General features: G+C 32.9%; 7 protein-coding genes and 1 pseudogene across 8 annotated transcripts in view; 5 read left to right on the forward strand and 3 right to left on the reverse strand.

The window, feature by feature from the left end:
- The first annotated feature begins 2062 nt into the window (after positions 1–2062).
- LOC114751217 (pentatricopeptide repeat-containing protein At1g09220, mitochondrial-like) lies at positions 2063–4756 on the forward strand. The gene is made up of 3 exons (XM_028939879.1): positions 2063–2162; positions 2468–2678; positions 3193–4756. Exons 2-3 carry the CDS (start codon positions 2577–2579, stop codon positions 4687–4689), a joined length of 1599 nt encoding a protein of 532 aa, XP_028795712.1. The 5' UTR covers positions 2063–2162; positions 2468–2576; the 3' UTR covers positions 4690–4756.
- On the forward strand, positions 4696–8492 carry LOC114751214 (nuclear intron maturase 2, mitochondrial-like). Of its 2 annotated transcripts, none has more exons than XM_028939877.1 (2): positions 4696–4771; positions 5886–8492. In XM_028939877.1, exon 2 carries the CDS (start codon positions 5994–5996, stop codon positions 8211–8213), a length of 2220 nt encoding a protein of 739 aa, XP_028795710.1. In that variant the 5' UTR covers positions 4696–4771; positions 5886–5993; the 3' UTR covers positions 8214–8492. The 2 variants fall into 2 exon arrangements, with proteins under 2 accessions (XP_028795710.1, XP_028795709.1); XM_028939876.1 differs by lacking the exon at positions 4696–4771 and adding an exon at positions 5450–5532.
- A 5196-nt stretch (positions 8493–13688) lies between these two features.
- Positions 13689–16047, forward strand: LOC114751216 (benzyl alcohol O-benzoyltransferase-like). Its single transcript, XM_028939878.1, has 2 exons — positions 13689–14138; positions 14975–16047. The coding sequence occupies exons 1-2, from the start codon at positions 13689–13691 to the stop codon at positions 15878–15880; spliced, it is 1356 nt and encodes a 451-aa protein (XP_028795711.1). The 3' UTR covers positions 15881–16047.
- Positions 16048–16568: 521 nt separating this feature from the next.
- Positions 16569–19934, reverse strand: LOC114751199 (receptor-like protein EIX1). The gene is made up of 4 exons (XM_028939867.1): positions 19175–19934; positions 19025–19102; positions 17121–18303; positions 16569–16768 (listed from the first exon to the last, which is right to left on the reverse strand). The coding sequence occupies exons 1-3, from the start codon at positions 19912–19914 to the stop codon at positions 17124–17126; spliced, it is 1998 nt and encodes a 665-aa protein (XP_028795700.1). The 5' UTR covers positions 19915–19934; the 3' UTR covers positions 16569–16768; positions 17121–17123.
- A 5915-nt stretch (positions 19935–25849) lies between these two features.
- LOC114751200 (receptor-like protein EIX1) lies at positions 25850–39226 on the reverse strand. The gene is made up of 2 exons (XM_028939868.1): positions 38434–39226; positions 25850–25881 (listed from the first exon to the last, which is right to left on the reverse strand). The coding sequence occupies exons 1-2, from the start codon at positions 39062–39064 to the stop codon at positions 25850–25852; spliced, it is 663 nt and encodes a 220-aa protein (XP_028795701.1). The 5' UTR covers positions 39065–39226.
- A 433-nt stretch (positions 39227–39659) lies between these two features.
- On the reverse strand, positions 39660–40869 carry LOC114751201 (receptor-like protein EIX2). The gene is made up of 2 exons (XM_028939869.1): positions 39912–40869; positions 39660–39676 (listed from the first exon to the last, which is right to left on the reverse strand). The coding sequence occupies exons 1-2, from the start codon at positions 40867–40869 to the stop codon at positions 39660–39662; spliced, it is 975 nt and encodes a 324-aa protein (XP_028795702.1).
- An 11818-nt stretch (positions 40870–52687) lies between these two features.
- LOC114751202 (pentatricopeptide repeat-containing protein At1g09220, mitochondrial-like) lies at positions 52688–54780 on the forward strand (annotated as a pseudogene).
- Positions 54781–55523: 743 nt separating this feature from the next.
- The window catches only part of LOC114751203 (nuclear intron maturase 2, mitochondrial-like), a 1807-nt gene continuing 405 nt past the window's right edge, over positions 55524–56925 (forward strand). The window contains exons 1-4 of the mRNA XM_028939870.1: positions 55524–55631; positions 56201–56448; positions 56500–56738; positions 56915–56925. The exon at positions 56915–56925 is cut by the window's right edge and continues 405 nt beyond it. Coding sequence (XP_028795703.1) covers positions 55524–55631; positions 56201–56448; positions 56500–56738; positions 56915–56925 — 606 coding nt within the window. The remainder of the gene's footprint in view (positions 55632–56200; positions 56449–56499; positions 56739–56914) is intronic.

Genomic DNA, 56925 nt, shown 5'->3' on the forward strand with positions numbered 1-56925 from the left:
TTTATCCTTTCTTTATATATGTGCACATTCTCAAAAGGTTGCTTTCAAATTTTACTAATTCATTCAGTTGAAGAAAGCTGCTTCTCACTTGTAGCATTCACATTATAACGTAGTATGAAAACAACCCAGTAAATTTAGTGTTCAAGCTCAATTGATAGAAAATAAGACTTACCATTTATGCCAACTTGTAAGAGGACATGCCTCGTTGTGATTTTATATGTAGTCTATTTTTAGTCCTGAGTTGAAAATTTTGAGGTTCTTCAACAATTTAGGGATTAAGTTATCAAAACTGGGTATGATTTGTTATCCTTTTTTCACCCCTTAATTTGTTCATCAGATTTTGATGCCATTTGCTTGCTTAAATTTTTCAAAGATGAAATTGATGATGGTAAGAAGTGTGATGATAGACTGATCAATAGGGGTGAAAATATAGTTGCCCCTTTCAGAGCAATCTATGACTTGACCTGCTTGAAATTGAATTCAATTTGGTGTATCAAATATGGAATTTCGCCGTTCTAGATTGATTTTTTTTTTCCAATTTCAACTTTTAAAAATTATTTTAATATGTACATAATCTAAAATAAATTAATAATTTCTCAAATATCATATTTTATAAAAAATTATTATTTAAAAAATTTAAATTTAAATTATATTTAAACGAGTCAGATTTTATTGCAGCAATAGGCACCACCGTCATGATGCATTGATGTTTATTACTATGATAACGATCAAAATAGATTTATGTGAAGCTTGCCCATTTACTGCCTGCCTACGTCTAGCATGTTTGATAATGTAATATATTTGTCTAAGACTTTAATTTTTTCCACCTAAATCCCTATTATAGAACTTTTTAACTGATGAACCAGACTGTTATTCTATCAAGGATAATTTTGATATTTCACATTGAATAATTAAGTTTAATTAGTATTTTTATTAATTTATGTAAAGTCATTATTATGTGTTTATAATAACTAGAGGAGGAAGTACTTTTTTTATTTTTATAAAGAAAGAGTAAGTAGTATTCTACTAAATAAGTGTGAGGCCTTTTTAATCAAAGCTGATCTAAGGTTTATGAGGCAAATCTAATTACCAATTATATAACATGTACTTTAATTAACAATTAATACATATATATTACAGCTACAATACCTATGAAATAACTAAAGTAAATGATATATTCCCCTGATCGCATTATAGTGTTATATAAGCTAATTAAGGAGTTAACATTAATATTATATATAAAATTTATTTCAAATTAAAATATTTTTTAATAATATCATATAGGAGGGAGGAAGAAAAAAATACCATATTAATTAGGGTTAAGGTGCGCCAGCACTGAACTATTTACCCAGGTGCGTCCAGTGGTAAAGTAATTTTGGATGCATCCAGGTCCTAAACTATTAAAATGGTGCGTCCATATCCCAAACTACAGAAATGTTATGTTTAACTGTTACTTTCCTGACTCAGTTTAAAGTTGACCCATATATTCTACATGATAGACACATGGACACTCGATGTGTATATTCTTACTCACAAAGTCAATTTATTTAAAAGAAAAGGAAGGAAATAAATTCAAATGTTTTGAGTAAGAATAATACATATCAAATGTCTATATGTCTACCATTTAGAATATCTAGAGTCAACTTTAAGTTGAGTCAGGAAAAGTAACAGTTAAACATAACATTCTGTTAGCTTGGGATATAGACGCACCATTTTAATTAGTTTAGAACACTGGATGCACCCAAAATTACTTTAAGTCACTGGACGCACCTGAATAAAATAGTTCAGGGTGCTGGGTTACACCTTAGCCCTATTAATTATTTTAACTAATATTCTTAAAATAAACATTGTTCACTGAAAAAACAACTAAACATTAAACATCACATACTATCTTCCGTTTGAAATATCAAGACCCTCAAGGCCGCACTCAGGCACTCAGCCGCCGTTCTCCCTGTTACTGGCACTCGGTCATCAGCCCCACTCTCGCCGGTGCCTACTGCCTACCGTTTTCGTCCTTCACGCATCTTGCCGTTTCCGTACCGCTCGTGATAAGTCGTGATAAAGTGGCCTCAACCTTTATCCGTCGCCCGTCGTGCTCGTCTAAGTCTTCTTCCCCGTCGCCCACCGTCGCCCATTTCTGCATCGTCATCTAGGGAAGCGAGGCAAGGTTCCATTCTTCCATATTCAGTGATTTCTTATTCCTCAAATGCTTTAAATGTCTCCCTTTCCATGCGTGCTGATTGCAGAGCAATTTGAAAATTTTGAACCTATGGGATCAATTTGAAAAGTGCCTTAAGTCAGTTGTAGGGGCCAAAATATTAATTTTTCCTAACGCGGATTTAAGAGTGTGCAAAAAGTTAGGTTTTTTTTTTTTTTTCCCCGTTGGTATAAACCCTGCAGGTTTATTGTTCGAAGTCACTGTAGTGTTAAAGAAACAAATTGCCTCTAAGACTAGCGCGATACGCAGAACAGAGACCACTGGTAGCTGGCCGTATTCGAGCTTCACTCCTTCTTTCCTCCATCAATGGCAAAGCCCTGATGCCCAAAATGCGGAGGTTCCAGAGACCACCAAGAAGATGCGAGCTTCACTGGCTTCCCTCCTTTGGCAATGGAGACATCGAAAGCCCGATGCAAATAATAGGCTAAGCAATTATTTATCCAGCCGAATCCCTTTTACGGTAAGCATTCCATGAGATTGTTCTGGTTCAGTTGAAAATGCTGTGTTTTATTGAGTACTCTTGCAATTCTACGAAAGGATCTTTTTTTTGTTTTTTTTTTGTTTTTTGGGTATATGATGTGATGTGTATCCAACAACGATACGAGAGACTTTTCACGCTTGGTTCTCCCACATTGTGGACTAGCAACTGTTGGAAGTACAGATTGCAGGGGTTGTTATGCCAGTAAACGAATATATACTGGCTGTGGTTTTAGTGAATTTTGGTTAGGATGATTATGAATACTCTGGTTGTTGATAATGTATATTATTTCTCTTGTATAGCTAGGTCTTTTACTTCGGTCGCAGTCATTAGCATGCAGAAAAGACTCTATGGCTTTTGTTTAGGAGTTATATCTGAATTAGGTTGACAACAGTTGCCTTTTGCTTTAGTTGATCCTTGATTATCAATTATCAACAAAATTAATCTTAGTTACACTCAGTCTTTGTGACGATTCTGTCCTCTGTTAAATTTGAAGGGTAGGAACCCTGTGTCCACTTGTTTAGCGGCCATGTCTCACCAAATTCTTCAACGCCATCCTTATTCTGAATTCAGTGTGTCTTCCTGCCATCCCCGAAGTAGGCATCCACAGCAGTTGGTCTCTCTTCTACTCAAAGACCCATCAAACCGCCAAGCTGCCCAGCAGGTCCACTCTCATATCATCACCTCTGGGATGCTTCTATACCCCTTTTATTGCACCTCTTCCTGGTTGTTTCTCTTCAACACTCTGATTCGCTGTTACTCTCTTGGCCTCTTTCCTGAAGAAGCTGTTAGGTTTGGTATATCTTCCCTAAACTGCCATGCATTTCTGAGGTATTGTTCCTTTGACAGCTATACTTATGCCTTCCTCTGTCATGCCTGTGCCAACTCAAAATGCATTCACCTTGGAATCCAGATTCATTCGGTCATATTCAAAGTGGGTTTTCACTTTCACTTATATGTACAAACTGCTTTGCTTCATATGTACTCAACCTGGGGTCTCTTAATTGAAGCGGCACAAGTGTTTGACAACATGCCTAAAAAAAATACTGTTACCTGGAATGTTTACATTACTGGTTTGATCAGATGCGGTGAGTTTGACCTTGCCTTGTCATTATTTAATAAAATGCCAGCTCGGAGTGTTGTCTCCTGGACGATTATTATGGATGGATTTACACGCATGAATAAGCCTACTAAAGCATTGACTATGTTTAGGGAAATGGTTGTTTGTGATGGCATAAAACCAACTAAAGTGACTCTTCTGACCATTTTCCCAGCCATTTCCAATCTTGGGTTCATTGTGATTTGTCAATCCATCCATGGCTATGCAGAAAAGAGAGGTTTCAATGCCTCTGATATACGCATTATGAATTCACTGATAGACTCTTATGCAAAATGTGGGTGCATAGCAAGTGCAAGCAGATTCTTTACGGAGATATCTGTTTACAAGAAAAATTTGGTATCATGGACATCAGTGATCTCAGGTTTTGCAATGCATGGTCTGGGAAGACAGGCTGTAGAGTATTTTGAAACCATGGAAAAGGCTGGGTTGAAGCCAAATCATGTGACATTTTTGAGTGTTTTAAATGCGTGTAGTCATGGAGGATTGGTTGAGGAGGGGCTCAAGTTTTTTCATAAAATGGTTAATGATTGTCAACTTATGCCAGATATCAAGCACTATGGCTGTCTAATAGATCTGCTTGGAAGGGCAGGTAGGTTGGAAGAAGCTGAAAAGATTGCTTTGCAGGTACCTCATAAGGTTGCCAATGTTGTGATTTGGCGGACACTTCTAGGTGCTTGCAATTTTCATGGAAACGTTGAAATTAGTCAGAGGGTGATGAGGAAAATACTTGAGATGGAGAGAGAGTATTCTGGGGATTATGTTCTTATGTCCAATATTTTTGCTGGTGTTGGAAGGTTTGGAGATGCTGAGAGGTTAAGAAAAGTAATGGATATGAGAATTGCTTTTAAACTTCCTGGCTACAGTTTATTCTAAATGCTATAACATTTCTATTTAAAACAGACAGGCAATTTCGCTATAAAAGATATTCAGAATATGCTCAAGGCATCATATTGTGGTAATGCACATTACTATGTTTGCTTTGTTTCCTTCGGGTTTTCAACTGTCTAGATGCAGATAAAAGGTTTTTTAGAATTGTCATTTATAAATTTTCAAATGTGTTTGTGCTCCACCTTCCAAACCTCAGTGTGGCTTCTGTATGAAACACTTTTGTCTGATTGTAGGAATACAAAAATAGAAACTATTTACAAAGTTCCCGCATATGAATCTAAGCTCGATAATGTGTATCTGACACTGATACTTGTGTGGGCTTTGGCGTATGAGTGGTTCCTGGACCTACAAGCATTCCAATATTTATTTTACTTCTAGGTCTTCCATTCCTTCCTGGGATTTTGACAAGGTTTTGCTGACAAGGTTTTGCTGAAAGCTAAATTCTGAGCTTGTCATGAACCAATATTGAACAGCTTGGTCATGGCCTTCAAGTTCAACAACAGCACTTGTGTGGACAACACTGTATTACTGTAGCATGCTAATGTTCTTGTCAAAGGCTCTGACCAAATAAAAGAAAGAATTTTGATTGTGTTTTTGGAATGTGTAGTTTATCTTTATCATTATGCTTTCCCTAATATATGGGATATTGCATAAGTTTTGTAATTCGTTTGCTACCATTTGGCCACTCTGTTGGTTCTGCCTTGCTTGCATGGAATAGTGATGGGGAAAATTTGCCCCTCATTATGGGGAAGCTGTGGAAAAGGTTGGGACAGAGTGATGGGAGGGCCTTCTCACCTAGGCTTAACCCTATGGCCGCTTGTTGTGTGGGTAAAAATTTTATCACTCATGTAGAAGTAGGTTTGAGTTGTTTCTCCCTTAAAATCTCCTTTTCTTGTGCTTTTTCTTTAATTAATGCCTTCCACGTTTATAAAATATATGTCACTTTGGATAAATCATATACGTTAATGTACATGATTTTAATGTATATGATAGAGTAGAGTTCTGTCTTGACATTTTGAGCTTTTGAATTTTGCCGTTTGAATTTCTAATTCCTTCTGTCTGTTTTTACCTTTCTTTGAAAGCCAGCCACAAATTTAATTCATGAGTTCCAATTCTCTTTACTTGATTATGTTTAATGTCTAATCTTTTTCATTCCTATTTTCCTGTGATGTGTCCCTCAGTTGAAGAGCTATGGTTCAATTGCAAGTGAGAACTGCAGATCTTCTCTATGCTTTTCTTCATTGTAAACTAAAAATGACCTGAAGTAGCTGAGATCTTGTACAAGCCAGATGCATCGACAACTAGCCATCTTTAGTCACCAATTTATTTCAAATTCCAATATTTTACGGACACTTAGCAACTCCACTTGGATATTTTCTCAACCTAGTTGCAGAAATCATGTAGCCAATGGTTTTGCCAACTATCGATCACCCTCCTTTAATCCAGTGCGCCCACATGCACCAGATCCTAATGATCCCTCCACTTTGATGAAGGAGGATGGGGTTTCAGTTTGTTGTCAAATGTGGATTGAGAATTACCGTGAACCTGATAGAGTTGTCACCAACTTGACTTCATATCTTCGTCGGTTTGAATTGTGGGTATTGGCATACCAGAAGGTTTGTGCTGATGAGACAGGTGCTTATCTTCCTCGTAATGCTGTGCAAAGGTCGGCTCTGGAAGATTTGTTGGCTCTTAGAAATGCTGTTCTTGATAATAGGTTCAAATGGGGAGCTCGGCTGGACTTCTTTATAAAATCTCCCAAGGATAAGACTGATTATCAGTCCTTGTCAAAGAGAAAGATTAAAGCAATTTTAACTACTACACAGCCAGCACCATTTCAAGATAAAATTGTTCAGGAGGTTTTGCTTATGATTTTGGAGCCAATTTATGAAGCTCGGTTTTCACAGAAGTCATTTGCATACAGACCAGGAAGGAATGCGCACACAGTCCTGAGGGTAATTAGGAGGAATTTTGCAGGCTATTTGTGGTATATAAAGGGTGATTTGAGTACAATTTTGGATGGAATGAAGGTAGGCCTAGTGATAAATGCTTTAATGAGAGATGTGAGGGACAAAAAGATTATCGACCTAGTGAAAGCAGCATTGACAATGCCAGTCATCACCAGTACTGTTGATGATGGGGAGAAAAAGAAGAAGAAGAGGAAGTACCAGAAGAAAAGGGTGCTAGCAGAGGATGAGCCCAAGCCTGATCCCTATTGGTTGGAAACGTTTTTTGGATTTGCCCCTGAGGAGGCAGAGAAAATTCCAAATTGGGGGCACTGTGGAATTCTTAGTCCTCTGTTGGCCAACATTTGCTTTGATGAGTTGGACCGCTGGATGGAAGGGAAGATCAAGGAGTTTTATCGTCCATCAAAAAGTGATGTCATATGGAACAGTCCTGAAAGTGAAGCAGAGCAAGGAAACACATCCTGGCCAGAATTTGTGCCCACAAGTGGACCTGATAAAACCCGGAAGATGGATTATATACGTTATGGAGGGCATATCTTAATTGGTGTTCGTGGTCCAAGAGCAGATGCTGCAACACTGAGAAAGCAATTGATTGAGTTTTGCGATCAGAAGTATATGCTTAAGCTTGATAATGAGAGCCTCCCTATAGAACATATAACTAAAGGTATAATGTTTCTTGATCATGTATTATGCAGGAGGGTGGTCTATCCAACCCTTCGATACACTGCTACTGGTGGCAAAATCATCAGTGAAAAGGGCGTAGGAACCCTTTTATCAGTCACCGCAAGTTTAAAGCAATGCATTAAACAATTCAGGAAGTTGAACTTCCTGAAGGGAGATAGAGACCCAGATCCTCAGCCTTGTTTTAGAATGTTTCATGCCACTCAAGCTCATACCAATGCTCAAATGAACAAGTTTTTGTCAACCATGGTTGAATGGTACAGGTTTGCAGACAATAGGAAAAAAGTTGTTAACTTTTGCTCTTACATAGTACGGGGTTCCATTGCAAAGCTATATGCTGCTAAATACAAGCTCCGTTCACGAGCAAAAGTATATAAGATTGGTTCCCGAAATTTGAGCCGTCCGTTAAAGGAGAAAAAAGGCCAGTCGCCTGAGTACCATAATTTGCTGAGGATGGGTCTTGTTGAATCAATTGATGGCCTCCAATATACTAGGATGTCTCTTGTGCCTGAGACAGACTACACTCCATTTCCAGGTAATTGGATACCGGACCATGAAAAGGCATTGCTAGAATATATAAAACTTGAGGATCCAAAGACTTTGGAGGAACAAAGGAGTTCCATGAAGGAACAAGGCCTTGTTTCACCTCAGGATTACATCTCTATGCTTGTTTGGAATTACAAAAGAAGTTCTTCCTTGGTAGATCAGGTTTCCTTAATGCAGAGTGACGAAAGCATTACAAAAAGCAATCAGCAATTGCTGGAAGGCTCCGACCAGGGCAAACATATTGACGTAGGCAAAGAAGAGGAAGATACTGATGAAAGGATTGATGAAGCACGGATGTCACACATGGTTTTGTAATTCTGTAATTTTTATCTAGTAATCTATAACATGTCATTATTATTATTTTTTTTCCAAAAGAATGTTGCGAGAAATTTTGGAGTCTCAAGTGGCAGAAAATTTGACACTTTGAAGGTAGAAGTTTTCAAACTATGTTTAGCCTGGTCCATATATGATGATTATCAGTGCACTTGTAAAGTTCTTTTCTAGTGTCTTAACTACAGCAGCACGCTGCATGTTGAATAATGTAATTAATACTCTTGAATATGATATTGAGACCTAAGAGCGTAGAAGACTAAACCATTGGTCAAATTATTTGCCTAACCTTTGTGTTGGTATATATTGTCGCGACTTGAGATACAAGTTGTAATGATAATTGATAGTGTAAGCTCTCTAGAGAAGCCACGAGTTTAATGTAGCAACTACTAATCAATATGTTAGTATGCGTCGGCTTTTGGAAATTGCTGAGCACCTTGGGGTAGCCTCTCGCCACATATGGGATTACTATTAGTAGGTGCCTCTTAAAAGTGGCCAGCATGTTGCATTCCCAGTCCATGATGTTGATGGTTCCTGTCTTAAAGACAAGATTCAGTTTATAGTTATAGATTAGATGTTATATTTAAGACAGAGGTAGTATTTCTCATATCGAACCTAGATTCAAATATTCAATTATACATGCAAATATAAGAATTACTATGTGATTATAGTGTTGAAAACATTGGAATGCCCGATAACTGTTGAATATGCATTTTTCTTTCATCTGATAGTCCAAGAACTTTTGGTGAACTTTCAGTCTCCTTTCGCATCATATGCATCCAACATATCTTTTTTTAAATATTGTCTCCAGTTTTTAATATAATGGTTAGGTAATGATTTGATTTCAGGCCAAAAAAAAAAAATGACTTGATTTGGTTTTAAATATAAGTTTTTATTTCACTGACTCTTAAATTTATAATTCATTCTCTAAAATATTCTTGTTAGTTACATATATTAATAGTAGTTATGATTATAAGGACTCTTTTGGAAAATTAGTCCATACTTCTTAAAGATAGCTAATTTAACCAAGTTTTTAATATATCTAAATTAGTTAAGCAGTTCTTATATTTATGATCAAAAGCAGTAAGTTTTATGAGCATGACATAGAGAAATGACGACTTATTTTGATAATAATTTTTGCAGAAACAAAGTGGAACTGAATATGTAAATGACAAATGGGCTATTTACTACCTTATTTTAAGAATTAGTTTGATATCTAATTTGGTTCTAAATATAAGATATTAATTAACTTTATTTCTAATATTTATTTATTTTTTTTAAAGTAGTTTTTAAAATAGTTACATATGTTAACACACACATGCATACACATATTTACATATAATATTTGAAAAGTCTTTGGCGGCCAGTTTAAAAAAAAAAAACAGAAAAAGTCATGCTATCCAAAAAATTATGCTAGTTTTTCACAATTCTGTTTTTTTCCCCAAAAGTTTTCCACAATTCTTATAATTAACTCGGCTAGAACTAGGTTTATACTCTCTCCATTCTAAATAAAGGAGCTATTTGATGAACTTTGTTTTATTTTGATCTTAAGCATAAAATTTATCCCTTATGTCTTCCATATTTGTTAATTTTTTTTTTCACAGACTACCTCTACCCATTGCACACATTTAATTTAATTTGTGCTATCAATAACGATAGTTTTGAAGGAGCCAACTTGAAGGAGATGCACTTTACAAACACTAATATGCTTTTTTTTTTTAACATATAAATAACTTAACTAGTTTTCTTAATTGATATAAATCAATTGTTTATCCCTTACATTTAAAATCAGGGATAGAAATATATATATATATATATTAATAGAATGATATTTTATGCCAGTTCCTTTATATTAGTTACTTTTTGAAATGCCTAAATTTACAAGTGAGATTTTCAATGGTTTGACTCTCCAATCTCCATTATTGAAGTTAGAAAAGCCATCTCTCCCTCCCTCTCCCCTTCTCTCTACTTGTAATGTTCCACGCAGCCAAGTTGGTTTTTTCTTTATAGAAGACAAAATCATATTATAATAAAAGTATCATGACACAATACAGATATAGAAAGTGAACAAGAATGAGAATTAAAAAGCCTATAAAAAAATGTTGGTTGTGTTGTTCAAATTGTGACATCCGAAAAAGAAGCCGGCACTGAGAGGATATTCTATTATATAACATATGCTTCAAACCAGAATTAGAACGATTCAATTGAATGAATTAATGCAGATAACCTCGAGATTTAATCTTCGTGAAGAAAAAAATTCATTTTTTTAAAACCCAACATATATTAGCAGCACAAAAACATTGAATGAGAAAGACATTACAACCTGTATATATATTACCTGTCCCATATAAATTGCTGCAAAGCTAATCCAATAAAAAAATAGAATTAATATCATTGTTGATCCTTATAGCTTTATTCAATTTTGGTTTTGGTTTTTATAGTTTCAAATCGCTGGTTTTAATCTTTATAGTTTCACAAGGATATAATATGATTTTAAGTACAAGGGACAGAAACGTAAGGGTAGAAACAGGCCAGGCGACCTGTCAGGGACCTATGGCCTGGCCTGTATTTGGCTTGGCTTGGCTTGACCTGTTATACAAAAAAAAAGTAGGCTCGAACCTGTTTAAAGGCCTGTTTAACTTAATAGGTCAAATTTAGACTTTTTGAAAAGCCTGTTAGGCTGGTCTAGGTCTGTTATAAATTTATAATTATAATATATAAGAAAAATTAGTTAATGGTACTATTATTAATATGCTCCTTTAATTTATTTTTTAATTTTAATATATAGTTAATGGCTTAATGCTTCCTTGGATTTTGAAGTTTAGTTGACAAGTGAATATAAAGATATAATTTAAAATAATAATATCAATAACTAATGTGATCTTTAAATTTTAAAAATATAAATAAAATAGGAAAGAAAAATTTTGTTCCAAGAATGATAAATTAATTAACTATGTGTTATGTTAATTAAATTATGATACCCTCTTTATTCATTGTAAAGTTAATAGTTTTTTCTCTTTATTTATTGGAAAAATTGGTAAAAAAATCCTTGGTTGAAAATTTAATTGGCTAAAAGGACTTGAATTTGAGCAAGTGTAACTATGTTCCCTGAGTGCAATATATCTTCCGCTGTGTGCAATATATAATCAATGTGTAATAATTATCAATATGGAAGTCATTTGCACACAACGAAAGATAAGTTGCACACACTGAAAGATATGTTACACTCATAGATCATACTTGTATGTGGTCACATTCAAGTCCTTTTAGCCATTAAATTTTCAAATAGGAATTTTTTTTACTAATTTTCCCTTATTTGTCTTGATTTTAATTTTTATTTTGTACTTAAATGTAGTCTTGTTCCAAATTTTAATATACAATTATAATTAGTTTTGAATTATATATATCCTTGTAAATTGTAATTAAGATTTAAAATAGGACTTATGACACTAAAATATAAATAAAAAACAAGACTAAAAAATTAATTATAATGTACGCTTTTTTTAAGCTTAGCTATTTTTTTTTAAATATCACTATGTAATTTGAATTTTTTAAAAATACAGGTTTGTTAATAGGCTTCAGGCCAGGCCTTTATACAAGCTAGGCTCAGGCCTTGGGTCAGAGCGTAAGCTAGTGATGCTTTCAGCTACTAGGCTCTAGCCATCTAGGGTGCAGCACTCCACCGCTTCGCCTAGTAGCATGACGCTTGTATTGCTCTCCCACAACCCTGTTTTCACGGTTTAGGTTGCTCCCGCCTATCCGAAAGGAAAGAGAATTTAGTACTTCTTGGTCGTGAATATCGGAATAGAACAAACCGTCCCGTGGATATCTTTGCCTGTTAAAAGTAAGGTCTGGCCTGACCTAGCCTGTTTCTACCCTTATAGAAACCATAACTCATTAAAAATATAGAGACCATTTGTTAAACTCAGACCAAAAAGTTATGAAATATAGAAACCAAAACTAATAATTAAAATTATGGGATCAAAATCGAAATTGGATCAAACTATAAAGACTAATAACGGCATTAACTCATAAAAATAATAGCATCAAATGAGAAGATCCGTTTGGAAAATGTGATACTCCAGCCATCAATTGATAAATGATTTATTGAGAATGTGGGCTTAATTGGTTGATCTTTCTTAAAGCATGATATATCTTTCACATGATACAAAGCTTTTGCTCCGTCCAGTTTCTTTTGCTCAGCTAGATTTTTATGTTATGTAATCTGTGTTTATTTTCTTTTACTTCTGTATTTCAATCTAACCTTCTTCAATATAAATCTTTTGGTTTTCTTTCCAAAAAAAAAAATTGTTGATCTTTCTTAATGACTCGCAATTCTTAGTTAGAATATGCTAAGTGTATGAGAGAGAGCAAAAGCCAAGTTGCTTATTATGTATCCCACGTGTTGCTTCTGTTTAATAGAACTTGCTTTTACTCAAAAAGAAAAGAAGGAGAAAACTCATTTCAGGGGGGAAAAGTTAGAAAACCAGCCCCTTGTTTTCGCACGTTGTTTTGTTTTTAACAAAAACAACTGCTTTACCAAAGTATATCTGTTTCGAATCATTAATTTTCGAAATATTATCAACTAAATAGTGCATCGCAATTGGTGTAATTAATTTTTTTAAATTTTTTTGGGTCAAGGGATAATTTGGTTATAACTTGTAACCAGTCTTGTCACGGATGCGCCTCTGTCCAGGAACAAGGAATCACTCAATTTCCGGATTCGCATAGATCAAGTAAATTTGTCGTTTCATATCATAAGTCCTCATGGCTTCTTTCCTTTTTCGTTTTTTTTTTCTTTTTATCCTTTCGCTTTTTTAATTAGATGCCCAAGCTTTATGGGGACATGGAGCCGTCCCAGTTGACAAGTTTAATTTGGTGAAGGCAAAATGAAAATTGGATTTGTTTGGGTTAAAGAGTTGGTTGTTTAACAATAGTTAAATCTGGGTTAATCTAATTATAATTAAGATAAGTTATTTAAAATGTACAAATATATATAATATAGAAAAGAATAATATTTAAATAAAGAGGCGTTAATAATCCACAAACAAATGGAGCATCCATGCATAGATCTTATACAATTCGACAACATAGAGTTCATAGAGCACAAATGCGACATGTTTTTTCAAACTCAAAATGATGTCATTTTAACGTTAACAAAGAGAGAGAAAAAAAATGAAATTTAATCCTTCCAACTAAGAAATTGGTTTATTAGCTTGACTGCCTAATCTGGATTGAGTTTTCATTACATGAGTATCATATAATTTTGAAAAAAAAAACAATTGACATAGACCTTTCTAACAAAATGCTTTTTCCTTTAACAGGACACGTAAAACCAGCTAGTATATAAATCCGTAAACACCGTCCAAATGAAGTATCAATCTCCTAATACTAAACACACTTATTGTCCATATCTCGATCTTCTCTCAAATTCCCCACTTTGATTTTGAGAACTTATTAATGGCGGCGCTACGAGCTCCTAATCTTGTCTTCACCGTGAGGAGGTGCCAGCCGGAGTTTATAGCTCCGGCGAAGCCTACTCCTCAGGAAGTGAAGCTTCTTTCAGACATAGATGACCAAGCTGGTTTACGAGCCCAGACTCCATTCATACACTTTTATCGTTCTGAACCTTCCATGGCAGGGAAGGATCCAGTAAAAGTCATCAGAGAAGCATTGGCTCAGACACTTGTGTTTTACTATCCATTTGCAGGAAGACTTAGAGAAGGTGAAGGTGGCAAACTCATGGTGGATTGTAATGGGGAAGGAGTTATGTTCATTGAGGCTGATGCTGATGTCATCCTTCAACAGTTTGGTGATGATCTTCATCCTCCATTTCCATGCTTCCAAGATCTTCTTTACTCACCCCCAGGTTCAGATGGAAACCTTCACTGTCCCATCTTGCTCATTCAGGTCTCACATTCACTTCTCTCTCTCTCGCGCTCTCTTTTTTGCTTGCTAAAGTATATACTCTCTCCTCTCCTTAGAGAATTAATTAATTTGTATAGATTAAAAAAATGTGTGTTGGTTTTTCATACAATATTTCCTTTTATCTATTTTATCATTTGAATCAGAAACCACTTTCTTAGTATGAAAAGCCCTTTAATATGTGCAATCGATAAAGAGAGTTCAGGCAAAAATTATAAATTTAAAAAAGAAAGTGATTGAAATATTATATTTAGAATTAAAACAAATCCCCCTACTAGAGATTTGGATCCTCTCTTCTTATCATTTTTCTCTTCTTTTTCTCCTCATCCCATCCTTACCATTCTAAATATAAGATCAACTGAAGTCTTAACTAATTAGAAAAATGAGCAAAAATGCCTGTTGAATTTCAAAATGATAAATGGGTGATCTTAACAGATTCTGACTTATAAAAATTATTACAAAAATAGTCAACACCAACTATTTGTCATTTTGAAATCCAACAGGTATTTTTTTTTGTCATTTTCCCTTAATTAATTAATTGTAATTTATGATATAGATAATTTGTGACATTTCTTCAAATATGACTCTACTATTTAATTACTAAAATTTAATACGCAGAGATAAAATAATATAGTTCAATAAATAGGATATATTATAGAAAAGAAAATTTTAATATATGGTTGACAAGAACAAATGTGACCTTATATTTAATTAGAACCAGGCTAAAATCTTCAAGTAGACGTTATATTTATGATAAGAAGCAGTGTGTGTGAGAGAGAGAATTCTGCAATACTAATATGATCCATCTTCATGAATTACAGGTAACACGTCTCAAGTGTGGTGGCTTCATCTTTGGCCTTCGCATGAATCATAGTATGAGCGATGGACCTGGTATTGCACAATTCATGAAAGCCCTGGCCGAAATAGCCCAAGGTGCAACCCAACCTTCGATTCTACCAGTCTGGAACAGAGATCTTCTAAACGCAAGAGACCCACCAAACATTACACTCACCCATCATGAGTACGATGAAGTGGTCGGCGACGATATTCCCTCCACCAACATTGTTCATCGGTCTTTCTTCTTCGGACCCTCCGAAGTCTCATCCCTCCGTAGATTACTTCCCAACCACCTAACCCAATCAACCTCATTCGACCTCGTCACGGCTTGTCTCTGGTATTGTCGTACAAAAGCTTTAGAACTAGACCCACAAGACGATGTTCGTCTCATGTTCCTGGCTAATGCACGTATGGGACGTGATAGATTCAACCCTCCATTACCAAAAGGGTATTATGGGAATGCCGTGGTGTTTCCGACGGCGTTTTCGACTGCCGGAAAACTGTGTGAGAGTCCGTTAGAGTATGGTTTGGAGTTGGTTAGAAAAGCAAAGGATGTAGTGAATGGCGAGTATTTTCACTCGGTGGCTGATCTGTTGGTGAGCAGAGGACGACCCAGTTTCACCACAGTGAGGTCATTCATTGTTGCAGATTTTTCTCGTCTTGGATTTAAAGATGTTGATTTTGGGTGGGGCAAGGCTGTGTTTGCTGGTCCTGCTTTGAGTGGACTTGGCACATTTCAAGGATTCACTTTCTACGTTGGATATACGAATAGTAAAGGTGAGGAAGGAAGAATCATACCTGTTTGCCTGCCGCCAGAAACCATGGAGAAATTTGCCAAAGAGTTGGATCTCTTGCTTAACAATGCTAACCAATCTGCCATTGATGGTTAATACGTAGATGCATGCAAAAATGCCGTCAAGTATTTGCATAGTTATTGTGTTTTTGTGTGTGTGTCTGTGTGTGTATGTGTGTGTATGCACGTCGTATATATGTTCATGTTTGTTTATGATGATGTCCGTTGTAATGCATTGAGGCTGTTCCGCAGTAGTATACCATGGGTACGGTAGTGGAGCTGCCTTTATTAATATGAGAGTTTTGTTTAGAAAACCATTATTTTCCAGTGAAGTTGTTGCTAAGCTAGATTGAAGTTTACCAGAAACCCCAATCTGATTCTGGGACTGGTGGTTGATATGGGATGATGATCGAGCCAGACAAATACTTTTGATCAGGTTGAACCACTTTGGTTGCTGGTAATCGGAGACATTATTGCTTCTGTGTATGGTCAGTTTGGTCATCTAATATATGCTGGGGGATGAAACCCTCTGGTGTCACCAACTAAGGAAAAGAAGAAAATATGTGACCAAGTAAGGCTTTAATAAAATCTTGTCCCATAATGGCTGCTACCTTTATGGTTTGATCCATTATCTCTGAAAGTAGTGGATGTTAGTGGATAATTGTATTATGTAATGAACATAATGGTTAAAAGGAGCCATAGTTTTTCTTTGCCAAAAAATAGAACCACAGATGATGAAATTTCTAATTTAACACTAACACTGCATTGATTACAGAACACTCTCAACACAGATTAGGGAACTTTGCAGCGGCTGACAAGTGACCTGGCTTTCATCTTACATAAAGAGAAAGAAATACAGACAAAACAAGAAAGTAAAATAGAAGAGCAGATCCAGTCGTGCTCACTTGTAATACACCATCCCATTCCCAAATGTAGTTGAAACCTCGCCAGCAGGATGATTATTTCTGCAACTTTCTCCAACCATCTACGTAATCAAGCAAAGTTGTCACATATTCATAAATTACAACAAGTATATATAGGCTTAGATACAATTCACATGTGTCACATGCTAACAACAATTCACTAATTTATTGCAATGTGCATGCTCTTCAACCAGCCTCAGGGCCTACATTATATTTATATTCACATGAGATTGAGAGTAACAAACATAACATTAAGAAATTTTTTTGAATAAAAATACGTAAAAATTTTGAACTTATCATCATAGTAAACATTTTCTATAGATTGATGATATGTTGCAATTCACAACAGCAATCTAGCAAATGAATAATCTGATTATCAGGGTATCACAATTGTATTGTAAAAAAAATGTTTACCTGTTAGTGTTGGAATCTTCTCTTTATCTTTGTCTTCAAAATAGCAACTTGAACATAAATCCAGTCGTACGTGTTTTCAAAGAAGTGGAAAAAGAAATGCCGCCAAGACTTTTTGAGAATTAAAGTCCCACAAACTCCCCAAAACCCAGTAATGAAGCCAAGAGCCATGCTAGCATAAAACCCAAAGCTTATGAGATTATCATCTCCATCTGCATCAATGTCACGTGCATTATTGGGATTCAGATTTGAATTCCCATCTTCTGGACATCTCTCTGTAAGTGGCATGCCACAAAGCCCCTGGTTTCCTATATAACCGGAGGCATTGAAGGATTGAAGTTGGGTGCCCGTTGGAATTTTTCCTGATAAATTGTTGAAGGCCAAGTTCAACATACTGAGAAAACTCAAATTTGAGAAGCTGATTGGAATTTCACCAGAAAGAGAGTTGTATGACAAATCAAGTGATTCCAGCCTTTCCATTTGACCCATGTTGATAGGAATGCATCCTTTCAAATGATTTCTTGACAAGTTCAGGGAAGCCAATGCCACAAGTGCAGCTATGCTACTTGGGATTTCTCCTGTTAAGTCATTGCATGAGAGATCAATGGTTTTCATGAATCGAAGATTCTTTCTGTACTCAACATATGCTCCTTTCCATGACAACATTGCTGTGTCCATGAATGATGATTCAATACCGTTTCTAGAAACATTATAAGAAATTTCTGGGCTCATAGATGTCATATTTGACATAGCATTCAAATTACCAAAGCAATGAGGTATATTTCCTGTTAAATTATTTTTTGAGAGATCTAAGATTTGAAGATGTGGCAAATTACATAAATTTGTAGGAATGCTTCCGTGAAGCCTATTTGCTTGCAAACGTAAGCCAATCAAATTGTGGCAATACTGCCCTATCCATGATGGCATTTTTCCAGTCAAATTATTCTGTCCAAAATCAATGAACAGCAAGTACGAAGAATTCATCAAAGCTGGCAAATTCCCAGAGAGGTTATTGCTATTCAAATGGATACTTGCAAGAAAGTTCAAAGTACCAACTGAGTTTGGTATTGGTCCAGAGAAATGATTGTTTTCCAATCTCAGAACCCTCAAGGAAGGAAGTTGTCCCCAACAATCAGGAAGTTTTCCCGACAAAAAATTGCTTGAAATGTCAAGATGATATAAATTGCTTGAAGAGTTGCACAGATGAAAGATATGGTCCTGAAAACATATTGTTTGAGAGAAGCAACGCCAATGTTGCATTTGGTGGGAAATATGGTAGGGGACCGGAGAGATTGTTGAAACTCAAATCCAAAATAAAATGGTCAATTTTCAAGAGTGATTTTGGCAACTCCCCATAAAGTTTGTTATGGGAAAGATTCAAGTCTTTTAAAGAAGATTGCCAAAGCCATTGAGGAATTGAATCTGAAATTGACGCATGCGAAATGTCCAACGTGTTAAGCTCCCTTTGATACTTTAACCAGCAGGGAAAGTGGGGACCAAAATTACACGATACTGCATGAAATTCTTGCAATTGAAAAGGTGGCACCCAATGCGAACTGAAGTTGAAAAAAATCATATTTTGTGACATATCTAAAACTATCAAGTTAGAGAGAGTTGAAAGATGTGTTTCATTAATGACAGAATTCAACCTATTGTTGGACAGATCTAAGAAAGTCAACGATATAAATCTGGCAAACACCGGCAATGGCCCTGTTAAATTGTTATAACTCAAATACAATTCGAAAAGGTGAGATAAGTGCCCAAATGATTGTGGAATTGACCCATGAAGACTAGTGTTCTCAAGTTCTAAACTCGCCAGATTTGAAAATCTTGAAAAATTGGGAAATGGTCCGCTACTAAAAGGATTGTCACTTAACTGCAAGTCCTCTATACTATTTTGAGCGCACCTTAACTGTGGTATCCAATCACTTAATTGACCTGAAAAATTGTTGTTCCTCAACGACAACGATTTCAATCGGCACAAATTGGGGATGGATTTTAGCATGCTGTTCTCAAGTTTATTGTCTTGAAGATCAAGAAATTCAATGGAAGTGGTGTTTGGGAAAGCATCCGAAGGAATATGTCGCAAAGAATTACCATCAAGAGATAAAGATTCAAGAGAATTCATATTTGAAAAAGTATTTGGAAAAATATGTTCCAAAGCGTTATCACCGAGATAAAGACCTGTTAAGACGTTGCTAACGTTAGACAACCAGGGTAGGATTGAAGAGTCTAAATTATTTCCTGCAAGAGAAAGGACTTTGAGGGACTTGGAAGAGTTTGTGTGGACAAAAGATGCGGGATTGAAATGATGAGATATAAGATCACAATCTACTAAGTAAATCTTAGATAGATGAGGAGCTTTGGATAATGATGATTGCCAATCAACAGCTTGACGCAGATTAACGCCTGAGAGGTAAAGAGATCTCAAAGAAGAAAGGTGAGAAATCCACTCAAGATCTTTCACAATCAAATCATTATAGCCAAGGTCGAGATATTCCAAACTGGATAGATTCTGCAGTCCACGAGGAATAGTGCCACCAATTGAAGCATCCGAAATACTCAACTCTCTTAGTTGACCAAGTGAGCCAATGCATTCTGGAATTTTGCTCCCTTCGAAATTGTTTCCATCGAGATTCAAGTGACTTAGATGCCGCAAATCACATAATGAGGAATCGATATTACCTCTCAATTCCTTGTAAAAAAGAGCCAGCTGGATAACATGACCGGTCAAATTACTGCATGATACTCCACTCCACTCACAGCAATCAGCTTCACTTTTCCAGGTGGATAACATGCCGGACGCATCAACGAAACCATGTTTTAATTTGAGAAGAGCTTCCTTATCTGTCTGCGCAACTGATGTTTATATTGGAACATCCTGCACACCAAAAGAGACATAAAACTCCAACAAGCCAAAAGAAATTGAACTTAGAGCTGAACATGCCTAGGATTCTTTTCATTTGGATATGGTAAGAACAGGGGAGGCGTCTTGTGGATGTGAAGTGAGTGATCCATGGGTCATTTATACACAAGCGGTTCACCAAAGTTTTCAAATAATTTTATTTTAGAATCTAGAAATATTGGCGTCAACTAACGTGATAAATATTAATAACTCAGTAGAGGAAGATTTTTGGTTCATGAAAAAGGACTATAATTTTTATTTAAAGTAAAAACAATTGATGTTTAAAACATTCTTATCATTTAATTAATTTGATTAGTCTAAATTTTCTATTCAGAAAGCAAATTATCTGAATCAGCTGATGAAATTTTATTTGAAATGATTGTTTAATTTATAACCTCAAATTAATTCATCAGTAGTTAACATTAATAACTCTCATATGAGGCATTCTGGTCATGAAAGGTCTCTAAAAATAACACGTAGAAAAGGTTGTCGTTGCATGAACGATTGATTTGTGTCATTATCTTTAACAACGTCAGTGGCACACTCATCAACATCACTATCATTTGAGGAAATTATCATTGACGATTATGTGGTTGGAAATTTTTGTTCATGCTGTGAGAAGGTTCGTCTCCTTTTTCGTTCTTCAATAGATGAACATATGGATCAGACTTGAACCAAGATCTACGTATAAAGCACAAATCACGCCAAATTTCTTTTAATTTTATTGAAGTTAATATTAATTATCTGAGTCTAATGCCTTCAGTAGAATTTTAAATTATTCATCCACATATATCATTATTTATTTATTCTGGTGAAATACGAGGAGCATATTTTACCAGCAGTAAAAGCTAATCTCTTTTGGGTAATATAATAAACAAATCTCTTCAGCTAAATTTTCTCCATTCACAATTATTAAGAACCAATCATCTAATTGACACGCATATTGTCTCATTTTGATTGGTTGAAGAATATATGTGTGTGAATATATGTATTACTTATAAAAATATTGTTATAATTCATCAAGTAGATGTCCGAAAAATATCACAGAACATCAATATTCTCTCAAAACCTTCCCTAATTTTCTAAAAAATTGTCCTATTTTTATTTTTTTTAGATATATGTATGAATTATAAAAATATTGTTAATAATACTTGTAATGAATCAGCAATTGCTTCTATTAATTTTTTTTTCAGAATTCAAATTGCTTAAATTTCATTTGAGGTTAAGTTAAAAAAATTCTTATCATTTAATTAATTTGATCAGTTAAGTTTTCTCTTAAAATGGAAAATCGTTTGATAAAAGTTCATTTGAAATAATTATTTAATTTCTAACTTAAAATTAATCAATAGTTAATATCAATCACTCATTTGAGGTATTAGGGTAACAAAGGGCGTCCAGAAAAACAGAAATAAGAAGTTGCTGTAACATTCATGACTAACTTGTATCATTAATTTTTAATAATATATCTGACCGTTTTCTACGAAATTTTTGTGATCGCAAATTTTCATTCATGTCATATGAAAAGGTTCATCTCTTTAACCGGTTCAAGCTTGAATATGCGAATCAAGCTTGAATCAAAATATAAATGACGCCGAATTTAATATTCTGAACTTAGTATTAATTACATTTATATGAGACTATAAATGACGCCGAATTCCTTTTAATATTATTGAAATTAATATTAATTTCATTTATATATATGAGACTGTAAATGACACCGAATTTTTTTTTAATATTATTGAAATTAGTATTAATTTTATTTATATCAGTCTCATGCCGTCAAAATATAAAACTTAAATTGATCATCCACATATACCGTTATTTGTTTATTCTCGTGAAATACGAGGACCATACTCCACTGACCGTAACCATTAAGGCTATTCTCTTGTAATTGAACAGTTAGATATCAAAATATGAAAAAAAAAAATGAGTATGTTGCGTTAATTTATTAGTGCTTCCTCCCAATAATATAAATAATATAAAAATTAGATAACTAATTTAAAAATATTAGTTAAATTAATTATTTGAAATAAATATATATTGATTTTTTTAAAATATCATTACCAAGCGCATGCATTATAATTATCTTTTAATAAAATCTTGATATGTGTAATTAATAAATTTTTTTAAAATAAATTACAAATTATGACACAAAGGGAATTAACTATGTCGATGGACAAACACGGGTTGGACTTATCAGAGTCAGAGTAAATTCCTACTTTATCTTTTTATAGCTAACGTGCGTCAGTTTGATTGGTAGAGGAAGATATATGAACGAGGTAAGGGCAATGCGGTACCTTAGATGATGACTCTTTTGTCTGTACCATATAAAATGGCAAAATCACTATTAAATTTTAAAATAATAAATATGTGATTTTAACATATTTTACTCAAAATCATTAGAAAAGTAGTCAAATACTCAAATTTTTTATAAGAGTAGTTAGCATGACATATTTATCATTTTAAAATTTAACAGATATTTTTCCTTTATTTTTCCTAATTAAGTTACATAAATTAAAAAAATTAGTTATTTATAAAAAATGTATTATTTTTTTAAACTATCATCTTTAGCTATTTGCATTAAAATTACCCATAAATGAAAATCCTTTTAATATGTACAATCTCTCTCGAGCATTAGAGATTTTTTTTTAAAAAACCACTTTAATCCTTTTTGTATTTCCAGGATACTTAAAAATCTCCTCCCTACTATAATTAATGGATTACTCTTCATTTGATAACCCCTTTATTTCTTGGTGAGCATTGAAAATCTATAAGTAATTTTAGAAAATTCGAAATAGCGTGGCTTAAGTCTCTATTTTAAGATCTCAACTTGCTTTCCATTCCTGAAAAGCATGCAACCGAGTTCATTAACGGCTTTTTATTCTTTTTAACCTCTCTTTGCTTGCACGATAATATTTATACATACTTTAGTCACCATCCTCTTAATTTGATCAGTCTTAATTCTTATTGAGAAGGCAAATTGTTTGAACCAACTGATTAAAGTTTATTTGAAATAATTCATTAATTTATAACTTAAAATTAATTAATGGTTAACATCAATCATTCTCATTTCTGGCATTTTGGTCATGAAAAATGTTTAGAAAAAGTATAAATAAGAAGTTGTCGGGGCATGCATAACTGACTTGTGCCATTTACCATCACTGTCATTGACAATGATGTGTTTGCAAATTTTTGTTCATACCGTGTGAGAAGGTTTTTCTCCTTTGTTCAATAGATGAATATACCGATCAAACGTGAATCAAAATCTATGTATAAAATATAAATCACGATTAATTTCTTTTAACTTTGTGTAGTTAATATTAATACAAGGCAACAGCGGAGGGACTGTGGCTTTTCCAATTTGATCAGTCTAGTAGTAGAGCGCGATAATGAAGATGTTGTAACTAGTTATTTGGATGCTCAAGAGCTATATGGTTGTTGATTTTTATAGCCTGATATTTATTATGTGAGTTGAGCTAAGATGTGCTTGGAATAGCTGTGCAATCTTGTAGAAGAATTTAATTAAACTAAGATTAATGGATATTTACAAATTGATTTATGGAATGATGTAACAAAGAAGTTGGATTATTGTGCAGTATTATTGAGCTGAATTAGAAAACGTTTTTTTGAAAGGTTGATATAATATCCATATATGAAACTCCACAGAAATTTAAATAAAATCCCTTCAACGTTGGCATTGAGTGAAATATTTATATACATAAGCTCATATTTTTAATTTATTGAGACTTACTGAAGAAGAATAATCAACTAAAATTTTCATTGAATAAATTGTTATGAAAAATTCTTTTGGTTCTGTGACACCAGGAGATTTAGGAGTAAGCACATTACAGAATTGTATAAACGAAAGTAAGTAGTATGATTGAGATAAGTAGCTATTTAGTGAATAGCGCTTCATGATAATTTTTATAAATGATATGTTTTTCAATGTTATATTTGTTTATATTATCAATGTTTTTGTTTTAAATATTATTTCATTGAAAACAAATTTGTTGGAACTATAACATTTGTTTATTGATATTTGAATGCCCAGACGAAATAATGATTTTAAATAATGATTTATATATTTTAAAAATGTCCCTGTATGAACTTATATTGTTTGAGAAGAATCCTTCTTCAGTGACTAACAGAATTTGAAAGAAAGTTTTGAAAATGTTATTTGAAAACTTTCATGCTGGGATCATTTGTTATAAAATATTCTTTCTTTATAAGATTTTATTATGGGATACAGATATCTTTCGTTTAATGGTGTATTGATCCCATGCATGCTTGAAAAATGTTTTTTTCCTGAGGACTGAATACAGAACGCTGGTTGTTAACAGCAGTACTGTTAGCTCTTGGTGCACCATGGTTAATATCGAGCTCGCTTGTTATTCGTGGCTTCAGCCGCGCTTGTTATTCGTGGGCATTGTTCTCACGCTTGTAATTCGTGACTCCGGCTGCGCTTGTATTTGTTGCTTCGGTCGCGCTTGTGATGGTGCGCCATGGTTAACATCGAGCTCGCTTGATATTCGTGGGCATCGTTCCCGCGCTTGAATTCGTGGCTCCAGCCACGCCTGTTGGTTACTTACCTCGTGGACTATGTGTCCACGCTTGTCACTCGTTCTGTTGAAGTCCTCAACTGAAAAGAGTTTTTGACACTATTTCGTGATTTGAATTTATAAATAAAGTTTTTTTTAATATCAAAACCTCTTTATATATTTTATTTTATGTTTTTATGGCTTATTATGAATTTAAAAGCAATGGTAAATTATTTATTTTACATGATTATATTGCATAATTTGTTCTTGTAGCCTTTCCTTTACCTTATTTTTATTAATGGGAACTATTGAGTCCTTGTACCTCCCATTGAATAGCAAAGACACTCATTATTAATCAAAGCTTGTAGATACGTTTCCAAATATCTTTTAATGATGTAAATCTAAGTGTACATTTAAAAACAAAAACAAAAAACTTACTATTTTGACAATAATAAATACATATATATATTTGAACTAGAAATAACGGATGAACCCTTAAGATTTTTGTAATTTTTATGGCAAGCATTTGTTTGTATGTCTTAAAGGCTTCAGGAATGTGAGTTCTCATATTCCATGCTGGTCACCCCTTAATTTTCGGGGCGTGACAGTTAACATCAATCAATTTCATGTGAGGCATTATGGTCATGAAAGGCGTCTTGAAAAGTAGAAATAAAATATTGTCGTGGCATGTATGACTGAGTTATGCGATAAATTTCTAATTACGTAAGTAATACTTCGCGAATTTGGCAACACTGACAATCAACATCATTTGTGGAAATTATCATTAACAATTACGTGGATGGAAATTTTTATTTATGCCGTGTGAGAAGGTTCATCTCCTTTGTTTTCTTCTTTTTCAATAGATGAATATATATACATTAAGCTTGCGCATATATAATATAGATTACGTTGAATTCCCTTTAATTTATTGAAACTAATATTAATTTATCAATGAGTCTCTCGCCTTCAATAAAACTTCAAATTATTCATTCATATACTCCCTCCAGTCTATAATATAAGTCACTTCTAAAAGGATGAGTTGGTTCAAAATATACGTCACTTGAAGAATAATTAATACTTAAATATAACTCATTGTATTTTTAACTCTGTTTCACAGCTTTGATTAACATGAACAAAATTGAAAAAGAAATTTATTTAAAACACAATTAATGAATTAATTAACATTTTTTAATATTGATGAATTAGTTAAAATGACTTATATTGTGGACCAAAGGGAATATATCATCATTTATTTATTGTGGTGAAACACGAGGAGCATTAAAAGCTAATCATTTTAAGGTAATAGACCAATCCCTTCCAACTAAATGTGCTCCATTCACAAGGATTACGCATCAAACGTCTAATTCATCTATGTAACCACTTAATTAAGTGGAAAAAAAACACTCCAAATTAAATTAAAAACATAAATATATACTCGATTTGCATTAATTAGATATCTATATCGATTTGCATAAATATATGAGTGAGTGTATATATATCCAATTAGATATCTTTTGATTTGCATTAATTAGTAGCTTGCTAATAGCATGAACTAGCTTTGATTGATCAGAATCAGAATAGTAGGTATATATTATATAATTCCTGCAGGGAGTTTTAAAACATAATACTTGATGGTTTTTCTTTGTAACCGTCAAGTATTTTAAAATAATATTTGACGTTTATAATGAAAAACTGTCAAGTATTATAAAACTTGACGGTTTAATCTTTAAACCGTCAAGTTTACCTTAACAATACTTGATGGTTATATTAAGTATTATTATAGAAAACTTGACTGTTTTTAAAAAACCGTCAAGTATTATCGAATGAAACTCGACGGTTCCTATTAAAACCGTCAAGTTTTCTCCCGACATACTATATTTGAAGGTTTTTTGTTATAACCGTCAAGTATTTAGCGTCAAGTATTCCTTATTCTGTAGTAGTGTTGGCTTTTCTTTTTATAGATACCATGGATTTGTTTGATTGGTTGCGGCGCACACACACACATATATCCCCCGAACTCCATTGACTTCAAGTTCAAAGAAAAAAAACAAGAAGAAAAAGAGAAAAAAAAAGTTTCTACACGCAAGGACATAGATATATTTTGAAGTATGATTAGAGTACGTGTCCGAAAAATATAACACAACTATATTAATCAATTTTATTTGTTTTCGAATATATTTTCCTCTGATCCATACTTCAAGTCTCTACATTAAACTGCTTTTGGTTGAAACTCACGGTTGAAACAACAATATGATGAAGGGGAACTAGGATGTGTGTGTGTGTGTGTGTGTGTGTGTGTGTGTGTGTGTGTGTGTGTGTGTGTGTGGGGCTTGCAACATAATTAAAATGCTGGGGAATGAGACTAACTTCAAAATAAACTCCAACAAGTGATGATGGGATAATCTTAATATCAATTAATTTATTAATTAACTAGAGTTTGGGTGATAACACCATATGGGTCATACTGATATGTGATTGGCCCGACCAGAATATCAATATATTAAAATATAAGTCGCTTCTGAATTTCTTTCAATTTCATTGAAATTAATATACCATGCATCTTTTTGATTGGTTGAGGAATATGTGTGTACCGAGCTCGTTTGAATTGAAGGTCAAAAACAAAACAAAAAACAAAAGAAAAGAAAAGAAAAAAAGCTCGTTTAACTCTTCTACATTTTATTCTACACGTCAAGATATAGATACTATAATTACTCTCAATTGAGCCATTCTGATCATGAAAGGTGACTAGAAAAGAAGAAATAAGAGGCTGTTGTGGCATGAATAACAGATTTATGTGATTAATTTCTAACAACGTAAGTGACACTCCATAAATTTATTATCCCCATCACCATCATTTGTGGAAATTATTATTATCGAGGATGATGTGGTTGGAAATTCTTGTTCATGAAGTGTGAGAAGGTTCGTTTCCTTTTTCCTTCGTGAATAGACCTATTGCTTATAAAATTAAATGTAAATCACGCTGAGTTTCTTCTAATTTTATCGTAACAAATTAATTTTATTGATCTCAGTCTCATGCCTTTAATAAAACTGAAATTAGTCATCCGCATATATCATTTTTTTTTTTAATTCTAGTGAAATACGAGGATCATACTTCATTAGCAGCAAGCTGATCTCTTTTGGGCAATAGGCAAATCTCTTCCCAGTAAATTTGCTTCATTCACAAGGTTTGTGGGAATCAAACATTTAATAGATATCAAAATAGAAGAAAAATATATATGAGATTGTGTTGCATTAATTTGTATATGAGTTTGATTGGTTGAGGAAGAGAGATCGTTTGACTAAAGGTAAAAAAAAAAACAAAAAGAAAAAAGCTCATTTGACTCTTCTATTTATGTTCTGCCCGTAAAGACATGGACACGGTAATGAGCAGGTATTATTACTGCCATAAAAATACTAGACTATATTAATAAATTTTATTTTTTCAAATATATGTATTACTTATAAAAATACTGTTAATAATACATGCAATAATTTCTGCTAGTATACTATTTTTTTTTTCAGAATTCAAATTGCTTAAAATTTATTTGATATCAAGTTATAAGATATGTTAAATAGATACAAGCATATAATTTATTGAAAGTAAAATATTAGAATTGCTAGCTTCATTGTTAAACCTTGAAAAAAACTTCCACTTAAAATTTAGAAAAATGATAAAAAAAAATTCAGGTAACACCTTACATCCGGTCCCTCCAATTAATAATTTTGCAAAGTTTCAAACTTCCTGAACACGGCTTTGACTAATCAGGATTAGAATAACATGCGTTGGAAAAATCCTCCCATGACTTTCCAAATTTCTAACAATATGGAAATGACGCTTAATAGTGTTTCTTCTTCATTCTTTTTTTCGGTCGGAAAATTAGGAGTAAGGATTTTTTAGAAATCAAAGTGGAACTCCCTTTTTCTCCTTGAATATATGTGCGTGTGTGCGTGTGTGTCTGTATTTTTTTGGGGGGGGGGGGGGGGGAAGCATTGTTATGGTCAGTTTATGTAGTATATGAGAAGGTTCTTCTTAATTCCTTTTATCCCCTGAATTAATCGTCCGCTTTAGATCATAGACGATTGTGAGTAGAGGACGACTGTTTCACAACAGTTTTAGATGATTTATTGTTGTAGGCTTTTCGAGGGTGATAAGCGCCTAGACTAATTAGATCTGAATTGTACAGATATAACATGGATGGTCTAGATTTAGGTATTTTAATTATTTATTTTTAAATAAAAAATTATTTTTTGAAAAAAATAGTTAAGGGATTATTTTTGTTTTAAACTTTATACTCGTTAAAATGATTGTTTTACAAAATAAAATAAAAAATTAAATTTGCACCTCTAAATCTGACAAGCTTGGAATGTTCATCATCACCCAAACTCATTCCTTTGTTATTGTGTTTACTTATTAGAGACTATTGCTTTTTGTGTATGGTCTGGTAGTTGATCTGTGCTGATAGCTTCTGATGTTTGAATGACGCTATTCGTTGTTGCTCTTTCTCTCCTAAAAAAAAATACACGAGTTCTATTAAAAAAAAAACAAGAAAATATAGATATGATATTTCCTCACAGTCCTAAACATAAAAGTAAAAAAAAAAAATTACAAATTCATTAGGAAATTTTGTTTAGTTATTTGTGAAAAAAGCATGTTGATTTTCTTAAAATTTCCTTTGTATTGGGGACTACTACCTTAACAGAAAACCTTCTTAATATGTATAATTAATAGAAAGAATTTTTAAAAAAATTATGACTTTTGGACATTAAATTAATTGATATTATATTTAGAATCAAAACAAATTCTACTAACTCTTATTTAAAGATGATATCAACTAGAAGCAAAGTTATTAGCCCTGTCTGTTTGAATTTATTATTGATATTTGTATCATATTTTGAAAAGTAATTTTATACTTAATTTAGTACGAAAAAATTGCGCATAATGACAAAAAATTACTCAAAAAGGAAGAAGCAAAGTTACACATTTATTGTATTAAATAAAAAAAATTATATGCCGGCAGAATCTAGTGAGGCAAGTAAATATGTGCTAGAAATAAAATAAATTTGATTCTGGCACAAAAATGTTTAATCTATTATCTTTGTAAGTTGAACCATCGTTATTTGTGTGAGCAATTGTTCCATAGTTAATTATATGACCCATAGCCATGATGAGTCCATTATCTTGAGTTTATTAAATAGAATAGCTTTTAATATAATTGATTTTTTATAAATACTGCAGTAGTAGTAATAGAATTAATAAATGGTTAACATCAATCAATTTCATGTGATGCTTTATGGTCATGAAAGGTGTCTTAAAAAATAGAAATAAAAGATTGTCGTGCCATGTATGACTGATTTGTATGATAAATTTCTAATAACGTAAGTAATACTTCTCGAATTTAGCAACACTGACAATCAACATCATTTGTGAAAATTATCATTAACAATTACGTGGTTGGATATTTTTATTTATGCAGTATGATCGAGATGGTTCATCTCCTTTGTTTTCTTCTTCAACAGATGAATATATATGCCAGTCAAGCTGGGGCATATAAAATATAGATTACATTGAATTCTCTTTAATTTATTGAAACTAATATTAATTTATCAATGAGTCTCTTGCCTTCAATAAAACTTCAAATTATTCATTCGTATATTCCTTTCCGTCCATAATATTCTGGGAGAGTTGTCTAGTCCAAAATATAAGTCACTTGAAGAGTAATTAACACTTATTGCTTCGTCCCTTATTACAAGATCCTTTTAACTAAATTATGCAGTTTAAGAAAACAGTTAAAATTAGTTAAGAGCAATTAATATGTGGTAAATATAATTTTTTTTCAAATATACCCCTATATATAAATGGGTAGATGTGAGAGAGTAATAGTGAGATAAATGAAGAAAGAGAAAGTATTAAATGTATTAAACTAGGGGTAAAATAGGTAATAGTGCATTAAATGTTCAAACAAACTCATGAGGGATCTTATAAAAAAGGACAAACCTATTCAAAAAATGGAATCTTATAATAAGGGACGGAGAGAGTATTTATTAGATTTGTCCCTACAATTAATGCTTAAATATAAGGGAGAATTACATTCAAGTCCCACATAAGAGAAATAATCACTAAAAAGTCCGAAGTAACAACCTGAGCAACCTGTAATAACAAGTCCTACAGTGAGAATGACAACCTCTGGGACTTGTTTTTTAATTACTTGGGACCTCATTGTAATTCTCCCTAAATATAACTCCTCATATTTTTAATCTCTCTTTCACAGCCTTATTTAATATGAACAAAACTAAAAAAAATTTTATTTGAAACACATTTAATGAATTAATTATCATTTTTTCATACTGACGAATTAGTTAAAATGACTTATACTGAGGGAGTATATCATTATTTATTTATTGTGGTGAAATACGAGGGGCATTAAAAGCTAATCATTTTTAGGTAATAGACAAATCTCTTCCAGCTAAATGTGCTCCATTCACAAGGATTACGCATCAAACGTCTAATTCATCTATGTAATCGCTTATTTAAGGCGTGGGGGTGCTACGACGCAAACTGATCTGATTTCGGATCTCCTAGGCCAGTTAATTAAGTGGGAAAAAAACTCCAAATTAAATTAAAAAATACAAATATATATAAACAGTTAGATATCTTGTTTACCAAAATATAAGTTAAAAAAAATGATAATGTTGCATTAATTAATAGCTTGTTCATAGCATGAACTAGCCTTGACTGATCAGAATTACAATAGTAGGCATATATTATATAATTCCTGGCTTATCTTGTTATAGATATCGTGTATTTGTTTGATTGGTTGGGTGTCATGATTCTGCCAAATATTAGTGGGACCCAAAGAGGACACGTGGCTTATGGTCACCCGACAAGTATTGTGCCTTTGCATGATGCTGTTAGCAATAACCGAATGGAATCTCAACAATATGAAAGCAACGCTATATATGCGGAGGAGGGTTAGTGAGAAGGGGGTGGATGATTTTGGATGATCTTCTCTCTCTGGTCCCGCTCTTAGGAATCCTCTCTCTGTGGCTTTCGTCTCTTTCCCTCCCCTCTGTATCTTTCTTCTGTTTCTATCAGTTGTTTACAATACTATTTGAATATTAAAAAATTTTATTTGTTTTCGAACATATGTATTACTCATAAAAATATTGTTAATGATTGCCGCTACTAATTTATAGAAAGAAGTACGATATTAGAATTACTTCATTGTTAAACTTCGAAAAAAAAATTCCACTTAAAAGTTTAGAAAAATGATATGAAAATTCTTTATATCTTGAACACGGCTTTGACTCAAGATCAGGATTAGAATAACAAGCATTGGAAATATATATCTTTCCCTGACTTTCCAGATTTCGAACAATTTGGAAATTTAAATGATAAGTACGTATTTTGTTTTCTATGCCACATGAGAAGAGGAACATCCCTTTATTTCCTCCTTGAATAAACTCCAACAGTGATGATGGGATAATCTTAATATCAATTTATTAATAAACTAGAAGTGGGTTGATAACACCATATGGGTCATATTGATGTGTGACTGGCCCGACCCGAATATCAATATATTAAAATATAAGTCATCACTTCTGAATTTCTTTCAATTTCATTGAAATTAATACACCATGCATCATTTTGATTGGTTGAGGAATATGTGCGTACCGCGCTCGTTTGAGGCATTCTGATCATGAAACGTGTTTGGAAAAGTAGAAATAAGAAGCAGTCGTGGCATCCATGACTGATTTGTGCCATTAATTTCCCACAATGTAATTGACACTCCATGGATTTATCATCACCGTCACCATCATTTGTGAAAAAAGATCATTGATGGTTATGTACTTGGAAAATTTTTTTTCATAGCGCATAAGAATCGTTGATTTCCTTTTTCTTCTTCTTCCTCAGTAGATGAATATACCCATCAAGCTTGAACCAAGGTTCGTGAATAAAATATAAAGCACACTGAATTTCTTTTAATGTTATTGAAATTAGTATTAGCTTTATCTATCAAAGTCTTGTGCCTTCAATAAAACTTAAATTAATCATTCACCTATATCATTATTTATGAAGATATTGGAAATATCTTTCCATGACTTTCGAGATTTCTAGCAGTATGAAAATTTGAAAACGTAAGTGACACTCCTTAAATTTATCATCACATCACCATCATTTATGGACAGTATTATTGATGATTATATGGTTGAAATTCGAAATTTTTTGCTCATGCCATATGAGAAGGATATAAACTCCTTTAATTTTATGGACCCCCATAAAAGGCCTTGACTGATCAGAGTTAGAATAACGGGCATTAATACCAGTTTGATCGGTCGAGGAAGACATATATTCCGAGTGATGAGAGCCTTTGCCCTTCGCTTTGGTGTTCCCAATCAAAAATAAATCCAAGCAATGTAATATAGTGTAAAACTCAGACCGTTTCACTTTGAGAAGCTTTTATTCGGAATCCTAAGCAAACTAAGTATGAAAAATAAAGAATTGGCTTGAAAAAGAATTGATTTTCTTTTTAACTAACTAATTGGCAAAATTTAAAAGGATGCAAAATGAGTAAATGATTTTCAGATTTTTAGTTTATAAAATGGATATGAATGAAATAAGCAAGGTGAATTAACAAGTGACAGTAAATGGAAAAACAAGCCTCTAGCACAATGATTATGTCTATCATTACTTCAATTAATCTGGGAGTTAGCTAAATTCAGAAAACTCTAAGGGTCACCCCTTAGACTCTGTTTAATTAGAATAATTGACACTAAGCCACCTTGCATATTAATTATTCACAATTAAACTGTTTCAGCACAATTACACAAAAAGAAAATAAAAAAAAAGCAATTAACATTTTTAGTCCAATAACCAAGCTACTTTGAATTACCACTGAATGTTTACAATAATTTCAAAACATAGTCTGACCTAGTACAATGTAAAGAAATTAAAGCTAATCACAGTATAATGTTAAATGCTAATAAAAAATTCCAACAACTATAATCAATCTCAATACAAATATAAACCATTACAGTCCATTCAAACATTATAAAATTCATTCTAAGACCTAAAAATCACAATTATAATGAAAGAAGCAAAGATTAGAAGAGCTGAAACTCCCCTCTAAATTGAAGCCATAACCATTGCTATAGAGAATTGGAAGGATTTAGCTGCTCCTAACCATCATGTTTTCTGGTCTCTGGTGCTGTTACGCCGTCGCTGATCTGTCTCTGTTGGCCGCCACTCCTCTGGTTCTGTTGCGCAACGCAGAGAGGAAGAAGATGATGAATAGTGCCGCACACGTAGCCCCCAAGCGCCCCTCGCGTCCTGGTTGTTTGTTCTTCCTCTTTTCTTTTTCTTCCCGCCAGCTCTCCTTCTTTTCTCCAGCTCGTGTGTGCGCCTCTGTTCTGCCACCAGGAAGAATTCGTGGAGAAGAAAGAAGAGATGCTGTCGATGGAAGATGAAGACTCAGAGGAGAGGAAGTGTGATTTCCGTGAAGCTCTGGTCCATCGTTCTCTCTTCCTCGCCGCTGGTCCTCTCTCGCCGTCAGCTCGCTGGTTGGTGTCTCCGTCCCCAAATGATGATCATCTCAATAATAGGTTATTAGGGGGGTGCGTTTTGCCCCCTTCTTTTTAATTATCTTTTATTATATTTTTTTTCTTTTCTTTTCTTTTCTTTCTTTCTTTTATTTATTTATTTTTAAATCTTTCAAAAACCTGCAAACAAAATTCAAGAATAAGGTAGCATTATATGTCCTCAAAAATCAATTACTCACACTTAAATCAAAATATGACAATTTTACCCCTATAAAATAATAATTCAAAATAAAATATATTAAATCAATTAACAATCAATTAAGGCAAAAATGACTAATTAAGTTGACAAAACCCATATAAAAGATATCAAAATATATAAAAATAATTGAGTTTGTCACCGAACTCGTTTGACTTAAAAGCCAAAAACGCAAAAAGACTTAGAATTTAAGAAAATGATACTAAATCCTTAATATAAAATCTAATTGACTAATTTTGAGAGATTAAAAAAGTTGAATAAGTTACTTTGAAGTATTTATATTTATTTTTTTAAAACTAATGTCTGACTTATAGACTAATATTTAATCTAATAATACACATAAATATTTCAGCAAATTTATATAGTTGATAAACTCAATTATTTTTATATATTTTGGTATCTTTTATATGAGTTTTGTCCGTTTAATTGGTCCCTTTTTGTCTTAATTGATTTAATTTATTTTATTTTGAATTATTATTTTATAGGGGCAAAATTGTCATATTTTGATTTAATTGTGACTAATTGATTTTTTAGGACAATTAATGCTACCTTATCCTTGAATTTTACTTGCAGGTTTTTGGAAGAAATAAAAATAAAAATTAAAAAAAAATAAATAAAAAGAAGAAAAAACAAAAAGAGAGCAAAACGGTGCGCACCACCCCCAACCTAATATACTATAATTCATCTTCTTCACACGAAGCTGAACGCGCACGGACGGCGGCTGAGAGAAGGGGAAAAAACAGAGAGAACGCTGGAGCTGAGTGAGGTCCAGAGAGTCGATGGCGCAGGACGAAGGACCATTCATCATCTTCTCCGTTGAACCTTCCTGGTGGCAGGGGGCGAGCTGGAACACGAAAACACACACACACGCTAGTTGGGGGCGGCGCTGAGATACACGAGTGGGAGGCGACACACACCAGCAGAAACAGCGAACCAGAACATCAGCGAGCACGAGTAGACGGCGCCTTCACCTTCTTCTTCTCCTTCTTGACGCGAACAGAGTACCAGCAGCGTGAAGGATTAAGCGTGAACAGTATCCTCCATGGAACCTTGTAACAGAGCATTGATTGTGGCATTTTTCATGGCTATGCGTGGCTAGAGCTCTGAAATCCTCTAATTCAACAACAATGGCAGGAGCTTGGATCATTAAAGGGGAGTTTAGTTACTTTAATTTCCTATCTAATAATTGTTTAATAATTCCTAGGTCTTAAGATAGTTATTCTGATTATTAGAAAATTTTATATTGTTAAATTGATTATCTGTGGAGATTATTGTGGTTGGATTATTGTTTAGCATTTGACATTGGGTTGTTTATAGCTTTGATTTCAATTATGATGTTGTGGTTATGACATTTGTATTGATTTTGGAGTTAATATATTGTGATTTTCTGAGGTGGCTTGGAATCTTGGATCATATTGTCTCTTGCTAGCTTTAATTCTATTATTTTGGATTTAAGAATTTTAATTAAGCATTAGTTTTTAGTATCCTTAATTTTATTTTATTATTCTGGTTGCAGTTAATAAATTAGGATTTTGAAAAAATATTTTGTAGCAATTCGAGGTGGCTCGATTGTTAGATTAAAAGCTTGATTATAATTCTTAATTCATTGTTTTAACTCCCGTATCTTTTAGAGTGAGGATTGCCTGCGTTGTTGAATTGGAGGATTGATTATTATCATTGTTATTTGTGTGTTTCATTTTCATTTCTTTAATCTTCATTCATTTTAATCATTTTTATATAAAAACAAAAAAAAAGTATTTTAACTTCAATTTAATTCAAGGCATTTAGTTAGCAATTCCTCAAAATCAAAAATCCTTTTTTATAGTTTAAGCTAATTGCATTTATTTACTAGGATTCAATTTCATTTTCGGCTCCTCAAAGTGAATACGATCCGGATTGTGCACTATATTGCATTAATTTGGTTAATTTTTAGAGTAACCCCAATTAAGGGAAGTTATCTTCAGTAGTATATGTTATAATTAAGTATTTAATTAATTGTGTTTTATATTAAGTCGTGGATGTAATATAAAAATTCATGTGATACATTGCATTAGATTCCATCAATAATTTTGCAACGTTTCAAACTTCCTGAACACGGCTTTGACTAATCTGCAGGATTAGGATAACATGAGTTGGAAAAACTTTCCATGACTTTGCAGATTTCTAACACTGGAAATGGCAATCAACTGTTTTTCTTCTTCTTTTAATTTTTATCTTTCGAAAAATTATGAGTTTGGATTTTGTCTACGCCGCATGAGACGAGGAACGTCCCTTGTCGTCGTCAGTCTATGTACCATGTGAGAAGGTTCTTCTTTTATTCCCTGAATTAATAGTGTTCAATTTGTGGATGACCCCTTCAATTCTTGTTTCTCAATCTTGTTTCATCGTCAATATTATATTTACATGCGAAGTTGAAAGTTGTAATGCGCGCGCGCGCTAGTTTACATGTACATTACGGTAATGATTCTCTAACTCCTCACATAAAATTAATCAACTTCTAGCATCAATCACTTTGATTTCATTTGAAACATTCTAATCATAAAAAGTGTCTGGAAAAGTATAAATACGAGGCTGTGCGTGTTGTGGTCTATTTGTGTCATTAATTTCTATCAATACAACTGAGACTCCTTTTGGGTTTGATTTCTAAAGATTTTATCTTGTCTTTTTAATTCAGAAAAAAAGATAATTTTGGTGCACGGAGAAGGGAGATTCATATAATTCATCTTGAGGAGCAGAAGAAGAAGCTGCGTGTGTTGTACAATTTATCATTTTTGGAGTTTGAAAAATGAAGGTCTCTTATGATTTCATATTAACTTCTACTAAGAAACATGTACTTATCGTTCCTCTCATTTCAAGACTTTCCGTAACCCCGCTGTTCCTTACCAAACATTGGTCTAACTAGAAGTAAAATAAAACAAGTTGAAATCATTAATAAGTAAACAAATATAATTCTGAATGTATTCTGGATTAGGGAACTTACAACAGCTGGGTGGCGACCTAGCTTTCACGTACGGAAACATAAAGACAGAGAAATCTAAACAAACAAGAAAGTAACAAATATAGAAGAGCAGATCCAGTCTTGTAATTCACCATCTCCGTAGTCGAAACCTCGCCAACAATATGAGAATTTCTGCAACTAGCTTGGAGGGTTGCATTATATTAGTTGTGTATTCACGTGAGAAAGAGAGAAACAAATGTAACGAAGAAATTTTTTTTGGAGAAAAATATGTAAAAGCTGTGAACTTATCATCATTCTAAATAGTTTCTCCAGATTGATAATGCACAACAGTAACCCAGCAAATGAATCTTATTATCAGGGTATCATAATTATATAAGAAAAACAAAAGTATACCTGTTAGTCTTCTTGGAATTTTCTCTTTATCTTTGCCTTCAAAATAGCAACTTGAACATAAATCCAGTCATACATGTTTTTGAAGAAGTGAAAAAAGGAATGCCGCCATGACTTATTGAGAATTAAAGTCCCACAAACTCCCCAAAATCCAATAATGAAGCCAAGAGTCATGCTCACATAAAACCCAAAGCTTATGAGATTATCATCTCCATCTGCATCATTGTTGCTTGGATTGGGATTTTGATCCAAACCTCCATCTTCTGGACATCTCTCTGTAAGTGGCATGCCACAAAGCCCCTGGTTTCCTATATAACTGGAGGCATTGAAGGATTGAAGTTGGGTGCCCGTTGGAATTTTTCCTGATAAATTGTTGAAGGCCAAGTTCAGCACACTCAAAAAACTCAAACTTGAGAGGCTGATTGGAATTTCACCAGAAAGAGAGTTGTATGACAAATCAAGTGATTCCAACATTTCCATTTGACCCGTGTTCATAGGAATGGATCCTTTCAAATGATTTCTAGACAAGTTTAGGGAAGTCAATGCCACAAGTGCAGCTATGCTGCTTGGGATTTCTCCTGTTAAGTGATTGCATGAGAGATCAATGGTTTTCATGAATCGAAGATTCTTATCGTACTCAACAGATTGTCCTTTCCATGCCAATGTTGCTGTGTCCATGAAGGATGATTCAGTAGCAACTAAGAATTCAAGAGGTTCCATAGTTGTTTCACCAACTTGATAAGAAATTTCTGGGCTCACAGATGTCGCATTTGACATAGCATTCAAATTACCAAAACAATAAGGTATATTTCCTGTCAAGTTATTTTTTGAGAGATCTAAGATTTGAAGATATGACAAATTACATAAATTTGTAGGAATGCTTCCGTGAAGCCTATTTGCTTGCAAACGTAAGCCAATCAAATTGTGCGAGTACTGCCCTATCCATGATGGCAATTTTCCAGTCAAATTATTCTGTCCGAAATCAATGAACAGCAAGTCCGAAGAATTCATCAAAGCTGGCAAATTCCCAGAGAGGTTATTGTTATTCAGATGGATACTTTTAAGATCGTTCAAAGTACCAACTGAATTTGGTATTGCCCCGTAGAAATGATTGTTTTCCAATCTCAGAACGCTCAAGGAAGGAAGTTGTCCCCAACAATCAGGAAGTTTTCCCGACAAAAAGTTGCTTGAAATGTCAAGATAATATAAATTTTCTTGAAGAGTTGTACAGATGAAAGATAAGGTTCCTGAAAACATATTGTTTGAGAGAAGCAACGCTATTGTTGCATTTGGTGGGAAATATGGCAGGGGACCGGACAGATTGTTGAAACTCAAATCCAAAATGCCATTTTCTATTTTCATGACTGATTTTGGCAACTCCCCATGAAGTTTGTTATGGGAAAGATTCAAGTATTTGAAAGAAGATAGCCAAAGCCATTGAGGAATTGAATCTGAAATTGACGCATAAGAAATGTCCAACCCCTGAAGCTCCCTTTGATACTTTAACCAGCTAGGAAAGTGGGGTCCAAATTACACGATGCTGCAAAAAATCCATACAATTGAAAAGGCGGCACCCAATGTGAACTGAAGTTGAATAAAATCATATTTTGTGACACATCTAAAACTCTCAATTTAGAGAGAGTTGAAAGATGTGTTTCATTAATGACAGAATTCAACCTATTGTTAGACAGATCTAAGTACGCCAACGATGCAAGTCTAACAAACGTCGGCAATGGCCCTGTTAAATTGTTATGATTCAAAGACAATTCAACAAGGTGAGGTAAGGGCCCAAATGATTGTGGAATTGACCCATGAAGACTAGTGTTCCCAAGACTTAAAGTCACCACATTTGAAAATCTTGAAAAATTGGGAAAAGGTCCGCTACTAAAAGGATTGTCACTTAAATCCAAATCCTCTATACTATTTTGAACACACCTTAACTGTGGTATCCAATCACTTAATTGATCTGAAAACCTGTTATAGGACAACAATAAGATTTTCAATACGCACAAATTTTGGACGGATTTTACCATGCTATCCTCAAGTTTATTCTCTTGAAGATCCAGAGCTTCAAGAGATGTGGTATTTGTGAAGGCATCGGACGGAATACGTCGCAAAGAACTTTGATAAAGAGATAAAGATTTAAGAGAAATCATATTTGAAAAAGCTTTGGGACCAAGTTGCAAAGGATTTAAATCAAGATATAGACCTTGAAGGGAATTTATATTCAGAGCGTTTGGAAAAATATGTTCCAAAGCGTTATCCTGGAGATGAAGCTCTGTTAAGACGTTGCTAACGTTAGACAACCACGGTAGAATTGAAGAGTCTAAATTATTTCCTGCAAGAGAAAGGACTTTGAGGGACGTGGAAGAGTTTGTATAGACAAAAGAGGCAGGATTGACATGATGAGATATAAGAGCACAATCGTCCAAGTTAATCTCAGACAGATGAGGAGCTTTGGATAATGATGATTGCCAATCAACAGCCTGACTTAGATTAACGCCTGAGAGGTTAAGAGATCTCAAAGAAGAAAGGTGAGAAATCCACTCAAGATCTTTCGCAATCAAACCAGTAGAGCGAAGGTCGAGATATTCCAAACTGGATAGATTCTGCAGTCCACGAGGAATAGTGCCACCAATTGAAGCACCCGAAGCACTCAACTCTCTTAGTTGACCAAGTGAGCCAATGCATTCTGGAATTTTGCTCCCTTCGAAGTTGTTGAAATCGAGATTCAAGTAAGTAAGATGCTGCAAATCACATAATGAGGAATCGATATTACCTCTCAATTCCTCGGAATCACCATAATGGACAAGATCGAGCTTGATAACATGACCAGTCAAATTACTGCATAATACTCCACTCCACTCACAGCAATCAGCTTCACTTTTCCAGGTGGACAACCTGTCGCCCCCATCAACGAAACCATCTTTTAATTTGAGAAGAGCTTCCTTATCTGTCACTGCGCAACTGATGTTTATATTGGAACATCCTGCACACCAAAAGAGATATAAAACTCCAACAAGCCAAAGGAAATTGAACTTAGAGCTGAACATGATGATGAACTTGCTTGGTATTCTTTTCATTTGGATATAGTAAGAACAGGGAAGTCGCCTTGTGGATTTGGAGTTAATGATCCTTGGGCCATTTATAAGCAAACAATTCACCATGTTTTTCAAATAATTTTATGACAGACGGAAGAATTATTCTCATCAATGTGATAAAAATTAATAATTCCATAGATGAAGATTTTTCGTTCATGAAAAAGGACCATAAAATTTTTATTTAAAGTAAAAACAACTGATGTTATTAAAAACATTCTTATCATTTAATTAATTTGATTAGTCTAAATTTTGCTATTAAGAAACCAAATTGTTTGAATCAGCTGATGAAAGTTTATTTGAAATAATTATTTAATTTATAACTTCAAATTAATCAGTCAATAGTTAACATTAATTAATAGCTCTCATTTGAGGCATTCTGGTCATGAGAGGTGCCTAAAAATAATGGGAAGAAAACGTTGTCACTGCATGTATGATTGATTTGTGTCATTAATGTTTAACAACGTAAGTGACACACTCATCAACATCACCATCATTTGTGGAAATTATCATTGACGATTATGTGGTTGGAAATTTTTGTTCATGCTGTGAGAAGAGTCGTCTCCTTTTTGATTCTTCAATAGATGAACATATGGATCAAATTAAAATTGAACCAAGATCTACGTATACATATAAATCATGCCAAATTTCTTTTAATTTTATCGAAGTTAATATTAATTTTATCTATCTGAGTCTCATGGCTTCAATAAAATTTTAAATTATTCATCCACATATGTCATTTTTTATTTATTTATTCTGGTGAAATACGAGGAGCATACTTCACTAGCAGTAAAAGCTAATCGCTTTTGGGTAATAAACAAATCTCCTCAACTAAATTTTCTCCATTCACAATGATTAGGAATCAATCATCTAATTGATACACATATTGTCTCATTTGATGGGTTGACGAACACATACGTAGAGTAGATGTCCGAAAAATATCACAGAACGTCAATATTCTCCCAAAACCTTCCCTAATTTTCTAAATCAATTTCCTATTTCTATTATTATTTTTAGATATATGTATTACTCATAAAAATGTTGTTAATAATAATTGTAATGAATCAGTAATTTCTTCTATTAATTTTTTTTTGACAATTCAAGTTGCTAAAATTTTATTTGAGCCTAAGTTAAAAACATTCTTATCATTTAAATAATTTGATCAGTTAAGTTTTCTCTTGAAATGGAAAATTGTTTGAACCAACTCATAAAAGTTTATTTGAAATACTTATTTAATTTCTAACTTAAAATTAATCAATAGTTTACATCAATCACTCTCGATTGAGGTATTAGGGCAGTAAAGAGCGTCCAGAAAAATAGAAATAAGAAATTGTTGTAACATGTACGACTGACTTGTATTATTAATTTAATAATATAAGTGACACTCCTCGAATTTATCATCACAATCACCATTTTCTAGGAAATTTTTTGTGATCGCAAATTTTCATTCATATCATATGAAAAGGCTCATCTCTTTATCCATTTTATAGATGAATATCCCAATCAAGCCTGAATCACAATATAAATGACGCCGAATTTAATATTACTATATTTAATATTAATTTTATTTATATGATACTGTAAATGACGCCGAATTCCTTTTAATATTATTGAAATTAATATTAATTTTATTTATATCAGTCTCATGCCTTCAAAATCTAAAACTTAAATTGATCATCCCCATCTATCATCATTTGTTTATCCTCGTGAAATACGAAGACCATACTCCACTAACCGTAACCATTAAGGCTAATCTCTTCTAATTGAACAGTTAGATATCAAAATATGGAAAATAGACACACACACACACACATATGATTATGTTGCGTTAATTTATTAGTGCTTCCTCCCAATAATATAAAAGTTAAATAGCTAATTTAAAAATATTAAAAATATTAGTTAAATTAGTTATTTAAAATTAAAATAAATATGTGTTGGCTTTTCTAAAATCTTATTACTAAGCACATACATTATAACTATCTTTAAGCACATGCATTATAACTGTCTTTTGATAAAATCTTGATATGCGTAATTAATAAAAAAATTAAAAAACATTATAAATTATGACACAAAGTGAATTAACTATATCTATGGACCCACAAACACGGCTTTGACTTATCAGGGTAATAGCAAATTCCCACGTTATCTTTTTATGTGGCTAACGTGTATCAGTTTGATTGGTAGAGGAACATGTGGTACGAACGAGGTAAGGGCAAGGCACTGCCTTGGATAATGACTCTTTTGTGTTTATTAAATTTTAAAATAATAAATATGTGATTTTAGCATATTTTGACTCAAAATCATTATAAAAGTAGTCAAATACTCAAATTTTTTATAAGAGTAGTCAGCATGATCTATTTATCTTTTTGAAATTTAACAGATATTTTTCTTTCATTTTCCCTAATTAATTTACATAAATTAAAAAATTAGTTATTTATAAAAAAAATGTATTGATTTTTTCAAAATATCATCTTTAACTATTCGCATTAAAATTACTCATAAATAAAAATCTTCTTAATATGTGCAATCTCTCTCGAGCATTAGAGATTTTTCTTAAAACCATTTTAATCCATTTTGTATTTCCAGGATACTTAAAAATCTCACTCCCAACTATAATTAATGGATTACTCTTCAATTGATAACCCCTTTATTTCTTGGTGAACATTGAAACTCTATAAGTCTCTATTTTAAGATCTCAACGTGCTTTACATTCCTGCAAAACATACAACCAAACACCGTTCATCAACGTTTTTTATTCTTTTACTTCCTTTCAGCTTAACCTTTTTGAGGTCCCTTTGCATGCATGATTATATTTATACATACTTGAGTCACCATCCACTTAATTTGATCATTCTTAATTCCTTTTAAGAAGGAAAATTCTTTGAACCAACTGATTAAAGTTTATTTGAAATAATTCATTAATTTATAACTTAAAATTAATTAATGGTTAACATCAGTCATTCTCATTTCTGGTATTTTGGTTTTTGCCAAAAAAAATTTCTGGTATTTTGGTCATGAGAAGTGCTTAGAAACAGAATGAATACGAAGTTGTCGGGGCATGCATGACGGACTTCCGCCATTTATTTCTAACAATGCAAGTGACACTCGAATTTATTATTACCATCACTATCATTGACAATGATGTGTCTGGAAATTTTTGTTCATGCCGCGTGAGAAGGTTTTTCTCCTTTGTTCTTCTTCCTCAATGGATGAATATAGCGATCAAGCGTGAATCAAAATCTATGTATAAAATATAAATCAAGCTGATTTTCTTTTAATTTTATGTAATTAATATTAATTTTATCGATCAGAGTTCCATGCCTTCAACAAAAATTGAAAAAGAGAGGAAGCATGTGTAGCTTCTTGGAAGGTAGAGAAAAATGAAATGTCAAGTAAGAAACATGAGAGAATTACGATCAAGTCCCCAGTAAAGAATATAATTACTCAAAAATCTCAATGACAATTAAGCGGCTTGTAATGACAAATTCTACATTAAAAAATAACAACTTAATAACTTGTTATTGAGACTTTTTAGTAGTTATTTTTTTTTTCTTAGAACGTCATCGTAATGCTCTCAAAAAACAAGGGAGCACGGGAGGGACTGTGGGTTTTGCAACTTCTCATATGTGCAAGTCATAATTGAGTTAAAACTTAGAAGATTAAAAGATTATTTTTTCCTTAAATTAAAAACAAAATATATTAATATGTATTAATATAATTCCCATCTTATCTTTTCTTAGATACCACGTATAAATTGGTTGAAGAAGATACATATCACGAGCTCCATTGACTTGAAGGTCAAAATAAATAAAAATTAAAAAGGATAAAGACTCGTTTGGCTCTTCTATAGAATATACTACACGAAAAGACATAGATACTGCAGTGGTAGTAATAGAATTAATCAATGGTTAACATCAATAAATTTCATTTGAGACATTATGGTCATGAAAGCTGTCTTAAAAAGTAGAAATAAAATTTTGCCGTCGCATGTATGACTTACTTATGTGATAAATTTCTAATTACGTAAGTAATACTTCTCGAATTTAGCAACACTGACAATCAACATCATTTGTGGAAATTATCATTAACAATTACGTGGTTGGAAATTTTTATTTATGCCGTATGAGAAGGTTCATCTCCTTGGTTTTCTTGTTTTTCAATAGATGAATATATATACCACTTAAGCTTGGGCATATAAAAGATAGATTACATTGAATTCCCTTTAATTTATTCAAACTATTAATTTATCAATGAGTCTCTCGCCTTCAATAAAACTTCAAATTATTCATTCATATACTCCCTCTGCTCTACAATATAAGTCACTTCTAGAAGGATATGATGACTTGGTTTAAAATATGAGTCACTTAAAGAGTAATTAATACTTATTTATTAATTTTGTCCCTACAATTAATACTTAAATATAACTCACTTTATTTTTAACTCTCTTTCAGAGCTTTATTTAACATGAACAAAATTGAAAAAAAAAATTTATTTAAAACACAACTAATGAATTAATTAACATTTTTTAATATTGACGAAATAGTTAAAATGACTTATATTGTGGACCAAAAGGAACACATCATTATTTATTTATTGTGGGGAAATACGAGGGGCATTAAAAGCTAAATGTGCTCCATTCACAAGGATTACGCATCAAACGTCTAATTCATCTATCTAACCACTTATTTAAGGTGTGGGAGTGCTACGACGCATATTGATTTGATTTCGGATCCCCTAAGCCAGTTAATTAAGTGAAAAAAAAAACACTCCAAATTAAATTAAAAAACATAAATATATATATATAACCAATTAGATCAAAATACAAGAAAAATATGTATGATTGTGTTGCATTAATTAGTAGCTTGTTCATAGCATGAACTAGCTTTGATTGATCAGAAATAGAATAGTAGGCATATATTATAACTCCTGGCTTTTCTTTTTATAGATATCGTGTATTTGTTTGATTGGTTGGGGCATACATACTCCATTGACTTCAAGTTCAAACAATTGATGTTAAAAACATTCTTATCATTTAATTAATTTGATTAGCCTAAATTTTCTATTCAGAAAGCAACTTGTTTGATCAGCTGATGAAAGTGTATTTGAAATAATTGTATAATTTATAACTTCAAATTAATCAATCAATAGTTAACATTAACAACTCTCATTTGAGGCATTCTGGTCATGAAAGGTCTCTAAAAATAATACGTAGAAAGGTTGTCGTTGCATGCAAGATTGATTTGTGTCATTAATTTTCAACAACGTAAGTGACACACTCATCAACATCACCATCATCTGTAGAAATTATCATTGACGATTATGTGGTTGGAAATTTTAGTTCATTCTGTGAGAATGTTCGTCTCCTTTTTCGTTCTTATATATATGAATATATGGATCAAACTTGAACATGCCAAATTTCTTCTAATCTTATTGAAGTTAATATTAATTATCTGAGTCTAATGCCTTCAGTAGAATTTTAAATTGTTCATCCACATATATCATTTTTTATTTATTTATTCTGGTGAAATACGAGGAGCATACTTCACCAGCAGTAAAAGCTATCTCTTTTGGGTAATATAATAAACAAATCTCTTCAGCTAAATTTTCTCCATTCACAATGATTAGGAACCAATCATCTAATTGATATGCATATTGTCTCATTTTGATTGGTTGAAGAATATAGATGTGTGTGTAGAGTAGATGGGCGAAAAATATCACAGAACATCAATATTCTCTCAAAACCATCCCTAATTTTCTAAAACAATTTCCTATTTTTATTTTTTTAGATATATGTTTTACTTATAAAAATATTGTTAATAATACTTGTAGGATTTGTTTGGTTGGAGGGAAGGGTAGGGGAGGGTAGGGAAAATGAGCCCCTCTCCTCATTTGGTTAAAAATTTTGGAGGAGAGAGAAGCCAAAATGTCCCCTCCCCTCCCCTCCCCTCCCCTCTCCCATTTTAGCTCCCTCCATATTGGAGGTTTTTGGAGGGGAGCTAAATTTTTGCACCATTATACCCTTATAGTTTTTTTAATATTTCACTACTACCCATAAAATATATTATTATAATATTTATTTCAAATAAAAAATATATTATCCCAAGTAAAAAAAATAAAAAATATAAATTATTATAATTAAAAATATATTATAAAAAATTATTTAAAATAAAAAATTATAATATTATAAAATTTATTAAATATATTATAAAGCTAAAAAAATATATTTATTAAATATAAAATATATTATTTATTAAATATATTTTAAAGCTAAAAAAAAGGATAGCCTAAAGATAATAAAATTTCATTTTTCTTAGAGCATATAAAATTTGTTAATTTGATTATTTTAAATATATTATTATATTAATTAGAATAAAAAATTACTGTTCCAATTTTTTAATGCACATATTAACATGATAAGACTGAATTTTCATTAAATTATATAATTTAAATTAAGACGTAAATTTATTTATATAATATATCAATAAAAAATATAAACTAATATGTAAGGGTAAAATGGTAAATTGATTATTATTATCCCTCCCCTCCTATCTTTAAACCAAACAAGGGATCGTTAAATATCCCCCCTCCCTTCCTTTTTAATAAAACCAAACAAGATAAGGATAAAACCTCTCCTCTCCTTCCTTCCCCCACCCTCCTCTCCCTTTCCCTACCCTCTTCTTAAACCAAACAGGCCCGTAGTGAATCAGCAATTGCTTCTATTATTTTTTTTGCCACGTGTGCCTGCCACCTCATCTCTGCCTGCCACGTGTGCACCACGTGTCACCACTACATAATTCCCTTCTCAAAGTGACTTCTCCATGACTTGAACCCAGGACCTCCTCCGTGCGCATGTGCGGCTTTACCAATTGAGTTACAATGAACCTGTTGACTTATTATGTAAAATTAAATATATATTATATTATTTTACACAAACAATTATATATACATATATATTATTAAAAACTAAAAATATACTATATGATAATTTTAATAATAACTATTTTAATGAAAAAATAATTTTTTAAATATTTGTTTTACTATTTTTATAATTTTTTATTTTTTTAAAATCTTTTTAATATAATTTTAATTTCTAACGACCTAATTTTGAATTTACATCATAAATAATTTTCATAAATATTTTTAAATTTATTTTTTAATTAACATTGATGAGATATACAATTTAATTATATATATATATTATATTACATTATATTATATATGTATATGTGGTTTATATATTTGAATAAAATCATTTATAATTAGTCAAAAAATCTTGTTATTCGAAAAATTCAAAAATAACTACTATAATAAAATCTAATAAATTATTTTATAAAAAAATTAAATGATTTAAATAGATTATGATAAACAGTATTTTCCTACTTGTATATATATCCTATGTAATTTATTTTCTTAAACTTTGCGACGGAATTTGCGACGAAAACAAATTCCGTCGCTAATTTTTGACGGAATTGCGATGGAATTTCCGTCGCTAATTTTTTTTACGGATTAGCGACGGAATTTTTGATAGAAAAAGATTCCGTCGCTAATTTTTTTAAGGATTAGCGACGGAATTGTCTGATAGAAAAAGATTCCGTCGCTAAATACGGATTAGCGACGGAATTTAGTGACGGACAGAAATTCCGTCGCTAATCTGTCAAAAAAATTAGCGACGGAATTTCCGTCGCTAATTTGCGACGGAACGAATTCTATTGCAAATTTCATGGCTAATTTGCGACGGAATTTGTTTCCGTCGCTAATTCGCTGTTTTTTTAGTGAATATATCTGACCCTCCTCAAATTTACCATCACCATCACCATTTTCTACGAAATTTTTGTGATCGCAAATTTTCATTCATGTCATATGAAAAGGTTCATCTCTTTAACCATTTCAAGCTTGAATATCCCAATCAAGCTTGAATCAAAATATAAATGACGCCGAATTTAATATTACTGAACTTAGTATTAATTATATTTATATGAGAGTATAAATGACGCCAAATTCCTTTTAATATTATTGAAATTAATATTAATTTCATTTATATATATGAGACTATAAAGGACACCGAATTTTTTTTAATATTACTTAAATTAGTATTAATTTTATTTATATCAGTCTCATGCCGTCAAAATATAAAACTTAAATTGATCATCCACATATATCGTTATTTGTTTATTCTCGTGAAATACGAGGACCATACTCCACTGACCGTAACCATTAAGGCTAATCTCTTCCAATTGAACAGTTAGATATCAAAATATGAAAAAAAAAGAAAAGAAAATGACTATGTTGCGTTAATTTATCAGTGCTTCCTCCCAATAATATAAAAGTTAGACAACTAATTTAAAAATATTGGTTAAATTAGTTATTGAAAATAATATATATTGATTTTTTAAAATGTCATTACCAAGCACATGCAGTATAACTATCTTTTGATGAAATCATGATATGTGTAATTAACAAATTTTTTTAAAATAAATTATAAATTATGGCACAAAGTGAATTAACTATATCTATGGACAAACACGGCTTTGACTTATCAGAGTAAGTTCCTACCTTATCTTTTTATAGCTAACGTGTATCAGTTTGATTGGTAGAGTAAGATGTGATATGAACGAGGTAAGGGCAAGGCAGTGCCTTAAATAATGACTCTTTTGTCTGTAATATATAAAATGGCAAAACACTATTAAATTTTAAAATAATAAATATGTGATTTTAACATATTTTGACTCAAAATCATTAGAAAAGTAGTCAAATACTCAAAATTTTTACAAGAATAGTTCGGATGACATATTTATCATTTTAAAATTTAACAGATATTTTTCTTTCATTTTCCCTAATTAAGTTACATAAATTTAAAAAATTAGTTATTTATTAAAAAATGTATTGATTTTTTTTAAAATACCATCTTTAACTATTTGCATTAAAATTACTCATAAATGAAAATCCTTTTAATATGTGCAATCTCTCTCAAGCATTAGAGATTTTTTTTTTGAACCACTTTAATCCTTTCTCTATTTCCAGGATACTTAAAAATCTCACTCCCTACTATAATTAATGGATTACTCTTCATTTGATAACCCCTTCATTTCTTGGTGAACATTGAAAATCTATAAGTAATTTTAGAGAATTCGAAATAGCGTGACTTAAGTCTCTATTTTAAGATCTCAACTTGCTTTCCATTCCTGAAAAGCATGCAACCGAGCATCGTTCATTAACGGCTTTTTATTCTTTTTAACCACTCTTTGCTTGCACGATAACATTTATACACACTTGAGTTACCATCCTCTTAATTTGATCAGTCTTAATTCTTATTAAGGAGGCAAATTGTTTCAACCAACTGACCAAAGTTTATTTGAAATAATTCATTAATTTATAACTTAAAATTAATTAATGGTTAACATCAATCATTCTCATTTCTGGTATTTTGGTCATGAAAAATGTTTAGAAAAAGTATAAATAAGAAGTTGTCGGGGCATGCATAACTGACTTGTGCCTTTTATTTCTCGCAATGGAAGTGACAATCGAATTTATTATTACCATCACTATCATTGACAATGATGTGTTTGGAAATTTTTGTTCATACCGTGTGAGAAGGTTTTTCTCCTTTGTTCTTCTTCCTCAATAGATGACTATACCGATCAAACGTGAATCAAAATCTGTATTAATACAAGGGAACAGCGGAGTGACTGTGGCTTTTCCAACTTTTCATACGTGCAAGTCATAATTGAGTTAAAACTTAAAAGATTAATTTTTCTGTTAAACTAAAAAAAAGAGATTAATATGCATATAATTGGTTGGAGAAGATACAAATCACGAGCTCCATTGACTTGAAGGTCAAAATAAATAAAAATTAAAAAGAATAAAAACCCGTTGGACTCTTCTATAGAATATTCTACACGTAAAGACATAGATATTGCAGTAGTGGTAATAGAATTAATCAATGGTTAACATCAATCAATTTCATGTGAGGCATTATGGTCATGAAAGCTGTCTTAAAAAGTAGAAATAAAATATTGTCGTGGCATGTATGACTGAGTTATGTGATAAATTTCTAATTACGTAAGTAATACTTCTCGAATTTAGCAACACTGACAATCAACATCATTTGTGGAAATTATCATTAACAATTACGTGGTTGGAAATTTTTATTTATGCCGTATGACAAGGTTCATCTCCTTTAATTTGTTTTCTTCTTTTTCAGTAGATGAATATATATACCAATCAAGCTTGGGCATATAAAAGATAGATTACATTGAATTCCCTTTAATTTATTCAAACTATTAATTTATCAATGAGTCTCTCGCCTTCAATAAAACTTCAAATTATTCATTCATATATTCCCTCTGATCTACAATATAAGTCACTTCTAGAAGGATTACTTGGTTTAAAATATGAGTCACTTAAAGAGTAATTAATACTTATTTATTAATTTTGTCCCTACAATTAATACTTAAATATAACTCATTGTATTTTTAACTCTCTTTCACAGCTTTATTTAACATGAAAAAAATTGGAAAAAAAAATTTATTTAAAACACAACTAATGAATTAATTAACATTTTTTAATATTGACGAAATAGTTAAAATGACTTATATTGTGGACCAAAGGGAATACATTATTATTTATTTATTGTGGTGAAACACGAGGGGCATTAAAACTAATCATTTTAAGGTAATAGACCAATCCCTTCCAACTAAATGTGCTCCATTCACAAGGATTACGCATCAAACGTCTAATTCATCTATCTAACCACTTATTTAAGGTGTGGGAGTGCTACGACGCATATTGATCTGATTTCGGATCCCCTAAGCCAGTTAATTAAGTGAAAAACACACTCCAAATTAAATTAAAAAACATAAATACATATATAACCAATTAGATATCTTTTTTATCAAAATACAAGAAAAATATGTATAATTAGTAGCTTGTTCATAGCATGAACTAGCTTTGATTGATCAGAAATAGAATAGTTGGCATATATTATATAATTCCTGGCTTTTCTTTTTATAGATACCGTGTATTTGTTTGATTGGTTGGGGCATACATACATACACACATACATCCCCCGAACTCCATTGACTTCAAGTTCAAAAAAAAAAAAAGAAGAAGAAGAAGAAAAAGGAAAAATGCTTCTACACGCAAGGACATAGATATATTTTGAAGTATGATTAGAGTAGGGGGTCCGAAAAATATAACACAACTATATTAATAAATTTTATTTGTTTTCGAACATATTTTCCTCTGATCCATACTTCAAGTCTCTACATTAAACTGTTTTTGGTTGAAACTCTCGGTTGAAACAATAATATGAAGGGGAACTGGGATGTTTATTGTATTAAGTAAAAAAAATTATATGCGGGCAGAATCTAGTGAGGCAAGTAAATATGTGCTCGAAATAAAATAAATTTGATTCTGGCACAAAAATGTTTAATCTATTATCTTCGTAAGTTGAACCATTATTATTTGTGTGGGCAATTGTTCCATAGTTAATTATAAGACCCATAGCCATGATGAGTCCATTATCTTGAGTTTATTAAATAGAATAGCTTTTAATGTAATTGATTTTTCAGAGTGGCATCTCACTGATGGTTTGGAGCCTAAAAGGAGGTCTTCTTCGCCATCCACGTAAGTTGTGCAGCAAATATATGATGTTAAAAGTTGTAAAATAATATACAAGTTTTCCACTCCGCTGAGGGTGGATATAACGTCGTAGTTTTCATTTTTTTTTTTTGGGTTGTAATTTAATTAAATTTAATTAATCACTAATTAATTAACAAGGAAAATTCATAAGTTTGTGTATGAACTCTTGAATCATTAAAATGTGGTAGTGTTATTATATACAGCCCAAGATGTGATCATCCTTGAAAGTTGCCCTTTAGACGCTACAATGCTACCAAGAGCTTATGTCTCGATTCTATATCTTATGTTGCCAAGTAGGAGTGGGCGTCTGTGTGTGAAGGGTGTCTGGGTCTTTAAATTGTCTATATTAATTAAAAAAAAATGATGTTATAACCCCCACTGTTAGTTCCTTACCAAACATTCGTCAAACAAGAAGTAAAAGAAACAAATTAAAGTCATTAAAAAGCAAACATATATAATATTGAATATATTTTGAATTAGGGAACTTACAACAGCTAGCTGGTGACCTAGCTTTCATCCTCCACAGAAGCATAAAGAGAAAGAAATGTAAACAAAAACGAAAGTAACATATATAGAAGAGCAGATCCAGTGTTGTAATTCACCCAGCATTATATTAGTTGTGTATTCACGAGATTGAGATAAACAAATGTAACTTTAAGAAATATTTTTTGAATAAAAAATTTTGAAACCTTTGAACTTATTGCAATGCACAACAATAATCCAGCGGATGAATCTTATTGTCATGGTGTAACAATTATATAGTAGTAAAAACAAAAAAAAATGTTTGCCAAACGGCCATGTTACACTCAGTCTTTGTGACCATTCTTTCCTCTGTCAAATTTGAGGGGGAGGAACCCTGTGTCCACTTGTTTAGTAGCCATGTCTCTCCAAATTCTTCAACGCCATCCTTCCTCTGAATTTAGTATGTCTTCCTGCCATTCCTGAGCCAAGCATCCGCAGCAGTTGGTCTCTCTTCTACTCAAAGACGCATCAAACCACCAAGCTGCCCAGCAAGGCCACTGTCATATCATCACCTCTGGGATGCTTCTATACCCTTTTTATTGCGCCTCTTCCTGTTTGCTTCTCTTCAACACTCTGATTCGTTGTTACTCTCTTGGCCTCTTTCCTGAAGAAGCTGTTAGGTTTGGTATACCTTCCCTAAACTGCCATGCATTTCTGACTTATTGTTCCTTTGACAGCTATACTCATGCCTTCCTCTGTCATGCCTGTGCCAATTCAAACTGCGCTCACCTTGGAATGCAGATTCATTCTGTCATATTCAAAGTGGGTTTGCACTTCCACTTATATGTGCAAACTGCTTTACTTCAGATGTACCCAACCTGGGGTCTCTTAATCGAAGCGGCGCAAGTGCTCGACAGAATGCCTGGGAAAAAAAAAAATACTGTGTTTACATTACCGGTTTGATTAAATGCGGTGAGTTTGACCTTGCCTTGTCATTATTTTATAAAATGCCAGTTCGGAGTGTTTTTCTCCTGGGCAATTATTATGGATGGATTCACACGCATGAATAAGCCTAGTAAAGCATTGACTACGTTTAGGGAAATGGTTATTTGAGATAACATAAGACCAACTGAAGTGACTCTTCTGACCATTTTCCCAGCCATTTCAAATCTTGGGTTCATTGTGATTTGTCAATCAGTCCATGGCTATGCGGAAAAGAGAGGCTTCAGTGCCTCTGATATACGCATTATGAATTCACTGATATAATCTTATGCAAAATGTGGATGCATAGCAAGTGCAAGCAGATTCTTTCAGGAGATATCTGCTTGCAAGAAAAATTTGGTATCATGGACATCAGTGATCTCAGGTTTTGCAATGCATGGTCTGGGAAGAGAGGCTGTAGAGTATTTTGAAACCATGGAAAAGGCTGGGATCAAGCCAAATCATGTGACGTTTTTGAGTGTTTTAAACGCGTGTAGTCATGGAGGATTGGTGGAGGAGGGGCTCAAGTTTTTCCATAAAATGGCTAATGATTGTCAGCTTGTGCCAGATATCAAGCACTATGGCTGTCTAATAGATATGCTTGGAAGGGCAGGCAGGTTGGAGGAAGCTGAAAATATTGCTTTGTAGGCACCTCTTGAGGTTGCCAATGTCGTGATTTGGCGGACACTTTTAGGTGCTTGCAATTTTCATGGAAATGTTAAAATTAGTCAGAGGGTGATGAGGAGAATACTGGAGATGGAGAGAGAATATTCTGGGGATTATGTTTTCATGTCCAATATTCTTGCTGGTGCTGGAAGGTTTGGAGATGCTGACAGGGTAAGAAAAGTAATGGATACGAGAACTGCTTTTAAACTTTCTGGCTACAGTTTATTCTAAATGCTATAACATTTCTATTTCAAGCAGGCAGGTAATTTCACTATAAAAGATATTCAGAATATGCTTAAGGCATCATATTGTGGTAATGCACATTACTATATTTGCTTTGTTTCCTTCGGGTTTTTAACTGTCAAGTTGCATATAACAAGGTTGTCTAGAATTTTCATTTACAAATTTTCAAATGTGTTTGTGCTCCACCTTCCAAACCTCGGTGGCTTCTGCGTGAAAGACTTGTGTCTGATTTTAGGAATACAAAAATAGAAACTATTTACGAAGTTCCCACATATGAATCTAAGCTTGATAGCCTGTCCAAAGCAGCTTGGTGTCTAACTTATGTCCGACAGTGATACCTGGGGTTTGGCATATGAGTGGTTCCTGGACTCACAAGCATTACAATATTTATTTTAACTCTAGGTCTTCCATTCCTTCCTGGGATCTTGACAAGGTTTTGCTGAAAGCTAAATTCTGAGCCTGTCATGAACCGATATTGGAGAGCTCAATCATGGTCTTCAAGTTCAACAACAGCATTTGTGTGTACAACACTGCACTATTGTAGCACGCTAATGTTCTTGTCAAAGGCGCTGACCAAATAAAAGAAAGAACTTCGATTGTGTTTTTGGAATGCTTAGTTCATAGTTATCAGTATGCTTTCCCTAATATGTGGGATGATTGCAAAAATTTTGTAATTCATTTGCTTCTATTTGGCCACTCCGTTGGTTCTGTCTTGCTTGCGTGGAATAGGGATGGGGAAAATTTGCCCCCCATTATGGGGAAACCATGGAAATGGTTGGGACAGAGTGTTCGGAGTGCCTTCTCACCCAAGCTTAACCCTATTGCCGCTCCCTGTGTGGGTAAAAATTTTGTCATTCATGTAGAAGTAGGTTTGAGTTGTTTCTCACTTAAAATCTCCGTTTCTTGTGCTTTTTCTTTAATTAATTAATACCTTCCACATTTATGAAACATATCTCAGTTTGGATAAAGCATATACGTCAATATACATGATTTTAATGCACATGATAGAGTTGTGTTCTGTTTTGACATTTTGAGCTTTTGAATTTTGCCATTTGAATTTCTGATTTCTACCGTCTGGTTTTACCTTTCTTTGAAAGCCAGTCACAAATTTAATTCATGAGTTGCAATTCCCTTTACTTTAAAGTTTAATATCTAATCTCTTTCATTCCTATTTTCTGTGATGTCATCCTCAGTTGAAGAGCTATATATGGTTCAATTGCAGGGGAGAACTGCGGATCTTCTCTGTGCTTTTCTTCATTGTGAACTAAAATGATCTGAAGTAGCTGAGATCTTGTAAAAGCCAGATGCATCAACGACTAGCCATCTTTAGTCACCAATTTATCTCAAATTCCAATATTTTACGGACACTTAGCAACTCCACTTGGATATTTTCTCAACCTAGTTGCAGAACTATCGGTCGCCCTCCTTTACTCCAGTGCGCCCACATGCACCAGATCCTAATGATCCCTCCACTTTGATGAAGGAGGCTGGGGTTTCAGTTTGTTGTCAAACGTGGATTGAGAATTACCGGGAACCTGATAGGGTTGTGACTAACTTGACCTCATATTTTCGTCGGTTTGAATTGTGGGTATTGGCTTACCAGAAGTTTTGTGCTGATGAGACAGGGGCTTCTCTCCCTCGTAGTGCTGTGCAAAGGTCAGCTCTGGAAGACTAGTTGGCTCTTAGAAATGCTGTTCTTGATGATAGGTTCAAATGGGGAGTTCGGCTGGGCTTCTTTATAAAATCTCCCAAGGATAAGACTGATTATCCGTCCTTGTCAAAGATAAAGATTAAAGCAATTTTGACTACTACACAGCCAGCGCCATTTCAAAATAAAATTGTTCAGGAAGTTCTGCTTATGATTTTGGAGCCAATTTATGAAGCTCGATTTTCACAGAAGTCATTTGCATACAGAGCAGGAAGGAATTCCCAGAGTCTTGAGGAGGGTAATTAGAAGGAATTTCGCAGGCTATTTGTGGTATATAAAGGGTGATTTGAGTACAATTTTGGATGAAATGAAGGTAGGGTTAGTGATAAATGCTTTAACGAGAGATGTGAGGGATAAAAAAAATTATCAATCCAGTGAAAACAGCATTGACAACGCCAGTCATCACCTGTACAGTTGATGATGGG

This window comes from Neltuma alba, unplaced genomic scaffold, assembly GCF_004799145.2.
Source record: "Neltuma alba isolate B1F8T4 unplaced genomic scaffold, ASM479914v2 tig00006815_pilon, whole genome shotgun sequence".
Classification (NCBI taxonomy): Eukaryota; Viridiplantae; Streptophyta; class Magnoliopsida; order Fabales; family Fabaceae; genus Neltuma; species Neltuma alba.

Excerpts from the sequence above, each read along its gene's own strand:
- LOC114751199 (XM_028939867.1), bottom strand. The coding sequence starts at position 19,914 with ATGTTATCCACCTGGAAAAGTGAAGCTGATTGCTGTGAGTGGAGTGGA. Across the intron at positions 19,103-19,174 it reads CCTTCGGATGCTTTCCCAAA|TTTGTGCCGATTGAAATCGT; the intron begins CACCACTTCCAT and ends ATCCATCCCCAA. Across the intron at positions 18,304-19,024 it reads GATTGGATACCACAGTTAAG|CAATTTATATCATCTTGACA; the intron begins GTGCGCTCAAAA and ends CAACTCTTCAAG.
- LOC114751201 (XM_028939869.1), bottom strand. The coding sequence starts at position 40,869 with ATGGTGAATTGTTTGCTTATAAATGGCCCAAGGATCATTAACTCCAAA.
- LOC114751214 (XM_028939877.1), top strand. The coding sequence starts at position 5,994 with ATGCATCGACAACTAGCCATCTTTAGTCACCAATTTATTTCAAATTCC.
- LOC114751200 (XM_028939868.1), bottom strand. The coding sequence starts at position 39,064 with ATGAAAATAGAAAATGGCATTTTGGATTTGAGTTTCAACAATCTGTCC. Across the intron at positions 25,882-38,433 it reads AGAAATTTCTTATCAAGTTG|TTGGAAGGGATTGGTCTATT; the intron begins GTGAAACAACTA and ends GAGCACATTTAG.
- LOC114751217 (XM_028939879.1), top strand. The coding sequence starts at position 2,577 with ATGCGAGCTTCACTGGCTTCCCTCCTTTGGCAATGGAGACATCGAAAG. Across the intron at positions 2,679-3,192 it reads CCAGCCGAATCCCTTTTACG|GGTAGGAACCCTGTGTCCAC; the intron begins GTAAGCATTCCA and ends TTAAATTTGAAG.
- LOC114751216 (XM_028939878.1), top strand. The coding sequence starts at position 13,689 with ATGGCGGCGCTACGAGCTCCTAATCTTGTCTTCACCGTGAGGAGGTGC. Across the intron at positions 14,139-14,974 it reads GTCCCATCTTGCTCATTCAG|GTAACACGTCTCAAGTGTGG; the intron begins GTCTCACATTCA and ends CATGAATTACAG.